Source organism: Magnolia sinica, chromosome 9, assembly GCF_029962835.1.
Source record: "Magnolia sinica isolate HGM2019 chromosome 9, MsV1, whole genome shotgun sequence".
Taxonomy (NCBI): Eukaryota; Viridiplantae; Streptophyta; class Magnoliopsida; order Magnoliales; family Magnoliaceae; genus Magnolia; species Magnolia sinica.
The window spans coordinates 12,842,233-12,906,436 of NC_080581.1; the positions used below are offsets into that span (position 1 = coordinate 12,842,233).

The 64,204-nt window shown below is 42.3% G+C and overlaps 3 protein-coding genes across 3 annotated transcripts; all 3 read right to left on the reverse strand.

Annotated features, from left to right (window-relative positions):
• Positions 1 to 2,984: 2,984 nt before the first annotated feature.
• LOC131256924 (shikimate O-hydroxycinnamoyltransferase-like) lies at positions 2,985 to 4,567 on the reverse strand. Its single transcript, XM_058258031.1, has one exon. The coding sequence runs from the start codon at positions 4,488 to 4,490 to the stop codon at positions 3,135 to 3,137; it is 1,356 nt and encodes a 451-aa protein (XP_058114014.1). The 5' UTR covers positions 4,491 to 4,567; the 3' UTR covers positions 2,985 to 3,134.
• Positions 4,568 to 33,037: 28,470 nt separating this feature from the next.
• Positions 33,038 to 34,674, reverse strand: LOC131256925 (shikimate O-hydroxycinnamoyltransferase-like). The gene has a single exon (XM_058258032.1). The coding sequence runs from the start codon at positions 34,601 to 34,603 to the stop codon at positions 33,266 to 33,268; it is 1,338 nt and encodes a 445-aa protein (XP_058114015.1). The 5' UTR covers positions 34,604 to 34,674; the 3' UTR covers positions 33,038 to 33,265.
• LOC131256926 (shikimate O-hydroxycinnamoyltransferase-like) lies at positions 33,038 to 54,142 on the reverse strand. The gene is made up of 2 exons (XM_058258033.1): positions 52,694 to 54,142; positions 33,038 to 33,254 (listed from the first exon to the last, which is right to left on the reverse strand). Exon 1 carries the CDS (start codon positions 54,037 to 54,039, stop codon positions 52,705 to 52,707), a length of 1,335 nt encoding a protein of 444 aa, XP_058114016.1. The 5' UTR covers positions 54,040 to 54,142; the 3' UTR covers positions 33,038 to 33,254; positions 52,694 to 52,704.
• Positions 54,143 to 64,204: the final 10,062 nt, after the last annotated feature.

The following is a 64,204-nucleotide window of genomic DNA, read 5'->3' on the forward strand; positions in this document are numbered from 1 at the left end:
GGGAGTAGTACAAATAAGATTGTTGGAGGAAGACATCATGATGAGTAAACCAATTTGGTGAGCAAACGTGGGATGCAAACCCATAAAGCTCTGGTATCATAAAATAATTAAGAGAAGGATAGAAAAGTTTCTCTACCCAACTTTTCTTGTATTAACGAGTGAGATATAGTAAGATGGTTATATGGTTGAGTTATCAAGTTCCATGAATCGTGTATGTATGGTTACACAAGGGATCCTTATCCCCTGTTTTCTAGCCGTTAGGATTCCCAAGATTCTTCTCCAATATTTATGCTATTAGCCTGCACTATTTCTCTCTCTACATGCAGACTACACCCTCTCTCTCTCTCTCCCTTCTATGTGTGTGGTACACCTGCCATGCCCACAGGGAAGATGAAAGTATGATTATATCTATGTAGCTATCAAGTGTTGGAGCTTTATTAAGCCTGCACACATGTTCAAATCAGCTAATGCATATGTTATTACATATGCCTGTGTAGAAGACAAGTGCAATATCCAAGCCATCCTTCAAAAGGGTATTTTTATATATAACATAGATTCATTATCCCCATAATTAGATTGGTCCAGTACTAGTCAGGTAGGCCACAATTAATTGAACAAATGAATCATTTTGAAATGTCCATGGGAGTTTTCTAATCCATGCACTTAGTTCTAAAATGATGGCACACCTATTGGTTGGACCACCTTTATCTGTCAGTAGTAGCAACTACATGATAAGGTCCACATGATGGATGGCTTGGATATTTCACTTACGTGCCTTGTTGTAGGTGATGGGGTATACATTAGTTAACTTGTACATGCTTGAAAGCTTAGCCAAGCTCATATGTTGGAAATACGGAAAAATAAAAATAAAAATAAAATTATTTCTTTTGTTTCACTAGGCTGAATGACCTAAAAATTATGTTGTCCTTAAAGCGTGATTCGCCCCCTTATCAATTGCTGATGATTTACAGGAAAATTGCTTCTAAGATAAGACAAGTCAATCTAAATCCTGTGTGCAGCAATCACAAAGGGTCCACTTAGGAACTTTTCAACGCAACTGATCTTCTAGTAGACTCTGTTAGTGGACCTATTTGTAATATTCTTAGAAGGAGATTGCTATATGTGATATTTGATAGTTTTGGAATGGATCTGTTAGAGATGATGACCACTCTGTGACACGAAGTGTAAAGTGTGCCAACCAGCGCCACTATATCCACACTGCCCACACCCCTGCCTGAGCTTGAACGCGCGTGCGTGTGTTCTAGCACTGGAACACGCACCCCGAGTATCTTAATTTTCAAAACTCCAAGTAAGAATACTACACATACCTCCACATATAAGCCACAAGCTTTCTTTTCTCATTTTAGATGTGGGACAAAAGTAAAAGACTGCAGTTTTTCATTTGAAAATCTTCAAAATAATTTTGGCGACAAAACGAAAATGCCGAAATTTTGATTTTTCAAAAACCAAATTTCAATATAAGTTCTTACAATGGGAACCAAGATACTACCATCATCAATCCGAGAAGTGAACCAAGTTTTCACTTGCCAAAGCGCTTCGACCTTGCACATAGATGATCATGCGAAGATAATATATAATAACCATCATAATATATTCAAATATACTTGAAAATGAATAGAAAATGAGAAACAAGATATAGTAGTCTTTCATATTGTGACTATATCTATGAGGAAGTATCGACAAATACTTCTACCATCAAGATAAGGAGAAAACAAAATACAAGAGGCAATTCACAAGTAACCAAAAAGATATTAAAAACTCCGTCTCGCCTCCTCTTTACATCACAAGCACACGCAAAGAAATTCTCAGAGAAAACTCTCTCCCTTAGAAAAATACTTTGTTCCTCCCTCATCTACATCGTATCTAGAGCAAGGAAAAATCCCTTAAGGATTATTTGAATTGGAGGTATTTATATACCATGGATATTTCAATTGGTAAGTATTGCTTAGCTATTGTAATTGCTTGCAATTATAATTTCTTTTTCTTTTTTAATGTAACCTCCTGTTGTAGGCATTGTGGTTCCCCAAAACTGTAATGCATGTGTTTTTTTGGCTTAGAAGTTGAAAATTACTGGTGGTGTGTTGAAGTGTCCAAATTAAATGAACAAGTGCGGCTAAGTCTATCACATAATTACAATTATTGAATACAGTTGGTCATCAATTAACATCTTCTTTATCATCATGGTAATCATCATCATCCTCTTCTTCTACTACTAGTATTACTAATCTTTTCAAATTTAGATTTTTTGCAAGTGTCCTTGTCATTGGTGAAATCTACCTAATTTAGGGTTTTTTAGCATTCATCTCTTTTTTTTTTTTTCTTTTCTTTTTTCTTTTTTTCTTTTTTGAAATTACCTAAATCTCCTTTACTCTGACTTAGTTGACTCCTTGAAACTAGACTGAATTGGCCAGGTTTAGAGTCGACCTGGAAATATAAGGCCGAGCTACAAGTAAAGCAGAGATTGCCTAGTTCAACATCACAGTGAGCCCGGAAGTTTCAACAGTGGGTGCTATTGTCACCATTATTTTCTATTATGTGACCCATAGAGCTCTAGATTAAGCTGATATTTGGGCCCTATCCCTAGAATGACACGACAAAGTGGATGGGCAACATAGATTATACACATACATCAATGTGGGCCCCACGAGTTGGGCCTTGCCTATGCCCAAAAAGGCTTCCGTCCATATCACTTTCTTAGCATTAACCAGTAACTTCTTATTCACTCAAAAAACCATACAACTAATAAATCAAGGACAAAGGCATTTTGGTCTGAAAAATATCCCAAACCTTGTCAAAAGGCCACCGTCAGAATATTTGGAAGGTGGAACCTCTTTCAAGAATTTAACTGTGCAATGATGCCAGTACGATCAAAATCCCAAAAATGGTATGAAGGTAAATTTTGTATTAATCATGTAGTATTTTTTGTAATTTGTTTTTTTAATTAAATATTTAGTTATATAATGTGAGAAACTAAACAAACTTTATTACTCTTATGCTCTTAGGATGATAAGCATGTTGTTTTCCAAATATTCTTTTATCTAGTGAATAAGCATAAACCAAAATAAGCTGCCTAAACCAAAATGACCCATGATCGGAACGGCACTAGCAATCCTCTATAAACTAGCATTAATCCTCTGTAAACCATGGTAAATGGAGTCCTTGAAAGCCTTCATGTGGGCCACCTGCAGGCGGATCGGGAGTAGCATGCTCCCATCCCCTTCTCGCGTTGGTATCAGGTAAGCCTTCCCTTCGAAGCCCAAAGCTGCAGGGCCCATGTGGATAGGTGGGCCCCACCCGAAATCAGCATCGTAGATCGGCATCCCTAACCAGCTGGTGAAGTTGATGTTGGGGCAACCGTAGAACGTCCCTTGGGTACAGCCCAGCGTGTGGGACCCACGGCGAAACGGAGTCAGATCCTTATGACAGGCAAAAAAGTCAAGCGCTGACCTCAGGTAATCGTCCTTCATCATCTCCACTGCTTCTTTCACGCGACTCGCCGAGTGACTCAGTGGGTTCAACACGAGATCACTGCACCGCCCGGCCGGTGTCGTTACGAACACAACGTTACCAAAGTAACCATCAGGAAGCCGAGGATGCAACCGTCCGCGGCCATTAACGGAAACGTACATCTTCGTTGGCTGATCATGGTGGAGCCCACGAGCCTTGCACGCAGCTCTCCACACGTGACCCGCCACCGACTGGAACTGGTTGCACCCGGTCGTTTGTTGCCTGATCTTATTCACTTGTTCACGTGTCAGCCTCAGCATCTCGACTGTTGTCTCCTTGCTCCGTTCCTCATGATCGTCTACATGGCCCAGCATGAGCGGTGGGCGGTCGTACTCCTCATGTTTGAAAGCCGGGGGAACAGGTGGGTCCCGGGCCCGCAAGATTGTCCGGTCGAAGAACGGATCGATGCCCACATGTGCGTCTCCACGTGCAATCCTCGCCCATGCTGAGATGAATTGGAATACGGCAGATCCATCGACGATCGTGTGGTTAATGCCTATCCCCATGCAGACGCCTCCACAACGGAATAAGGTGAGTTGTACCAACAGCAACGACCATTCGCCAATGTAGGTGTTGTAGTCGACGTTGGGAACAAGCTCTCTGAGGCTTGGGCCTGGCTTGAAGTCACCAAAATCATCTATCTGAGCATCCGACTCAGCTTCTACAAACAGAACCCCCATTGCATTGCACTCGAGCTCAAGCCGGCCACTGGGGCCTGGGTGCAACCGGCCTGCAAGAGGGTAGTACTTCACTAAGGCTCTGCTAAGTGAATCCTTCATGAACTCAGGGGAGAAGAAGTCGATTGCAGCATCGGTGCGCTCATAGAAGTAGACGAGCGGAGCATGTGTTGTGGGCTGGATCAGATCAAGGTCCGAGAGCCAGAGCCGGTGGTTCGGTGTCGGCTTGGCCGGTTTGATTGTGCACGAGCCCTTCAAACGAACCATAGCCGTACCGTCTTGCATGGCTACTTCTTGTGTTCTGAACGTCTAAGGGAGTGAAGGGAGCCACACCATTTATTAGGGAAGAAAAAAACTCAAAGAAAGAGAAAAAAAAACAAAAAAGGAAAGAAAGAGAAAAATTCTACACCTCATACTAGGAAAAAATCTTCTTTCCAGAATTATTGAATGGTACGCCATTTTCACATGCGGACGACAGCCATTTAAGAATTGATAGTGATTGGACCATTTTCACATGCGGACGACAGCCATTTAAGAATTGATAGTGATTGGACCATTTTCACATGCGGACGACAGCCATTTAAGAATTGATAGTGATTGGACCATTTTCACATGCGGACGACAGCCATTTAAGAATTGATAGTGATTGGATTTTCCATTGAAAGTAACTCCAGCATCAAAACTTGGGAGACGGATTGGCTACTCCCCCCGACACCAACCCTGTGGCTGGTGGTCGGTGGTCTGTGGGCCCCACCATGATGTATATGTTTTATCCATTATGTTCATCCATTTTTACAAATCATTTTAGGGATTTATACCAAAAATTATAGGGATATAAATCTTAGGTGGACCACACCATAGGAAAACAATAATGATTGGATATCCACCATTAAAATCCTCCTAAGGCCCACTGTACTGTTTATTTGACATCCAATCTGTTGATTATATCATAAAGACCCAGATGAAGGGAAAAAATAAATATCAGCTTGATCCAAAACTTTTATGGCCCCCAAAATATTTTTAATGGTCGTTGTTCATTCAACACTGTTTCATGTAATGTGGTCCCTTTGATATTGAGATATACCTCGTTTCTTCTTTCATAGCAAAAAATGATCTATAAAAATAGGTGGACGGCATGGATGAAATACATACATCATGGTGGGGCCCACAGAGCACTGACCACAAGCCAATGGCCGGTGGCAGGGAGTAGCCAATCCATTTCCCAAAGCTAGTAGTAGGTGCTCTGTGAACCCCAGCATGATGTATGCGTCTAATCCATGCCGTCCATCCATTTTTGCTCGTATGAAACCAAAAATGTGGTAGATCAAAATCTCAAGTAGGCCACATAGTGTGGATTGAACTCTCACCATTAAAAACTCTCCAGGGCTACAAAAGTTTTGGATCAAGCTGATATTTGTTTTTCTGCCTTCATCCAGGTATATACGCATGACATAATGTACAGGTTGAATGTCAAATAAACATTATAGTGGCCCCTATGAGGTTTTTAATGATAGACATTTAATCACTACTGTTTTCCCATGCTGTGGCCCACCTAAGATATTGATCCGCATCATTTACGAAGTAAATAATTAAAATGATCTGTAAAAATGGATGGACGGTGTGGATAAAACACAGATCATGGTGGAGCCCACATAACACCGACCACCAGCCGCAGGGTTGCTAGCTAAACCGCGTCCAACTGGATTGCGTGTTGAGTAAACTCTGTGGGCCCACTGTGCATGTATTTGTCTTAACTACACAGTTCATGTGGCAGGTTATTTTAGGACATGAACCCACACACACACACACACACACACACACACACACATATATATATATATATATATATTTTGGACAACTCTAGTAAATAGTGGAGATAATGCATCCAACATTGAAACCTTCCTGAGGCCTATACATCGATATTTATGTCCTTCAATTTGTTTATAAATTCATACGGACATGGATGAAGGGAAAACACAAATATCTAGTTCGTATAAAAATTTTATGGCACAAGAGAAGTTTTCAACATTAGGTGTTCAATTTATGTTGCTTCCCATGTGTGGTCTGCTTTGGCTCTGGATATTCATCAATTTTGAAACTAATTTCTAAAATGAGTCCATAGAACAGATGGATAGCATGGATAAGATGTAATTTCAAAAATGAGTCCATAGAACAGATGGATAGCATGGATAAGATGTAAATCATGACGGGCTTACAGATTTTACTATTGAAGTTCGCTGAAAGCCTATCTTGTAACTCAGTTGGCTTTGGTAGTAAATTCCTGCGCACTACGAAGCTAGGTCCGACCGTAATGTTTGGGAGAAAGAGCTCATTTTAGTTACGAGGCTAAAAAGGAGCCTGATCCAAGACTCAACTGAACCACATAAGAGGGATAACCGGACAAAGAAATTCCAACCAATGAAAATTTCCTACGCTAAAGAAATTCCAACCATTGAAAATTTCCTACACTACGCCTCCATCCAAACCCTTTATAAAGTAACTTTCACTTGGATGAATTTAAAACACCGAAAACTAATTAGCCTCCTCCGCAACTTTTGTTGCCATACAAATGTTTCATTGGTGGTCGTTTAATCTCCACTATTTCTTCTTGTGTCTCCCACATGAGTCTTGGGTTTGGCTCATTTTTTGTTAAATGTTCTAAAATGATATTGCAAAATGAATAAATAAGGTGGATCTCCCAAAAAAACATCTCAACGGGCCTCACCTAGCTTCCAGGCACAGGGAGATCACGAAATCCACCTCAAGCAATTGGCTTTCGGACGGTAGAAACTGATTGCAGGGCGTAGAGTTCACCAAAGAATTTTTTTTAAAAAAAAATTAAAAATTAAAAATCTATAACTCGGACCAGGAAAAAAAAAAATCGCATTCCAAATTTAATTGAATGGTATGCCATTTTCGCAGGCTGATGACACGGCCATTTAAGAAATGATAGTCATTGGATTTTCCATTGTAAGTAACTCTGCATCAAAACTTCGGAAGCGGATTGGAAACGGATTGGGCTACTCTCTGCCACTAGCCAATGGCTAGTGATCAGTGTTATGTGGACCCCAACATGATGTATGTGTCTCATCATTGCTGTCCATCCATTTTTCCTGGTATGGAAACAAAAATGAGGTAGATCAAAATCTCAAGTAGGCCACATAGGGTTGATTGAACTCTCACCATTAAAACTTCTTGGGGCTACAAAAGTTTTGGATCATGCTGATATTTGGTTTTTTGCCTTCATCTAGGTTTGTAGGACCTAATCTATAAGTCGGATATCAAATAAACATTAGAGTGGGGCCTAAGAGGTTTTTAATGATAGACGTTCAATCACTATTGTTTTGCCATGGTGTGGTACACTTGAGATTTCGATCTACCTCATTTATGGAATAAATCATTAAAATGAAATGTAAAAATGGATGGACGGTGTGGATAAAACACATAGATTATGGTGGAGCCCACATAACACTGACCACTAGCCACCCATCTAGTGGCAGCATCACTAGCCAAACTACGTCCAAGTGTTCACACCCCAAGTGCAGGGTTGTGATGTAGTAATAAACTCGGTAAGATTGAGGTCGAATCCCAAGGGAATGAAACCTATACGTTATCTGAAACTAGGTAAAAATAGAACTAGCCTAAGATGAAATCTAAATCAACTGTAATTTGAGGAATAATGATGAAATAATTATTTAAAACTTTAAAGAATTCAAAGGTAGGAAACTAGAGATTCAGAGAATCCACTCGTAGAGATCAGGGAGATCTTATGCCTGCTTTAAGAATCATTAGAATTAAACTGAACTTCCTCTGATATAATTTTAAAGAGATGAAAAGTATATGAATTAGAATGGATTCTATCACCAAACCATACCCAGGAGACAAAGCAAACAACAGAATTAAACTAATTACCAACCAATCAATATGCTATGAAAGTTAGGAAGAATACCGTCATCCTACCATGCCCAGGAGACGATGTTGAACAACAGGGCTTCCTGACATCATAAACATAAAAGAAAAGGGACATGCTCAAAGCTATCGCAGACCCATTGTAATTTCAGTCACAACAGCCCATTAAAAACTGACAGCATTCCCATAATCAAACTAGTATCAAATTCAATTCAATAAAAACATAAGCAAAAGGTCTCCCCATCACGCTACAAGCTTCACCTCTTAGCCCTAGCTAAGAGGTTTAGCCCAACATGATGGGGTTAAATCTCTCAAAAATAGTCATGGAAAAAAAAGGAATTAAACAAATAAAAATTCAACAACTCTCTCCCTGCTCCTTTACTTCACGTCCAGCCCCCAGCTTCCGATCGGATTCCTCCTATTTTTTTCCTTCTTCTCTCTTTCTTCTCTTTCCTTTATAGCAGGAGAGGGTGGTGGCTGGCTGTTTACGCACGGCAGCTTCCATAGCGGAGTCGGTTGACGTTTTGCGCAGCTCCCTTTACGCAGCCAAGAAGATGAGCAGAACACGGCCCACTTCAATCGTTTCTTTCCGAAAAAGCAACGTCCCTTGGGGTTTTTTTGGATGAGGTACACGATGGACGGTTTGGATTATCTGTCTGACCGAAGACAGTGGGCTACAACCGCCCGGATTTCCCGGACGGTCTCGGACGTGCGTAACAAGGTGTGCGCTGGTGCTTGGTGGGGCCCATAATCAGCGTCTGTTAAGAAATCTACTCTGTCCATTAACTTCGTGATGAAATTTCTGGTGGAGGTAGATGGTTTTGGAGTGCTTTTGATATGGCCCAACTGCTGGATCTTACGGCCGTTTAATCTGCTTTTGAACGGTTGGGAACCAATCCTCGCTTGTCTTTTGCAATTATGTCACCTAGGTCTTGGTGATTTGGGTCGTAGAATTCTGATGGACCATCCAGATTGGACCGTCGAATCAAGATGGTGGCCCACTGCACCCAACCGTAAGCTCTGTTTGAGCGCTGGAGGAAGGTGCCGTGAAGAAGACTCGGTCAAACCGAGTTTGACTGGTTTGAGCAGTCCAGTGGGACACGGGAGTGTACCGCACGGTGCACTCTCACCTTATATGTGGGGTCCACTGTAATGTATATGAGAAATCCACACCATCCATCTTGTTTCTCTTCTACTTTAAGTGGTTGAGACCAAAATTGAAGCATATCCAGATAGCAGGTGGGCCCCAGTTTAACAATTTGTGGGCTGATCTTGCTATTGGGCCTCTTTCACAAGGATAGAACGGATGAAATTCGATATGTACGGTTAATTTATAGTCCTCAGGCCATGTATGAAGTTTCGAGCTGAGAAGATGGTTAGAACCCTGTGATCTTGCATTCTGGCTGATTTTTGGGTTACTTGAGCTTCAGTTTCTCAGTTTTCTCAGATCTCTGGAATGTAAATCCATTAATCTTGGTCCCCTGGGTCCATCCCTTGCCCTGGTGCATTCTGAGCGTTAATTTCATGCTTTTAGTTTCCTTTTTCAGCCCAAGCTCCTAAAGTCACCTTGCAACACAAACACGATTAAAATAGTTTGTTAAATAGTATCATGTTCATAAATGCAGGCAATAACTGGGTCTAATATGCAATATTTGACCCTCAACACCAAGCGGATTGTGTACTGAGTAAACTCTGTAGGCCCATTGTGGATGTTTTTGTCTTATCCATGCAGTTCATCAATTTTGCCAGATTATTTTAGGGCATGAACCTACGCATATCCATATGTCAAGTGGACCAAACTCCAAGAAATAGTGGAGATAATGCATCCACCATTGAAACCTTCTCAAGGCCCACTGTCACGCCCCAAACTCGGGAACCGGGCTCACAAAATTCCCGATCGCCGAATCTGGCGCCGACAGCCTCCGTAGAACCCCATTCTCGGCTCCCAGCGCCCATTCGCCAGGTTCCGATCCTGGGATGCTACAAGGAGGATTTTTAACATCCGTTTGATTCGTAATAAGCATAACCAAAGGCATAACCCACAAACAACAACCAAAAACTCCATCACATTTCCACTATAATCAAAAACTTTCCAAGTACAATGAGCATAAGGGAAATACAATGAAGATAGACCAAAACTCCAAAAGAAGATCAGCCACGCGTCCAAGCCTCAGCGCTGCTGCGATCCAACGTCACCTGCACACAACGGTCGTGCATAAGCTTATAGAAAGCTTAGAGGGTGGTGAAAGTGTATGCTCAAGGTGATAATGTAGTCATGCAGTATCAGAGTAATGCGGAACATGCTGATGAATGCTAAGAATCCCATTAGCCGTACCAAGGCCATGCGGTGCAAAGAATGATGTCGGCCATATCAAGGCCATGCAATGCAAAATGCAAGTCAAGCATACAAATCCTCATTTAAGTCCACACGTCAATACGGTTCAAATCTGGAATATCACCGGGGTCTAGTACACTCCAAGCCGATTGCCGCCCCATCGCGCGCAATAAGGTGAGTGGAAAAGACCTCACTATCCGCCCGCCAATATCGGGCTCGGCTCGTCAATAGCGGACCCATTCCTCGAGCCGGTCGAACTCCTAGCATTGCCCCTACTCTCGGGCGAGTAAGGCCGCACCCCCTTCCAACCGACCACGACACGGTGGAAAGCGCAACCGTCTAATCGGCACCCCGCGCTCATGCACCCACTCGGCCTAGACGTTGGAGCAACCTCCTCGGTACCATAAGGGTTTAGGGACTTTCACCAGGATATCTATCGCACCCCATGTAGAAGAGTATTCTGGTATCCAATCCCGCCAACCACGATGCGTCGGAGGCTATGGCCCGATGTCGCTAGGGCGTACGTGACAATATCACACAATGCAAATGCATGAATCACACTATCCATCATGCACAGCAATCTGCGCGTATCGTGCGCTCATGTAGGGCAACACCCCCTACACGGGAGTCCCTAAACAATCTACCCAAGGACTTATGCTATGATCATCATCTCTCATATCAAGCATACATATGATGCATATGATCATGAATTTATGGAATTTAAACATGCTATATAGGATGGATGACATGCATAACGAAGGTGGGCCTAGACGACCTGCACATAACACGCATGGGCCCGCCGATGGGCCCTAGGGAAAGGCATAATGCGGACATTTAACCAACATCGTACTTGCAATGTGGACGTCAAACCAACATTGCTCCCAAGGCACGACTGTCATAAATCATGTCGGGATTGCACATTGCAATGGACCTTTGGTATATCCCATTGGGCCTTCAATACATCAAATGAGCCGTATCATATGGCCTATATTCATTAAGCGGGCCGCACCAATGGGCCTTATGTATATTGCAATGGGCTATAACCCGGGGGCTTCAGAACATATCAAATAGGCCTAAGCTTATGGGTCTTACACGTGTCAAATGGGCCTCGACAATTGGGCTCCATATGTACATCAAATGGGTCTACTCACCTGGCCTTATATGAATCAAATGGGCCTTACCAATTGGACCCCATGTGCACATCAAATGGGCCTCACCAATTGGACCCCATGTGCACATCAAATGGGCCTCAACTCATTGGCCCCATCACATCAAATGAACCTCGACCCATGGGCCCCTAATACATTAAATGGGCCTCGACCCATGGGCCTCTAATACATTAAATGGGCCTCGATCCATGGGCCTTATATATACATCAAAGTGGGCCTCAACCATGGGTCACAAGTACTGAGGTGGGCCTCAATCACGGGCCTCAACATTAGTAAACAAAAAAAATATATACATATAATATAGTATATGATATGAATATAGTATATAATATATATACATAATACATGTATATAATATTATATGAAATATAATATTATATATATATATATATATATACACACACACACACATCACAGTGGGCCCACACACTCATCACAGTGGGCCCACACACATCAAAGTGGCTCCACGTCCACCGTCCAGGCGGACGGTGGGAATGAAACACATACATCAATGTGGGCTCCATGTGGGGCCCACCATAGTGTTTATAATTCATCCAGACCATTGATAAGGTCACATGGACCAAGATGAACGGTGAAAACAAATTTCATCCCGATCCAAAACTTCTGTGGGCCCCAAAAGGATCTCAACGGTAGGAGTCCGGTCCCACTGTTTCTTATGGTATGGGCCATCTGAGTTTTGGATCGAGCTGATTTTTGAGATTGGACGACTGGATTCTTCAAACCTGATATTCTTCAGGAGATCCCCATCATCGGTGGGGCCCACTCGTACGTGTACCAAGCTGCGTACATTCAGGTCATTTTCTTACGGAACATCCGTACTATGCAAATGATAGGATCCACCATTAAGATCACTCATCTCAAAAATCATTCTGATCCGTCCACCTCTTGCAGATCTGCTCCGTCCATTGGCTCTCCTTGCCTCACGACAGTCAAAACAAGCCCAATATTGGGCCTGTTTCAGTGTATAGGAGCAATATGGGACATTTCAATGGTAACCTTACTGTTTGCCATGATATGGCCCACCTGAAAGTCTGATCAGCCCCATCTTTGGGTTCAACGCCTAAAAATGGCTTGGGAAGGGAATGGACGGTATGGATTGGAGACATGCATCAAGGTGGGGCCTACATGAATGGGCCTCCTCCATTAGCTTGAACCAAGCTTTCATTTGTGTTTTTTTGTTTCACCAATCGTCCAGCGTCCTTGGACGCTGGACTCTCTGGCCGAGCAAGGTGGGCCTACTCATGAGGGTCACCACTGATGGACGGCGTGGGTACAATACACGCAAAGTGGGCCCCACAGGTAAGTGGTTTGGGTAACTTGCTAACTTCATGGTGGGGTCCATTCAAGTGGGCCACACAATCTCATTAACATCACAAAAATAAAATAGAATAAAACAAAGGAGCGAGAGATAGAGAGTGAGACCGTGTGATGGAGGGACCCCGGCACTATGGGCCCTCCCTTGCACTAAATCATACATCAAGAGGGTCCCATTTTATGTGGCCCATTAAAATTAAATCCAACGGTGGAGATCCCTTCTCCACCAAATTAAACGGTCTAGATGACCCTAAACATACAAGAAAATAAACATCATGATGGGGTCCATGGAGAATGGCCCCATCATGGAATGATCATGATGATCCAAGTGGGCCATCGGCCACATCTTAGGGTCCAATGTGAGATCCAAACCATTGATCGGTTGGCCTCACTTGGCCCATCTTAAAAATATGAAAATCTACCCTATCAAGGCACCCACCACTTGATCTTCTTGCTCCCTTGGCTTCCTTAGTTCCTTGAGCTCCTCTTTGATGGTGGAAGATGAGAAATGGATGGTTGAGATGAGAGATGAAGGGGTGGGAAAGGTGGACCTTACAAATGCAAGTCTCTCACCATGGGAGGACCATACGTATGGAACTCTCTCTTGGATTGGATTTTTAAAAAAATGAATAAGAGAGATAGTTGTAAAGGGAGAGAGAGAGAGAGAGAAAGAGATGGGTGATGGAGTGATGGGGGATGGTTTGGGTTGAAATTTGTAAAAAGAGGTATGGTTGTTGTTGAAATTTGGAAAAGAGGAGTGGTGAGGTGGAAAGAATGGTGGACTTTAGTAAAAGGTGGTGATGGGTTGTTGTACTTGAGGTATGGGATGCTTTAATGGTTGATTGATGGGACTAATAGTAGAGATTCCCTCGAAATCCGCAACGCGCGGTGTTTCTTCGGAATAAACGCTGGTCGGCATCTTCTTACCTGGGTATCGGTTCAGTGCGCAAGTCACGGCGTCGGAACCGCGGCGACGACGCGGTCGCCATGATATAACTTTCGGACCAAGCCGGTATATGAGAACTGGCTTAGGATCGTGCGCAAATACCGAATACGGTGCGAAGGTTGCCGGAATTTGACCGAAAGGACCGCGGAAGCTAACGGAACAGCACGGATTAGGACACGGGTCTTACACCCACAAATAGATATTTATTTATCATCCAACTCGTTCATAAGTTCAGATAGATATAAATGAAGGGAAAACATATATTTCAGCTTGATCCAAAATTTCTATGGCCCTATGAGAAGTTTTCAATGATTGGTGTTCATTCACGCTATTCCCATGTGAGGTCTATTTTATCTTAGGATATCCTTCAATTTTGAAACCATTTCCTAAAATGAGCTGATAAGATAAGACATACATCATGGTGGGCTGACAAAGTTTACTAAGTTCGCTAAAAGCCTACTGAGTTACTCAGTAGGCTTTGGTAGGAACTTCCTACATGCTGGGAAGCTAGGTCTAGCCTACCATGATGTTTGTGAGAAATTCACCCTGAGAGCTAATTTTATTTATGAGACTAGAAACGAGCCTAATCCAAGACATAATTGGGCCACAAGAGAGGGAAAATCAAAGAAAAAAATTCTTACCATTGAAACTTTCCTATGTTGTTGATGTCTCAAATCTGTAAATAGCAGGGTTTGTTGATGTCATGGACAAACCATTCAATGCCATCGAAGGATGCTTGATGCCATCGACAAAACATTCGATTCCATTGGAAAAATTCAAAAAATCCATGTTTAGTCATTATAATATTTTGGTATTTTCTCGTTCAATGTCATCGACAGTTTGTCGATGCCATAGAAGTCCCGTCAAAGGTGTCATCAAGTGCACACGCAGAATTAAGTATATGTGAAATTTGTTTCCGATTACAATTGTAATTCTTGTGTGTGTGTGTGTGTGTGTGTAGACTTTTCAAGACATAAATGAGAAGTGATGGGAAGATAGTACCTGGACGAAGGAATTGAGAATAACTTTTCAAAAGATCGCAGTGTGAGAGCAGGTCAACACGAGAGTGAAAACACGAAAGCAAACTAACCTAATGGCATAAAATTGTCTAACCTAGATAACATAAAGCAAACTACCCTAGTCCTATGTAAGCAAGGAAAAACTACTCCATCATGCCGCAAGTTTCCTCTTCCGGCCAATATCTTGATAAATTTCTTAGTAGGTTTCTCAACAAGATCATTCAAAAATCCTTTTTGCAATGAGCTTGGATGCATGAAGCATGAAATTCCAAAGAAATTTATGTACCTCATCAAAAAAATTTCGTTGAATTGATTGAGGTATCCAAAGTATATATGATTCACCGATGATAGAAGAAGTTTCAACGTTAGTATCCCATGGTGAATCAGAGACTACAAGTAGATAAAGTTAAGAAAACTTCTCAAAAAGTGATGTAGTCTCAACATATTCTGAAGTTCCAGACTTCGGTTCCATTGTCAGTTCCTCCTCCTTTAATGGTAGATATTTAGGATCTGGGGAAGAAGAGGCTTCAAAATGAGGGTTCTCTCAGTCCGTGACAACTATCGAGATGTTGTCTTACAAGGCATTCACTATGTCTCTTATCATGGGATCGTTTGAATCTGCAAAGTGTGCCAAGCAATCATCCAAAGAGTTTGGAAATTCAACTGAGAGTGACTCATTCTTCACATTGAAGTTTGTGATGTGCTATTCGAGGGATCCATCATCTTTAAAAGTAAACATAGGTATGCTATCTTTGTAACGCCCTGAAATTCGGGGGTCGAGCATAATTTGGCTCCCGAGTTTCAAAATATCACTTATGCAACATATGTAATGATGAATGTATGTTGTCTGTATTAGTGCATAAAACATGAAGTAGATTAAGCCAAACTGCAAACATAATTCAGGGACAGGTGAAATATGCAAGCGGAAGACTGAAGATATATATATATATATCTATATATATTATATAAGTCCCTGAGATATGTATGCTCTGCCAAATCATAATTACAAGTGTTTGTTTCAAAATACAAGTATCAAAATGAAATAAACCACTGCAACAATAACCCTGAATCCTCGTAGCTCAGGACACGGCTCACATGAACCCGCCTGAGAACTGCATAAAGGAGAACGCCTCCTCGTCATCCTCATACTCCTGCTTTGCCTCGTGGGTCGCATCATCATCTGCATCTAAGACAGAGTCTGGTTGGTGTTTAAACACCATCCCAGAACGTGGGAGTGAGTGATCAACTCAGTGGAACTATACAGTAAAAGTTAACATGTTATCAATTCAATCAAGCAGTAATGATAAAGCAATACAATCAAACATATCCTAATTACTCTTGTTAATGCAATGATGTATGTAGAAATGATGCATGCCCTCGCCTGCACTCCCTCAGCGTCTTCATCTTACGGTACGCATGACAACCTCCCGCAGTGCTCCACAACGCCAAGGCACATGCAATGCGGTGTATGAACATGATTACCAAGTTGTTATTAGTCCCTTTCATACAGCAGGATTGGGAAGCTAAGGTACCTTCCTTATATCAATTCCCAAATGGTGATCCATTCTAAGGTCGTCAGTCCTAGACAATCTCATACGATATTATGGTTCTAGGTCACTGCAAAGGGCTCGTCGCCAATCAATGCATGCCTAATCATACCTTAGTTGCTACAATAAGGCTCGTCGTCTCAATGCAGTATCAAGGTATGCTCGAGGCCACTACAAAGGGCTTGTCACTAATCGGTGTAGGCCGACAACACGAATATAGTGTCCCATACCACCATAATCAGCTCACGAGTCTGGATTGCTCACTGGTCACTACGGGGAGGCTCGTCACCCCAGCGTAGGCCGACAGCTCGACCACGGTGTCCCATACCACCATGCCCGGCTCATGAGTCTTAGCGGATCGAGGTACCATGGTTAACGGGATTCCACTGGTAAGTTTGGTGCCCTAGATTCAAACAGTAGCGTCCATACATGGTGAACATCCACCAGGACAATCGGGTTACTTGACGAGCTCAACTAGCACGAGCGCACGTTGAGTTGAACGACATGAAGTGCGCAAACACTCCGTGTGGCCAAACCACTGCCGACAACCCTAATACGACTCGGGTTTGTCAAACACGTCATACGTGACAAAAGCGACCTCAGCCACGAACTCAAAGCTTGTTACTGATTGCCTGGACCATAACGTGGCCCCATACACATTCAACCATAATAGCAATCATATTATAAAATGCAAGATAATGAGAATCCATTCATAAGTAAGGTGGTAAAATTAATAACTTGTATGAAGAAAATCAAACACATAGTTAACATGGATAGTTAGACTAAGAAATTCATGGAGAAAATAATACATATAAGGAAGTAGTTGGGATTTTATATCTCAACTCCCTCATAATTCACACCTTACTAAATACGAACTTATTCAGGCATTTTCACAAGCACTTAGACTACACTTGACAACATACATCACATATGTCAGCCATATTACATAGTAGGGCAAATCCTTTTGACAAGGAGTTGTCGCATAAATAACAATCATATTCCTACAACAATTAATCATGACAATCACAACACCAAATTCTAAATGCATACAAACATTTCAACAAACACATGAATCACACTACTTACAACATAGATTATCTATATACGTAAAACGAAACGGATATCGCATTTGGCATGTGAAATGGCACCCACGTCGGTAATAAATCATTAACTGACATTGAAGGCTTTGAAAACCATAACCTATACGAATATAGTCCGCACCTTAAACCAGAAATTGCGCAACGGATTCGATTTAGACGATAAGTCTTTGTCAACGGCGAATAGGTAACCTAAGGCATGAATTAGATTAGCCACATCAACACTCAAACTATTCTAAGTTTCAAAACAGGTTAGGGTTTAATTGACTTACCCAAAAATGAGATTAGAACTGCCGAAATAACGATTCAGATGCAATGGATTAGGTACGCAGGGTAACTGGAAAGAATTCCAAGATGATTCACCAACTTCTCTCTCACTTTCTCTCTCTTTTCCTCTCTCTCTCTTAGCTAGGGTTTGGAAAATTCGTATGGAATTTGAAAGTGAGGGTTTAAGGTCTTTATTGTAACGACCTTAGAAATTTTTGTGCTAATCTTTCCTTAAGTAGTTGTTTTTGGGGTAATTAGCGCTTTACTTGATTGCTTGTGAAATTCGCATCAATCACTTTAAATTGTATCTGCATGGCTCTAAACGTGCAGATTAGTGAGCGCTACGTTACTCTGAAATCTGGGATCCATCGCTAAATCCAGTTGTTCGTGGAAATTTTTGGAAGTTGGACCTGGACCGCGCGCCGAAAGTCCGATGGCGATGATCTTAGTCAGTGTCACCGAGTTGGGCTTGGTCTTCACCTCAAAATCAAGTCGATTGATGTTCTGGGTCGATTTGGTTGAGTTCGGAGTGAAGAGTGTGAGAACGGTTGGAATTTAATAAGTTTTTATGAAATTGAGTCGTGTCGTGCGACGATTTTAAGCATTCTGACGTTTGATTTCGACCCAATTTCACCCTCGAATCAGGATTTGGCCCATGCATATCCTAGTGCTTGTGGACTGATCGAGTTTCCGTGACCGTTGAATTGAGTGTGGTCCGCCACGGCCGATCGAGAGCCGGTCGGTATGAAAACTCGTGACCTAGATCCATGGTCGGTGAGCTTAAGTCCGACCTTTGGTGGTTATAGGCCCACCGAAGTGCTTCGTTGGATCGAGAAAGGCGTACTTTGGTTATAACCTAAGTATACCTTGACCACGGGTTATTTCCATCATTTTAAGGCCTATATATAGTCCTTAAACCCTAGCTCTCATTTCCATACTAATTTTCTCTAACCCTAGCTTGGAAAGAGAGTGGAAAAGAGAGAGTTAGTGAGAGAGATTGATTGGTGAATCATCTTGATTCTTCCTTGTTCTTCTTCACCTTTGAACCTTCACTTTGAATCGTTCCTCTGACGATTCTGAGATCTTTGGGGTAAGTTAACCTAACCCTAACCTGTGTTAGAGCTTAGATTAGACTTGGTGTTGTTGTATCTCATTTCTATCCTTATTTTAGGGTATTCTTGCGCCGTTGACGAAGACAACTCGTCTAAATCAGTTCGGCGGTTCTTTCTTCGCTTAAGGTGCGGACTTTAAGTGTATAGGTTATGGTTTTCTAGGCTTTCAATCCCATTTAGTGATTTATTCTTGTTATGGATGAGATTTCACATGTCAAATGTTATGTTTGCATTGCTTTCCTGATATGCATGTGCTATATTGAGATTTGTGTATTCTAAGTGTATTTATAAAGTACCGTATACGTATAAAATACGCACTTGTGCTTGCCATGATTATTGGTCATGTATGTATGCTAGATGCATGTATGACAACTCCTTGATAAAAGGAATTGTCTAAGTGCATGTATTTCAACATGCGTCATGTATGTTGTTCCATGTATGCTAAGTGTTTGTAGAAATGCATGGATGATCTAAGTGTAACGATTACACTAAATGTGGGCGTTGAGAAGTGATTCTCAATACTCCTATGGATGCGCATGATTTCTTTCTGTAGTTACATTCCAAGTTATTTAAATTCAAGCATCTCCTATGCTTACATTTATGTTAAGTTAATCCTTACTGTTCCGTTGGCTTCCGCGGTCCTTCCGGTCAAATTCCGTCAACCTTCGTACCATATCCGGTATTTGCACACGATCCTAGGTCAGGTTCCGCGCACCGATAACGGCTTGATCCGAAAGTTGTATTATAGCGACCGCTCCGTCGCTGCGGTTCCAACGCCGCGTCTTGTGCATGAAACCGACGCTTAGATCATAAGTTGGGGACTATGCATTATAATGACCGTGGACCGTGTATTGCGGGGCCCACCTATTCCATGTGGCACTAATCTCTAGGAAATTATGAGAATGATGACATCACCCTACCCTAGTACCCTAGCTATAGCCACCCTACCCTAGCTATAGCCACCCTACCTACCCCTACCCCTCTTACAAGCATTTAATGCTAGCCACCCTCTCTTACAACTCATTATTACCTACCTAAGCTACTCTCCCTCTCTCTTATCTCTCCCTCTCTCTCCTTTATTCCTTCATAATTTTTTTCAAGCAAAAGAAAAACCCATACGTGAGACCCTCTCCCATTTCTCCCAAGCTACTTGTGTGGCCCACCTTTCCCACCCCTTCATCTCTCATCTCAACCATCTATTTTTCATCTTCCTCCATCAAAGAATAGCACAAGGAGCTAAGGAAGCCAAAGGAGCAAGAAGATCAAGTGGTGGGTGTCTTGATAGGGTAGATTTTCATATTTTTAAGATGGACCAAGTGAGGCCAACCGATCAATGGTTTGGATCTCACTTTGGACCCTAAGATGTGGCCGATGGCCCACTTGGATCATCATGATCATTCCATGATGGGGCCATTCTCCATGGACCCCATCATGATGTTTATTTCCTTATATGTTTAGGGTCATCTAGACCATTTATTTTAGTGGAGAAGGGATCTCTACCGTTGGATTTAATTTTCATGGGCCACGTAAAATGGGACCCACTTGATGTATGATTTAGTGCAAGGGAGGGCCCATAGTGCCGGGGTCCCTCCATCACACGGTCTCACTCTCCATCTCTCTCCCTTTTATCTTATCCATTTTATTTATTTTATTTTTGTAATAATGAGATTATGTGGCCCACTTGAATGGACCCACCATGAGGTAGGTATTTATTCCAAACCATTTTATAAGTGGGGCCCACCTTATATGTGTGGTTCCATGCCACCCATCACCTGGTGGCCCACCTAAGCAGGGCCCACCTCCAACCTATATGCCAAGTCCAGCGTCCAGGGACGCGGGACGCTGGACGTCTGATGGGAGAAACACCAATACAAGCTTTTTCCCTAAGCTTGGAATAAGCTTGGAATGGTCCACTCATGTAGGCCCCACCTTGATGCATGTTTTCAATCCATGCCTTCCATTCCCTTCCCAACCATCTTTTAGGCGTTGAGCCGAAATATGGGACCAATCAGACCTTCGGGCGGGCCATACCGTAGCAAATGGTGGTCTTCACCATTAAAACCTCCCCTATTGCTTTTATACGCCGAAACAGGCCCAATATTGGGCTTGTTTTGTTTGTTTAGAGCCATGGAGGGCCATTGGATGGGGTGGATTGCTTAGATGTGGACCCCACCGGTAAAATCCTCAAGAAAAAGGGGAAATCAAAAAAAAAAAAAAAAATATATATATATATAGCAGCAGCCGCTGCTGCTGTGTCAGAAGCGCAGCAGCCTCCCACGGCTGTGCCGTGGGCCCCACCTTGATGTTTATATGCCACCTAAACCGTTCATATGGTGGGCCCCTACCTGACGTGGGCCCACCTCAAAAATCAGCTCGATCCAAGACTCAGGTGGCCCACACCGTATGGAATAATGGGATTGAACCTCTACCTTTGAAACCCATTTGGGGTCCACAGAAGTTTTGGATCAGGGTGAAAACTTCTCCCACCCTCTATTTAGGCCCACTCGGCCTTGTCAACGGGTCGGATGGCATAGAAACGTCATGGTGGGCCCCACATGGAGCCCATTGTAATGTAAGTGTTTTATCTCCACCGTCCGCCTGGACGGTGGAGCCCACTGTATGTGTGTGCGCGTGCGTGTGTGGGTGCGTGTGTATGCGCGTGTGTGTGTGGGTACATGTGTGTGCTGGTGTGGGTATATATATTTATATATAATATTATATTACATATAATATATGTTATATATATATATATATATATATAATGTTATAGTATATATAATATATGTTCTGTGTATATTTATAATGTTATATTATATATAATATTATATGATATATATATATACATATGTGTGTGTGTGTGTATATATATATCATATAATGATGATGGGAGGCCCATCTCAATTATTTTGGCCGTTAATGAGGCCCACTTTGATTACATGTAAGGCTCATGGGTTGAGGCCCATTTGATGTGTTATGGGCTCATGGGTCGAGGCCCATTTTATGTGATATGGACTCATGGGTCGAGGCCCATTTGATGTGTTAGGGGCCCATGGGTTAAGGCCCGTCAAGATGTACTAGGCCCATGTGAGTAGGCCCATTTGATACATGTATGGGGCCCAATTGGCGAGGCCCATTTGATACATACAAGGCCCATGTGAGCAGGCCCATTTAATGCATTCTAAGGCCCACGGGTTATAGCCCATCGTAATGAACATAAGGCCCATTGATGCGGCCCATTGATGTGGCCCACTTAATGAATATAAGGCCCATGAGATATGGCCCATTTGATGTATTGAAGGCCCAATGAGATATACCTAAAGTTCATTGCAATGTGCAGTCCCAACATGATTCATGTAATGATATTTATGACAGTCATGCCTTGGGAGCAATGGTGGTTTGACGTCCACATTGCAAGTATAGTGTGGTTAAATGTCCACATTATGACTTTCCCTAGGGCCCATCGTTAGGCTCGTACGCCTGATATGTAGGCCGTCTAGGCCCAATCTTGTTATGATTACCATCCATCCCATATAACACATTTAATTCCATGATTCATAATCATATGCATCATACGTATGCTTGATATGAGAAATGCCTGATCATAGCATATGCCTTCGGGCAGATGGTTTAGGGGCTCCCGTACAAGGGGTGTTGCCCTACATGACCGCACGATACGTACAGGATTGCTGCATGACTGGATAGTGTGATTCATGCATTCGCATTGTGTGATATGGTTACTGTATGCCCTAGCGACATCAGTCGTAGCCTCCACGCATTTATCGTGGTCGGGCAGGAGTGGATACCTAAATATCGTCTACATGGGGTGCGATAGATATCCTCGGGTGAAAGTCCCTAAACCCTTATGGTACCAGGAGGTTGCTCCAACGCCTAGACCGAGTGGATGCATGAGCGCCGATTGCCGATTACCAGAAGGCTGCGCTTTCCACCGTGTCGTGGTCGGTTGGAAGGGGTGCGGCCTTACCCGCCCGAGAGTAGGGGCAATGCTAGGCCGAGTCTGACTAGCCCGAGGAATGGGTCCGCTATTGGCGAGCCGAGCCCGATATTGGCAAAGGCGGATAGTGAGGTCTCTTCCACTCACCTTATCGCGCGATGGGGCGGCAATCGCTTGGAGTGTACTAGACCCTGTGTATTCCAGATTTGAGCCGTATTGACATGTGGACTTAGATGAGGATTTGTATGCTTGACTTGCATTTTACATTGCATGGCCTTGGTATGGCCGACATCATTCTTTGCACCGCATGGCCTTGGTACGGCTAATGGGACTCTTAGCATTCATCAGCATGTTCCGCATTACTCTGATACTGCATAACTACATTATCACCTTGAGCATACACTTTCACCACCCTCTAAGCTTTCTATAAGCTTATGCACCACCGTTGCGTGCAGGTGACATTGGATCGCAGCAGCGCTGAGGCTTGGACACGTGGCTGATCTTCTTTTGGAGTTTTGGTCTATCTTCATTGTATTTCCCTTATGCTCATTGTACCTGTAAAGTTTTTGATTATAGTGGAAATGTGATGAATGTTTTTGGTTGTGTTTGTGGGTTATGCCCTTGGTTATGCTTATTACGAATCAAACTGATGTTGAAAATCCTCCTTGTAGCATCCCAGGATCGAAACCTGGCGAATGGGCGCTGGGAGTCGAGAATGGGGTTCTACGGAGGCTGTCGGCGCCAGGTTCGGTGATCGGGAATTTTGTGAGCCCGGTTTCTGAGTTTGGGGCGTGACACATCTTCCCTGATCCGAGAGTGAATTTGGGTCAGAATCCAACGGTCAGAATGCTTAAAATCGACGCGCAAGCGACACGACTCAGATTACTTAAATTCATATTTAATTTCTAAATAAATTCACCTTTCTCACACTCTTCACTCCGGACTCATGCAAATCGTCTCAGGACATCATCTGGACTTGATTTTCGAGGTGATTGTGTCATAATTGTCTAAGTTTATCGCTATCGGACTTTCGACGTGCGGTCCAGGTCCGATACAAAGTTTCCAAGTACTCCCGAGAGCAACTGGATTTAGCGTTGAATCCTAGATTTCAGGTTAACATAGCACTAACGATTCTATAGGTTTTGGGTCTTACAGATCGTATTTAACGTGGTTGGTGCTAATTTTCACAAGTAATCGAGTTTAGCGCTAGTTAATTCACGTTTAATTTCTAAAGGATTGTGTCCTAAGAGAAATCTAGTTGAGGTGGTGCTCGGGTCTTCGTACGAAATTTTTCTGGATGTTATAATCTTGCTCTAGACCTGCACAGATAGATTGAGGGTCAGTAGACGAAGCATCGATGTGCGGACTCTGTTCATTGATACTACTCAGAAGATGTATTAAATCGTCAAAACTCGACAGTTCAGATGGTGGTCTCAACTGGGTGGTTTCAAATTCCAGAGTCGTATCAAGTAACTCGTTCATCTCCCGAATTATATCATCATTCAATTCAGGGGAGTGGTCCAAACATGTCTCCCAAGAGATAGAAGGGTCGGTTGTAAGAAGCTCATCCACTTTTAAATCAGACATGTCAGGTGAGTGGAGTAGCTCATTATAACCGCTCCCTTCGTGTACTTCTTGATCATTGACCTGGACCAAACTTGAGATTAATTCCAGGGGAACTGGGGCTGCACATTCATGATCGTCATCCCAATACTCATCATATTCTAGTTCAGTGCAGTGCACATTTGGGATGAGATCACTTTCCTCACATTCTATTCCCAGATTGGGTTGAGGTTCACATAAACCAACCTCATCCTCATCATTGAAATCTAATGTATCTTGTGAGTGAAGCGTGTCATCATCATTATATTTGAAAGACACCCATGTCTCTTCGCCATTCTTTTGAACAGTCATCGAAATCGACTCATCGGGAAATTGAACCGTATGCTCATTAATAGAATTCAATTCCTCATTCCAAATTCTAGAGTTCTCCACAATCGCATCATGTGAACTCCCCCATTGAATATCTTTTATAAGTTCTTGTAGTCTTTGGAGTGTATTTTGCTGATTGAGCTCTAAAGTTTGGAAGGAATTTTGAATTGAATTCTCTTGAATTGTTTCTGTTTGGATCTTAAAGGTAGGGGATTCAAGAGAATAATCATTACAACATGTTGTTGGTTCATCTTCCCAGTTTTGATATTTCCACTAGTTATAGTCATATTGATCATACATAGGAGAATATGATCAATATGACTATAACTAGTGGACCGATGGAACATACATAGTCATATTATCATATTGATAATAATCCTCATTCCCATAATTATGATCGTATACGGACCTATTAACCGATGGAACACAACGTTTTAGTCGGTTCTCGATGGAGAAAAGTTTTGAGGTATACGTTGAATTCCAAAACCCTTAGGCATTCCCCAAAACTGCTTATCTATCTCAGCATAGACATGTACCCAAGCTTCCATGGTGAACTCTAATTCTAAGTCTGATCTAAGAAGAAAATAAAAAAAAATATTCCTACATCAGTATAAATACTAAGAGGAGAAGTTAGAAAGGTGTTACCAAATAAGAAGTACCAACGTGCAGAGACCCTACTTTTCAGACTTACCCTCCAATGCTATCAACAATCGGACGTGAAAAGGTTGTGATAGGTGACTCATAAAACTGCGACAAATGCGCAGGGGACAAGCACAACGTTTTCCTCAGCCCTCGTGATATGTGCAAGTCACTTCCTTTCCAAACAGTCAACTGATAATCATACAATGGTACGTAACAGATTCGAATCACTATCCTTTTTTACCAGAAGGGTGGGGTGTCCACTTGCTTTGGCCTTCGGTTGCTCGTAACCTCGGCCAAAGAAGAGCATCTGTAGATACCCCACCCAGGCTAACATCCTGAGAAGGTTAAGATGATCCGAGAACCATGATCATATTCTAAACCAAACCCAAATCCCAGCTCAAACCTAAACCTAAACCCTGATCCAAAATCCCAAACCTCTAAACCGTAATCCAAACCGTTCAAAACCACATATAACCCTGTCTTTACCCTATACCCTGACTAAAACCCTTTACCCAAACCTAAGCTCACCTATTTGATCCGCAAAAATCCTAAAAGAAGACCATCGGACGAACCAACGCAACGAACAAAACCCACACGCTCGAACCCGGCCTGAACCCATCACTGGCGGTAGTCTGACTACTGTCGGTGGTACTCGGTGTCTCGCCACATGCGGCTCGTGTGTGGCCATATGGGGACAGCTGTCCCAGCGTCCGAAAGTCAACTCTTCCAGAAAATTACCCCCATATCCGAGCTTATTTATCATTTTACCAACCCCTTTAGCCAATGAGAGCGCGCCACGTGGCGTCTCCCCCCTTCAACCAATCACCACCTGCCACGTCAGCATTTACCCTCCTTAAATCCAAAAATTACCAAAAGAACATTGGAGAAGGCTATAAATAGCCCTCTCTTCTTCTCATTTCAAGCATCCCCTTCTCATTTCAAAAGCTAAGTGAGAGAGAGAGAGAGGAAGAGAGGGAGGAAGAGAGTGAGTGTGAGGAGGAGCTTTGAAGCCTCCAAGTCCAGACTTTTCAGCTATCCCCTTGACCTCATCCTGACCTTCTTAACCCCATAAGTCTAGCCCAGATTGATCATGGTGCGGTCCATATCTTAACCCACTGAAGTTCAAGTCAAAGATCCTTTTACTTTATGTAAGCAATCATCATGACGTCTATTCTCTTTTCAATCCCCTTGCTCCTCTAAATCTCTAGCAAACGTAGCTCTATAACTTGGTCATATACCAGATCCTGTCACTTCAGAAATTCCTAGTAATCTAGTCCACTCTCCTTTACCTTTTTACATAAGCATCATTACATCCGCCTTCTAGACATGTTGTTGGACGTATGTTCTGTGGCTTTCCGAAATCTCGGATCCTGCCGCATCAGAAATCCACGTGTGCCTAGTCCTACCTCGACTGCATCATTCATCCCTTGAGATTCAACATCCGAGCCAACCTACATATGCTCCCAGACTCAAATCGTAAAGGAATGGTTGAACCTATATCAAGTCCCATTCTACATGATGATAGGAATCAAGAGAATGAGAGATAATCTGTCCAAATGACATATCAATGTCAAGGGTTAAAAATCCCTCCAACACTCCAAACCATCACTATTTGGATGGTTAAACAAATGAGGCGGTTTGATCTAGACTGATCAACACCTTGAGGTGTAACATCCTGAATTTTCACTGTTTTTGATTTCCAAAAAAATCCATCAATTTTTATTTGTTTTAATTTTATTTAATTAACCTAAATATTACTTAATAACCATTAGCACTCAATGTCAGTGTATACAGCGGTGGTACTAGTAAAGAGCCGCACAAGTCCGATTAATCATGTAACGTTCCGTCCAACCAGAACAGTGTACTGAGGCGTCTACGTAGGATTTTCCACAGGACCGTTCATTTAAGCCACTCGTAGTGAGGTATCACAAATAAATTAGACCAAAATTAGCCCAATTGAATAGGTCAGACGGGTCCTGATAGATCCTGGTGCGGGCCTCTAAGCCAGGTGGCCGTTAACACCTAGCGACAGACCGTGCGGGCTATACCGTGACACGGGAAGGTCAGAAAATTATAAAAATTTAGGAGAGCATAGATCTCACTGGGCTTGGGGACCATCGCGGACCACGAACCCATTGGGCACCCAGAAGTGAAATCTGGCACTTGCCAGATGCGCCCCACCAATGCCAAAAATTAGAATCTGGCACGTGTAAATAAAACTGAAATGTGAGATATTTCAGCCTTCAGATTTCTTTATAATTTACGATGAGGGTCTAATGTATTTTTTTACACCCGCCCATAAAAATTTGGGACCTGATCGTGAAACGGTGACCGTTGCGGTAAAACCCCGCATCCGTTTGCCCCCAAATTTTGCATGGCCCTTCATCGGGCCATGGAGCACCTATCCTATTAGTTTCATGGCTAGAGGGCCGCCAGAACTGCCCCGATTCTCCAAACACGCTCTAGACCACTCGTTGGTGGACCACTAGTTCCAAAATTATAGAATAATGTCCGTCTCACTGGGCTTGACGTCCATCGCGAGAGTCGGACCTGGGTACGGTCCAGAACCAGTCAACTTGAGCTGAAGGACGAGTGCATGAGAAGTGTAAATACCCTAAAGGAAGGAGTTGGAACTTAAGTGAATTGAGTCATCCACTCTTATGCAAAGTTGAGGATTTCGGACCGTCGGTTTGCGACCAAACTTTACCCATGGAGTAAGGATATTTCTCTGCTCATATCCGTATAGCCGTGGCCCTGATCGACTATCGGTGACCGTAGAACAGACTTCTTATCATATCTGTTGATCAGCGCATCCAAATGGCGGGCCGATCATATCCATACGTAGATCATCATTAGGGCTAGCTATCCTACGGTGTATATTGACTTGTACACCCCATAGTAGGCCCTAGAGCTTAGAAAACTCTCTCATAGGTCTAGTATAGTAAAAACCTAACACTTGGGGCCATTTCCATCAAACCTGACACTATATAAAGGCCTTATTTGGGGCACCCCCTCTTCCATACGAATTTGCCCTAAGGAACAAAGGGAGAGAGGAGAGAAAAAGGAGAAGGAAGAGAGGAAGAAGAGAAAAGAGGAGAAAGAGAGAAGGAGAGAAGGAAGAAGGGAGAGAAAGGTGGGCCAAAAGGGAGGTGAGATCTAGAAACTCCTCTTCCCTTTCCTCAAGAAACCTCACATCCACAAATGCAAGCGATTTTCATCCGATTAAGGAGGTAAGCACCCATCCTTTTTGTAATCCTTTGTGTTGAGCTAGGATTTGTATGAAATCCTAACATGCAAGTGTATTGTCTTAGGATTTCGGCCGATCAACATCGAGTTTGGCGCTTCTAGGTCGTTTTCCAAGATCTCAACGATCCATAGGTGTGGACTGTTATCCTTAGGTGGTCTAACACCAATTATAGTTGGAGTTTAATGATTTTGTTTGCTTGGTATGTTGTATGGAAGAATCTAGAGGAACCTAGGAATGGTATGTTGTTGGATTGTATGGAATGACATGTTTAGTTCTCCTTGATGTTAAATCTTGCCTCTCATGATCTAGTGTATGGATGATTACATGCTCGTGTTTGTTTGATTTCCTTTTCTCTCATATGTGTTGCTTCTTAGTGTGTTGATTCATTGTTCTTGTGTAATTGATCCCTTGAGGTGTAGGAAGTGCTTAACTTCCTCACCAACCCACACCACACACATACACCTTATTTATGATATTTATAGTTTGCTTGCTAGAGAAATTTGAATTGTATGTTGAGCAACATGAGAACATGGTGATGAATATGCTTGATGTTACATTGGTAGTTGGCATGCTATGAGTCATTATTCCTACCCTTGGGTTGGTCAGGAACATGAGGAGAGCGAAGGTGGTTCCGTTGGTAGGATCACCTTGAGACTAAACCCATGGGTTTGGGCAAGTATGTATGGGCGGCAGTAGTTAGGCTACATGGGTCGCTTATACCCGATGTCGTTCCGCCACATACTTGTCTGGGCTCGTGCGGTTTAGTCCACTGGCTGACCCACCTGGTTTGTTAACATTGTTTGCTCACATATGTATGGAAACTGAGACACCCTACCACCGTTGTAGCCCATCGATACCGGATGGAATATTGATCCACAGTCTCGTGAGCCGGGCATGGTGGAATGGGACACTGTGTCTGAGCTGTTGGCCTACGCTGGGGTGACGTGCCTCCCCGTAGTGACCGCGAGTGACCCCACATTCAGCACCCCCCATGTGCTTGAAGTCGGGGATGGGAGAAACCCGACGGGGTCAAGGATCGCGGGGTCTCGGCCTCACACATTGGGGGGTCTTGGCCTCGCAACTAGTTCGGGGCATTTGATACGTGGGGTGTATCAGATTCCCAAATCTGCTGGATGAATGGACTTAACTAAGAACCCGGTTAACATCATCATTGCATGGTATTAGCTAGGTTGGCGACTCGGCAGTCGAGGTCGCACTGAGGGAGTATTGGCATTGGTGATCGTTAGATGTTGTCGCATGAGGGAGCGTTGTGGTGAGGGCATACATCATATCATCTTGGATGCATGCACATTAACAAGACTAGATAGATGTTTATGATTGATTGCTTTTCATTAAATTCTTATTATAATTTATGCTTGTTACAACTTATGGCTAATAGCACCTACTGAGTTGATCACTCACTCCCACTCTGGGACGGTGTTTTAAAACACCAACCAGACCCATTCATAGATACAGGTGATACAGATTTCGTGGAGCCTGACGATGCAAGCCTCGAGGAGGAGGACGAGTTCTCTTACTTCCAGCCGATGTACGGGTCCTCATCGGACCTGTAGATGGCGCGTTGGATCGCTACGCAGAGGGCTCAGCTCTACTCTTTTTAGACATATTATTCTTTTGTGATTATGTTGGGTGACACCATGTGCGACCCTTTATCTTTTTTTTCTTAGTCATATATATGTGTGTATATATATATGCTAGTTCTCTTTCATTTCAGTCGATAGGTGCATTTGTGCTTCATGTTCCAGGAACTCCAGGCTGCGCATTTAAACCCAATTAAATGCATATTAATGAAAATCGATTATAAGTGACCCCGGGAACTCGGGAGTCGAGCGTATGCACGACCCCCGATTTTCAGGGTGTTACATGAGGTGTACAAAGTGGGCCATCAAGAGACATTGAGTAGCCAAGTTCGATATAGATCAGCCCTTAAGCTATCCGGACCTTGATCTAGTTGTCTTCATTGAGAGATCAGCTACGGAAGAAGATCCAAGAAGTCAGCGAGTCCGGAGCCCTTTCTTTCCAAGGCAAGTCCTGGTTTGCTAAGGAAAATATTATGTATCCGGAAAGTCAACATGAAGGATCCGAAGCCCAATGAGGAGCTCTCACCTCCTTGGGAAAGCTATAAAAGGAGCACAAGAAGAAGAGCTCAATACCCAACGCCAAACACATATTTGCCTTACTTTAATGTCTATCTTACTTTTCTAGTCGAGTTCGTTACCGCCCAATGGCTCCCGCTGCAATACATTTATCTTATTAGTAGGTTAAATAACTGCAATCTTAAGTTGACAAATCATCATGTTCATCTTAGTTCCAATTCGGTTGTTCCTACCCCGGTCATATCATGCTGACCACCTGCCTTAATCATCTGTTCTAATAGGTGCATCAGGTTCTTATTTTGTCATCCACCTTTTCCTTCAGTGCAGTACAACACACTTAGGGCCAGCTGCGATGAGGGATGGAGACTAGACTATCATCCAACACCGCCATCTTCCATTCCATCCCTTCTCCCTCTTTGTTGCCAACATCCCTTTCCGTTGCGATCCGACAAACATCAGGTGACTCTTCTCCAACTTTGGAGATATTGCTGACATTTTTATCCCAACGCCGAAGAATTCCAAGAAGAACAAAGGGTTTGGATTCATCAAATTCTAGTAGAGAGAGAATGCTCTTGTTGCTATGGCCAGGATATAAGGTTCTCAACTGGGAGGTCGTCCCCTTCTTATTCAAGAAGCCCACACTCTCCAGCAGAACCTCACCAGAATCCAATCAACTGTGTCCTAGTCCCTTTATCGAACCCAACGCCTTCACCCAAAGCTACTAATTCCTGCACCATCCAGCCAACCTTCTCCCAGTGAGCCACCGCATATGATAAACTTCTCCATCTAGATACCTTCTAAGATTTCAGCTACTCGGAGGAGAGAACTTGCCAATGCATTTATAGGAGTGGCTGCGACTCCTTCCTGCTCAGCAATCCAACTGATTGACATTCTTAGATATTCCCCATTTGGAGCATCGAAGGTGGAAATTGCTAGGGTTTCGGCTCACTCCTTTCTTCTCACCTTTCCATCCAAGGACAAAGCTCTGGCCTTCCAATGAGACTCCATTCTCCACCATTTGATGGGTCTCAGCTCCGTCTCTCCCTGGGGACCATCGGCAGTTTTCACAAACCAGGGCATCTGGATTCGCATCCAGGGGATTCCCCTTCATGCCTGGTGCAGACAATCCATTGAACAAATTACAAGCGCTTTTGGAGCGATTTTAGAGATTGATCAACTCGCCTTATCTTCCTCATTTTTCATGTTCGCCCGAGCCAAGATTATCCCTAATCCCGGACCAGGCTTTGCTGCGATCCTGGACCTTAAAGTAGATGGGCTTTCATTCCCAATTATCACCACCATCGAGATGCCCTACCTAGATCGAAGATGCTCTCCTCACCTCACCCACAACCACAAATCAGTAGACATCCTATTCAAACCATGTTGAAGACCCAAATCTCAAGCTTGTCTCTTCCTCCCCACATCATACCACAATGGAGAATGAGAATCCTCAGCACCTGATGTCCTCCCGTTCCACCCCGAACCCACCTGCTGAGGGAGAGGTGCCTCTCACCAACTCATCCGAGTAGAGAATGCAACGCTCATCGGGTGCTCGATGAATTGCCCCTCCCGCTCAAGTTAGGCAGCTCCACTCTCCCATCCCACACAACACCCCTACCTGCCAAACTTCCCCAGCACTCTCCATTCAGCATCCCAACACCTCTCCCAACCACTCCAACCCAAGTAGCCACTCCCTTATGGTCCTCCCACCTACCCAACCCAATCTGAGCAACTCTCAAACATCCTGAACTATTTTTGAATCCCCCACCTTTGAACAAATGGCCCCCTTCCCCTCCACCCACATCACACCAAGCTCATTTGTGCCCAACCCACACCAAAGCCACATGCAGTCCTATTCACCATCAGCCCCTATTGCAAACCAACCAACTAGCAACCTCAACTTCACCAACTCCCCATCAACTCTGGTCTCTCAACCACTACATCAAGTAATAGCCTCCAAGTTTCAACATCACAGGGAGCCGAGACAGTTTCAATAGTGGGTGCTATTGTCACCATTATTTTCTATTATGTGGCCCATAGTACTCTAGATTAAGCTGATATTTGGGCCCTAGCCCTAAAATGACACGACAAAGTGGATGGGCAATATGGATTATACACATACATCAATGTGGGCCCAACGAGTTGGGCCTTGCCTACGCCTAAAAAGGCTTCCGAATTTGACTGTGCAATGATGCCAACCCAAAAATGGTATGAAATTAAATTTTGTATTAATTATGTAGTATTTTTTGTAATTTTTTTTAATTAAATATTTAGTTATATAATGTGAGAAATTAAACAAACTTTATTACTCTTATGCTCTTAGGATGATAAGCATGTTGTTTTCCAAATATTCTTTTATCTAGTGAATAAGCATAAACCAAAATAAGCTGCCTAAACCAAAATGACCCATGATCGGAACGGCACTAGCAATCCTCTATAAACTAGCATTAATCCTCTGTAAACCATGGTAAATGGAGTCCTTGAAAGCCTTCATGTGGGCCACCTGCAGGCGGATCGGGAGTAGCATGCTCCCATCCCCTTCTCGCGTTGGTATCAGGTAAGCCTTCCCTTCGAAGCCCAAAGCTGCAGGGCCCATGTGGATAGGTGGGCCCCACCCGAAATCAGCATCGTAGATCGGCATCCCTAACCAGCTGGTGACGTTGATGTTGGGGCAACCGTAGAACGTCCCTTGGGTCCAGCCCAGCGTGTAGGACCCACGGCGAAACGGAGTCAGATCCTTATGACAGGCAAAAAAGTCAAGCGCTGACCTCAGGTAATCGTCCGTCATCATCTCCACTGCTTCTTTCACGCGACTCGCCGAGTGACTCAGTGGGTTCAACACGAGATCGCCGCACCGACCGGCCGGTGTCGTTATGAACAGAACGTTACCAAAGTAACCATCAGGAAGCCGAGGATGCAACCGTCCACGGCCATTAACGGGAACGAACATCTTCGTTGGCTGATCATGGTGGAGCCCACGAGCCTTGCACGCAGCTCTCCACACGTGACCCGCCACCGACTGGAACAGGCTGCACCCGGTCGCTTGTTGCCTGATCTTATTCACTTGTTCACGGGTCAGCCTCAGCATCTCGACTGTTGTCTCCTTGCTCCGTACCTCATGATCGTCTACATGGCCCAGCATGAGCGGTGGGCGGTCGTACTCCTCATGTTTGAAAGCCGGGGGAACAGGTGGGTCCCGGGCCCGCAAGATTGTCCGGTCGAAGAACGGATCGATGCCCACATGTGCGTCTCCACGTGCAATCCTCGCCCATTCTGAGATGAATTGGAATACGGCAGATCCATCGACGATCGTGTGGTTAATGCCTATCCCCATGCAGACGCCTCCACAACGGAATAAGGTGAGTTGCACCAACAGCAACGGCCACTCGCCCATGTAGGTGTTGTAGTCGATGTTGGGAACAAGTTCTCTGAGGCCTGGGCCTGGCTTGAAGTCACCAAAATCATCTATCTGAGCATCCGACTCAGCTTCTACAAACAGAACCCCCGTTGCATTGCACTCGAGCTCAAGTCGGTCACTGGGGCCTGGGTGCAATCGGCCTGCAAGAGGGTAGTACTTCACTAAGGCTCTGCTCAGTGAATCCTTCATGAACTCAGGGGAGAAGAAGTCGATTGCAGCATCGGTGCGCTCATAGAAGTAGACGAGCGGAGCATGCGTTGTGGTCATTATCAGATCAAGGTCCGGGAGCCAGAGCCGGTGGTTCGGTGTCGGTTTGGCCGGTTTGATCGTGCACGAGCCCTTCAAACGAACCATAGCCGTATCGTCTTGGATGGCTACTTCTTGTGGCCTGAACGTTTAAGGGAGTGAAGGGAGCCACACCATTTATTAGGAGGAAAAATACTCAAAAGAAAGAGGAAAAAAAATAATAATTTAATTCTACAGCTCATACTGCTAAAATATCTACATTCCAGGATTTAGTTCTCAGATGCAGACGACAGCCATTTAATAATTGATAGTGATTAGATAGTATTCGACTGAAAGTAACTCTAGCATCAAAACTTGGGAAGCGGACTGATTGGCTAGTCCCCGCGACTAGCCAATGGCGAGAATTCAGTAACTCCGTCGTAAGAAATTGGGAAGCGGATTGGGTAGCCCTTCGACTGGCCAATGGCTAGTATTAAGTGCGATGTGGACCCAACATGATGTATGTGTCTCATCCATGTCGTCCATACATTTTTCCTTGTATGAAACTAAAAATGAGGTAGATCAAAATCTCAGAGTAAGCACACAGCGTTGATTGAACTCTCATCATTAAAACTTCACGGGGTTACAAAAGTTTTGGATCAAGCTGATATTTATTTATTTTTGCCTTGTTCAATCACTATTGTTTTCCGATGGTGTGGTCCACCTAAGATATTGATCTGGCTCATTTATGAAATAAATAATTAAAATGATTTGTAAAAATGAATGGATGGTGTGGGTAAAACACATCATGGTGGAGCCCACATAACACCAAGCCGTATCGTCTTGTGGTCTGAACGTTCAAGGGAGCCTGCCTACCCAGCCTCACTTCAATTATATCGGGAGGTCAAGCTTTGGTCCTTCGCGGTGAATCACAACGGTGCAATAATTTATTGATATCTGTAAAATGAGCGAAAGGGCAATCGATTGGGATGCATTGATCATTGTCAGTCTTGTCCTGAGATTTTTTTTCTTTTTTTTGTTAGATTTTGCATTTTAAATTTGAGACCGACGTGGGACATGATTGACATGGTGCCCAGTCTCTCTCTTTTCCTTTATTTTTCTTTTATTCTTTTGGACCAAAAACCTCTAGCTTTTATTTTCTTTAGGCCCACAAACACCTACCCTTTCCTGTGTGGACCAAAAACCTCTAGCTTTTATTTTCTTTTGGCCCACAAACACCTACCCTTTCCTGTGTGGACCAAAAACCTCTAGCTTTTATTTTCTTTTGGACCCCACACACCTACCCTTTCCTGTGTGGACCAAAAAACTAGCTTTTAAATTAATTTTCAACTCCTGCTTACCGAATTCATATACGTGCCAGAGCCACCTATGCTAACGGACGGTTAACAGAATTAGCCAATAAAAAAGCCTGTTTTACCTATAATTGTCCAGATCTATTAATGTTTGTTCCCTTCTCCAACTTTTACCTTTGCCAAATGACGGTACTGTCATCCCATTTTGCTCAGTTGGTCCATCATGATGCCTGTGTTTTGTCCCACTGTCCGTCCATTTTGCTAGCTCGTTTTAGGGCACCATCCAAAAAAATAAGGATATTAAGGAGATAAAGTGGGCCACATGATGGAAAATAGTGGGATCAAATGCCTACCATTGAAACATTCATGGGGCCACATAGATTTATAAGAAATCCATACCATCCATATATTTTGTCATCTCATTTTAAGTAAAGGCCCAAAAATGAGGTAGATCAAAAGGTCAATTGGACCACACAATAAGAAATATTGAAAAAAAAAAAAACCTTTTATTGAATATCTTAAAGCCATCGTGCACTCCACTTTGAGCTTTGGATCTGCATCAGTTTTTGGCCCATGCCCTAATATGAGATGGAAAATCCAAATGGACAGGGTAGATTTGTCACAAACATCATGATGGGCCCCACCTACAGTAGAGCAACCATCAACCCATTTAAATGTCCTAATCAAAGTGAACTGTGTTAATTATGTGTGTTCTGGGATGTGGATTGCCAACTGACACTGCTAATAGCAAAGTTGGTACTAGGCCGTACTATGTAAGTGCCACCATGATATGTATGTTTTATCCGCACGATCAGATCGACTACCTCAAGGTTTTTATGGTAGGGTCTACGTGAGCTTTTGATCTACCTCATTCTTTGGTCATGTCCTAAAATTCTCTATACAAATAGATGGATGGTGTGGATACAACACATACATCATGGTGGTCCACAGAACTTGGTGACGTCACTTCAGCAGTGAGTCAAGCTATTATCGGGTTTAATAGCTAATCGGCGTCCCAAACAATCTACCTGTACAGGTTTATGTACAGGTTTAGGTACTTTGATTTTTGTGCAAACCTCACGTAGGTCAAGCCTATCATAATGTTTGTGACAAATCCTATTCGTTTACCTGTTTTGCAAGTTCATTTTAAGCTATGTAACTAAAGAAGATGTAGATTGGAAGCTCAATTTGACCATACAATAGGAAACAATGTAAAAGGATGCTCACTCTTGAAGTATCTTGAGACCATTATGGGGCACTTCGAACCTTAAATCCGCCTCAATTAATTGCTCATGTCTTAAAATGAGCTGCCAAAATAGATGGACATAATAAATTTCTCAGAAACATTAATGTAGAACCCACATCCGGTCGAAGTGATAGTTACACACCAATCAGGATAAACATTTAAACCTACATGTCAAGGGTGATTTGAAAGTAAGTGGAGCCATCATGATGCTTGTTACAAATCCACCCCTTCCATCAAATTTGTCGTCTCATTTTAGGGCATGGGTCAGAAAATGAGGTTATTACAGAGCTCAAGCTTGCGTGGGCTACACGGACATAAATATTGGGGAATGAAAGCTTACTATTGAAATATCCGTGGGATTACAATTTTTTTTTTTTTTTGACAAATCAACTCCTTCGATTAGATTTTTCATTTCATTTTAAGACATGGGCCCGAAAATAAGTCTAATAGAGAGCTCGAGTGGCTACACCAACATAAAGATTGGGGATTTAAAGCTTACCATTGAAATATTCACAGCATCATAGATATTTTTTAACAAATCCACCTTGTCTATCAATTAACTTAGCTCATCTAGGGTATGGCAAGAAAATGACACAAATCCATATTCAACATAAAACAATGGGCTATACAAAGAAATCAGTAGGAAAGATTGTCCACGTTGAAATATCTTTGGCCAATGATGGGGCCCACTTTGAACTGTGGTCATTTTTGTGTCCATGCCCTCAAATGAGCAGTGAAAACAGATGGACAGTGTGGATTTCTTACAAACATCAAGGTGGACCCCATGCACAGTCAGGTTGAGGGTTGGTTCGATAGTAATCCAACTTTAGATTACCCGTTGCCGCAAAACAAGGGTAGTCTTGTACATTTGAAAATACAAAAATCAATTCCTACCTATAATTAATGGTAGATAGTTTAATGACTAACTGTTTAAATTATAAGCATGTGTTTGGAGAAATAGTTTAAAATCAGGATGTTTTTGGCTCATAGCCAAAAAGTGGGCAGTCATATGAAAACATTCTTTTTTTTAAAAAAAAAAGGGTAATAACTCTTTATTTCCTCTGGTATAAAGGAGGAGTGGGCCACACCATTGATTGAGAAGAAAAGACAAAAACTTAAAAATAATAATAATAATAATAATAATAATAATAATAAATCTACACCTTAGAATTGGAAAAAAATCCTGCCATTTAAAAAATGATAGTGATTGGATACCATTGAAAGTAACTCTAGCATCAAAACTTAGGAAGTGGATTGCGTACTAACTCATTATCGTACACAGTAAACCCTGTGGGCCTACTGTGGATGTGTGTCTTATCCATGCAGTTCATCCATTTTTTAAGATTATTTTAGGGCATGAACCTCCGCATATCCATAGCTCAAGTGGAACCCCAGGAATTAGTGGGGATAATGCATCCACCATTGAAACCTTCCCAAGGCCCACAAATAGATATTTGTTTGTCATCCAACTTATTAATAAGTTCATATAGATATAAATGAAGGGAAACGCAAATTTCAGCCTATGGCCCTATGAGAAGTTTTCAATGATAGGTATTTAATTTACATTATTTCGTGTGTGGTCTATTTTTGCTTTGGATATCCTTCAATTTTGAACCCAATTCTTAAATTGAAATGGATATGAATGATGAGGATGAGACAAACATCATAGGAAGCTAGGTTCGGCCAGCCATGATGTTTGCGAGAAATTCACCCTGAGAGCTCATTTTAATTAAGAGACTAGAAATGAGCCTAATTCAAGACACAATTGAGCCACAAGAGGGAATACTGGGGAAAGAAACTCCAACCATTGAAATTAAACTTTCCTATGTTGTTTATGTTTCAAATATGTAAAAAAGAAAGGTCTGTCGATACCATTGAGCAGACTTTAGTGACATCGAATGATGCTCGATGCCATCGAAAAAATATGAAAAATCCATGTTTAGTTGCTAGAATGTTTTGGTATTCTCATTTGATGCCATCGACAGTTCGTCGATACCATAGAAGTCTCATGGAAGGTGTCATCAAGCACGTACGCTGAATTGCGTAAGTGCAGAATTTGATTCTAGTTTCGATTGTGATTCTTGTGTGTGTGTGTGTGTGTGTGTGTGTGAGATCGGGATTTGGGGTATCTCATAGCTTTCAAATTCATTATAGAGTTTCAAGGGCATAGCTTAGGGTGATTCGAGGTTTGTTCGGATCGGTAAAACTATCTTTTCTCCACTTAATGGCTCTATCCGTTTAGTGGCCGTCAGTGTTGGTGGTTGTAGGACGTATTTGAAATTGATAAGCAAGTTTTAATTAATACATTAGAAATAGATATCAAGATTTCTGGTCCATAGCTGAAAAGACAGGCAGCCAGATGGAAAAATCCCAATATCCTTTTATAGCTAAGCTCCTGCACTCAATAGATACGCCCTTATAAGCTCCCATACATAATAGGTACACAGGTCGTCTGTTTCCAGTGCACAGTCATTTCTTGTTTCTAGAATTTAATTGGGCCACATCATCTCATAACAATTTTATAAGATAAAAAATTATTTACAAAATCTGCCTGATTAACAAGGAATATTACATTCCACTGTCTTTTTCAACACCCCATCTTAGCTGCAACCCAGGATCCAGTGATGTCCATGGGATCCTCACTGTCGGCTCACCTTGATCTATGCATTGTATATCTACCCAATACATCCATTTTCTCATATTATTTTAGAGCATTGTCCAAAAAATGAAGCAGATACAACTCTAAGGTGGAACACACCACAGGAAATTGTAGTCATTGAATGCCAACCATTGAAATTTTCATAATGTCCACTGTAACATTTATTTGCCATCCAACCTGACGTTGATAAGGTCACACAGAAGGGACGAAGGAAAAAGACAAATATCAGCTTGATCCAATACCTTTGTGGCCCACAAAGTTTTTAATGATCAGTGACTACCGTTTGTTGTGGTGTGGTCAACCGGAAATTTGGATATGCTTTATTTTTTGAACTATTCACTAAAATGAGCTGTTAAAATGGATAGATGATGGCATAGATATTAAATGTGTACAATTGAATGGGTCCCACTCACATTAGGGTATCCAGAGTTGCAACAAAGTGGGGTTCTTCCATTATTATTTTTTATTTTTACTCTTTGTAGGACACAAGCACCAATGTTGGTACTGAGTGCTACTAAAAATAGTAATAATAATAAGCTGGGTGGACTTTACCATGATGGTTGTGTGGATACTGTTTATCCATTTTGCCAGCTTGGATTAGGGCATGAGCCCAAAAATAGGCAGATTCAAATCTTAGGTGAACCATACCACAGAAAATGTGGTGATTGAACACACACCATTATAAATTTTATAGAGGCCACTATAATATTTATTTGCCATCCAACCAGTTGATAGAGCCACAGAGACATGGATGAAGAGAAAATATAAATATCAGCTTGATCTAAAACTTCTGTTGGCCCCAAGTTTTTAATGGTGGGCTTCCGATCACCCATGTTTCCTGGTGCGGTTCACTTGAGATTTGGATTTGCCTCAATTTTGTGCTCATGCACTACATTGATGTGTAAAAATGGATGGATAGCGTGGATAAAACACATATATCATCGTGGAGCCAATAGAGCATTTCTAATAGCATACAGTACTTCAGTTAGTGGTGTATGCTACCTGAGTGGTGTCTATTAAAGCCACTTGTATGAGCAAATAGTCGGTGGCTCGGTGGGCTGTATTGTGATGTTTTTTAAAAAATTAACCTAGACCATCAATGTGCCACCATTGTAGCCCACCTTGACTTGTCTATCATGTATCCATGCCGTGGACAAGGTGGATGGACGGCGTGGATACATGATAGACTCATCAAGGCTCGTGCGCAACCTCGCCTGTCCTGAGCTTGGGACAGGCTGGGGCTATGATGGGTTTTATCCACACCGTCCATCCATTTTTACATACAATCGTAGATCATGGGACCAAAAAGACGCATATCAAAGTTTCAAATAGACTACACAATGGGGATTAAATTCCTACCCTTGAAAACTTCTTAGGGCTACAGAAGTTTTGGATTGTGTTTTCCTTCATCTATATGACCTTATGGATGGTTGGATGGTAAATAAACATCACAGCGAGCTTTAGGAAGGTTTCAACGGTGGGCATCTTTAACACAGCTGCTTCTTGTAATGTGGTCCACTTGAACCTTTTATCTGTCTCTTTTCTAGGCTAACAGCATAAAATGATCTGGCAAAGTGGATTGACGGTGTGGATAAAACCTACACATCACGTTAGCCACTTATTGGCGATAGTATCATCCACTGGTAGGGCACCTGTCAACGGGCTGGGCCTGGGTTGGTCTCGGTCCAAAGTTTGAAGGACCGAGCCTAGCCCATTGACACCACTGGCCACATTAGCATGCAATCCGGGTTCTGACGAATAGGGAGGGATGTTACGAAGGTTGTCCTGCATCATCGGCCTCTCAGGTAGGAATGCTGATTAGGTAAGACCCCTAACTCACCCATGACAGTCTGGCCCTTACTGCAGGTCTACCTTGACGTGTCTATCATGTATCCACGCCCTCCATTTTTTATTTATTTTATTTTATTTATTTATTTAAGATCATTTAGTGCATGATCCAAAAAATAAAACAGATCCAATTATCAGGTGAACTATATCATATGAAACCGTAGTGATTGACCCTTAATAAGGCATAAAAGTTTTGGATCAAGCTAATACTTAATCTCTATTCAAGCTTATGCATTCTTATCAATGAATTGGATGGCAAATAAATACTGTTGAAACGTTACGGTGCACCCTAAGAAATTTTTATTGATAGAGTATTCAATTAGCATTATTTTTTAGAGTATAGTCAACTTAAGATTTGTATCTTTTTTATTTTTGAGCTCTTGACTTATAATAATTTTTAAAAATTAATGAACCACTTGGATACAAAATAGATACATCTAGGTGGTCACATGATAAGGGCCACATTGTCTTTTCTTGGGCGAGGCTCCATCGGTGAGTGAGTAGATGGGACATATAGGCCTGTCAACAGATCAGGCTTAAGGGAAGGTTTGGATTTCTGGATTTTGAATTGTTTCGGCTTAGTCTTTGACCGCCCGGCTATTCAAAATTACGATTTTTCAGGCCAAACTTTATATTTATTAACGAGAGTATTTACGTGACTTGACCCATCATTACCTAACTATTTTGGGCAAATGCCGTCAATCAAATCCTGCCACATCTCATCTCAAGATGCTTCCACATTACAGCCAGTACCATCACATGGAAAACAAAAGTGAGGCAGCCGCGTGCTTATGGACGTGTCCTACCCTGCCCATCTTTAGCTCAGAATGGGCAGTTCAGTCTATATGTACATCCAAGCTGTCTATCCTTTTTCTCTTACCATTTTGAGGGATGAACATAAAAATGAAGCAGATCTGACGCTCAAATGGACTACACCACATATGACTCCAGCATTTAATGCAGTTGACATTTAATGCTTTGTGCATTTAATGCAACCAAGCTTATTATTTGGCGTGGTCCACTTGAGCGTGATCTGCCTATTTTTGTATTCATGCCTTAAAATGATCTAAGAAAAGGAATTGACACCTTGGATGTACAAATACACGAGAGAGGCCCCCGCCCATAGAGCTGCTCATTCGAGGCTAGAGGCGAGTGGGAGTGGGGATGGGACGCAATCCACCCCGTGCTTATGTAATTAAGACAGGCAAGAGCCATCTGATTATTGGGCCATCATACATTTCAAAGTCATTCCATCAATGCTAGATTCCCATCCACTTTAACCAAAGATGCTTAAGTTATTTTGTAGATTTGGGGCCATGGTTGGTATATCTAAGTCCACGTAAGGGTGCCCTAATATAAATGTACCATTTCTAAAAAATCATTGATCTTTTTTTTTTTTTTTGAAATTAAGTATGTAAATCCTTGGTAAATACCATGTAAATAAGCCATTATTAGTTTTTCATCTTGTTTATTTATGCTTCAAAAACCGAACCAAAAGGACTTGTTTAAAATTTTGGGCCGCACCATGATATATATGATATATCCGCTCTGTCCATCGGTTTTAGCAGAATATTTTGAGGCATGAGCTGGAAAATGAGATAGATCCAACACTCAAGTGGTCCACACCAAGGGAAATAGTGGCCTCAAGAAGTTTTTAATGGTAGATGTTCGATTTTATTTTCCTTGTGGTGTGGTTCACTTGAGATTTGGATCTTCTTCAATTTTATTTTATTTTTTATTTTTTGCTCGTGTCATAAATTCAGCTGGCATAACGAATGGATGGTGTGGATAAGCCACATACATTATGGTAAGCCCCACATATATTTCCGCAGCATCTTCATTTTATGATATAATAATTAGTGTCAAATAAGCATGGTAGCATAGCAGTAATTAGAGAAGAAAATAATTATTACCCAATGTAATTACCATTGTGGGGGAAATGTGCCGACCCACCATGGACAGACCAGGTTAAGTGTTCCCTCAAAAATAAGGTCCAACCTAGTGGTCTAGCCCTTGCCTTCATGACTAGCGGGAGTGACCCTCTGCACAACCAAGGTTGAGCTCGCCCAGGTAAATAGGGCCAAGTCCGAACTTGTCAAGTGACCGAGCCCAATCTCAGAAGGTGACCGAGCCCGACCTCTGGAAGTGAACCACACTACCTCAACGTAGCAGAGGCCCCGCTCACCAAGCGAAGCCCCGACCAACCGCTTTAGCCGAGCTCGACCAGAGTGACGCTTGGCTGAACCATGATTCCCGTCGAAGATCCCACAATCTAGTTCCAACACGGGTCTCCTCATAGCGCCGAAGATTGTGGAACCCATCTCCAGCACGGATCTCTTTGCAGTTGATCTAGGAGATTCCGCCCGCGCAAATCTCCTGCCAAAGCAGGGAACTGACTCCTTCAACACCGCCTCTCCCCACCTATAAAAGAGAAGGCTCCCCAAGGAAAGAGGCACGGACAATCTTCAGGTCCAACCTCTCGCAAACCTAACCAAACCCTCATCCCTGATTCCATCACCAAGAGGTCCCAAATACAGGAGCCAGGGTCGAACCCAGGTCTTCCCCATTATTCACCTGCGCAAGTTCATGAGCCAAGGAGGAGAGCGACTAGATCTTTTGCATCAACAATTACAGAAGAAAATAATTGTTACCCATTTACAACATATTTACAGGCAATTTGAAAATTCAAACAGGCTTAGAAATTATTTCATATGCCGAACTCCAATTCATTTTGCATAAGGAGCTTGTTGGAAAAATTCAGTTTTGTAGATTTGGGGCCAAGGCTGGTCTTTCTAATCCATTTATCTGATGTCCCCATCATATATGGACCATTTGAAAAAATAAAATAAAAATCATCTGTCTTTCTTTCCAAACTCTTCCCAATGCCGAATTTCCAATTCATTTCACACAGTAGAATTCAATTTGTAGATTTAAGGACATGGTTGGTCCTCTAGCCATTGATCCCATGACCAGTTATAGTGGACTACGTGGACTATTTCCCAAAAATGTTGGTATTTTTCACAAAATTCTCTCTAGTGTTGTACTTCCCGCTCATTTCACACAGGAACTTGTGGGGGAAATTAAGTTTGTAGATTTGGGACCAAGGTTGATCTATCTAAATCATTGTTCAGATACGGCCCTATTATAAATAGGCTGTTAGCAAAAAACCATCCCTTAGATAAATGAATGAAAAGATATATACATGAACAAGCCACATTTAATGGAGGAATGAATAAAGATTAAATGGCTAAGACCTTATTTGTGAGAATTTTTTAGAGTGGTCCATCCATGGTGACCTTATTTGTAAGACATTATCTGTTTTACTGGCTCATGAGCTCAAAAATGAAGTAAATTAGAAGTTCTAAGTGAAAAATGGATAGAAATAATAGAGATTGAATGACCAATGTTGAAACTTACCAGGGATATATTGTAGTAGTTTTGGATCAAGATGATATTTATGTTTCCCCTTCATCTTAACCGTGTGACCTTATGAATAAGTTGGATGGCAAATAAACATTATAGATCCAAGAAGCTTCCAACAGTGGGCAACATCCTTCCTCTTATTTCCTACGATGTGGTGCAGCTGAACTTATGACCTATTTTAATTTTTTGTTCATGCCTTGAATGAGCTAGAAAAATGGAAGGAAATGATGAAACACATATAACCTCGTGGCTCCCATAGAGCTTGGCCACCTCATGCCACCAATGAATCCAGGTCCTCTGCTTAAGCAGCAAATTCCTTCTTGATGCAATCTAATTGGTCTACATTATTATACGCTGCATTTAATGCAGCATTACTGACAATGTTAGTGATGATGTTGATGTGGAGTGGGTAGCGGACAGTTTAATGGCCAAGATGGATCAGAAAAAGGCCCGGTTTATGGGAGAAGTGATTCGGACCTTAAATCGGGCGTATCTCGCAATCTGGAATGAACTATCGGACGCACCATATATGATTTTGGGTAGGACGAGCTACTTTAGCCACCCAACCTGCTACACCGGCTTGTCCACGCCAAATTTGTGAAATACCATCTACAGTCGTTTCCCTATTTTAATTCTATTTTTACTGTAAATAGTAAGTTTTAGTTTAATTATAACTCTTCATCCATTGGGCACAAAACAACATGGTGAAGCCAAATAGGACACTATTTTTGGCCGAAAACCTCGCGCACTAGTGGAAATCACGATCTTCTATCAATGGTAATTTTACTATTTACAGTAAGTTGCGAATTCTAGGAATTTTAGTTGTAGTTTGATTCTAAAACTTCTCCATGGCTTAGTATCCCTATTTAAAGGGTTATGAACTCGTTTATTTCATTCATCAATCAAATTACGAATTTTATAAAATTTATTTCTATTTTACTTCTTTTTTCCTCGTGGATTCGAGAAATCTCTGTGAGGAATCCAAAGAAGCTTCGTGGATTCGGGTAATTATCCCTGAGGAAGACGATGATCGATCTCATCACATTCATCCCAGCGTTAGATGCAGACCAATCACAATGGAGGAAAGCAGAATTTTTTGGACAATGATTGTCCTACCTAAAGCTGGGCAGAAACTAACTCGATCCGGTGGATCCGACCTCATCTGAACCGATCCGAAGACTTGGATCGGTGCGGTTCGAGTAGGATTAGTCAGATCTGACCGTTCATCCGGTCGAGTTCGGATCAATGTCAATCCGGACCGATCCGATTGGATCCGATCCGATCCAGTCATATAATATGAAGTTAAAATAAAGCCATTAAATGTTTGCATCTAACTGTTGAGAAATAAAAGGCTGAGGTTAAAACATTTTCCAAGAGAAGTAATGTGAGGGCAGTGTGGGTGGCGCATTGATGAGGCCTGGGTTGGGCAGGTGTACCACCACCGGGCCTTAAAACCTGGAAGTGGATGGGCTGGTGTAGAAGTGGATTTGAGTAAACTTTGTGAGCACAAATGTCATTCATGGAATTTATCCACTCCGTCCATCTCTTTTAATAGATAATTTTAGGGCTTTGTCCCAAAATGGAGTGTATCCAATTCTCAAGTGGAGCACACCACCGAAAACAGTGTGAATTGACCATCTACCATTGAAAAATTATTGGGGGCTAAAGAAGTTTTAGATCAAGCTGATATTTGTTTTTTCCCATCATCCATGTCTTTTTGATCTTATGAATAGGTTGGATGACAAATAAACATCACTGAGGCGGTGGCGCCTTTTAAAGTTTTCAACGGTGAAAATCAGTACTTTTACTTTTTCTGATGGTATGGTCCACTTGAGCTTTGGATATGCATAAATTTTGGGTTCAACCCCTAAAATGATTGGAAAAACGAATGAACGGTGTGGATCAACCATATGCATTCATGGTGGGACCACACGCATTCACGTTATATCACACGCCAACTATATAGTCGTGTGTGGCCTGTGGATAAACTTTAATTTAATTTCTTATATCATACGCAAGCGGATGTGGATTAGAAACTGATGGGTTGGGTAGCTAGCGAGACTCCCTACTAAAGTGACATCAGCAGGTTCTGTGGGACCCACCATGATATATATGTTGTATCTACACCGTCCATCAATTTGTAGAAATCATTTTAGGCCATGAGACAAAGAATGAGTTAGATCTAGATTTTAAGTGGACCCCACCATAGAAAACAGTGGGAAGAGTGACTCCTACCGTTAAAACCTTCCTAAGGTCCACTATGATGTTTATGCGAGATCAAACGTGTTCACAAGTTAAGACAGACCTGAAGCAGAAATTTGATCCTTACTCTTGCTCGGGTGGTAGACTCTTAGGAGTTTCAACACCCAGTCAAGGGTTTGAGTATCCATAGGTGGTGAAATCCCACTGGTGTGAGTGTGTGGGGGTGTGTATAATAAAATAATAATAATAATAATAATAATTTAAGACAGACATGAAAGAAGAGAAAACACAAATTTTAGTTTGATTGAAAACTTTTGTGGGCTTAGAAAATTTTAATGGTGGGCATCACTCTCTCCACTGTTTTCTATGGTGGGGTGCATTTGAGCTTTGGATCTGGCTCATTCTTTGGCTCTTGCCCTAAATTGATATCTCCAAATGAATGGACTGTGTGGATACAACACATACATCATGGCGGGTCCCACGGAACTTGTTCACGTCACTTCATCTAGCTACTCAACCTGTCATTAGCTAATCCGCATCCCACGCAAGCTATGTAGTTGTTGTAGATACGTGCCGTGCGAAGACAAGCGCGTACGTGCCTCAAGGTCCAAGTTATACGAACGGCTCAAATGAGATATAAGTTACATGGGCCCCGCCATAACGTTTATTTTCCATCTAATCTGTTAATATTGTTAAAAATACATGGATGAAGTGGAAAAACAAATTTCATATTGATCCAAAACTTCTGTGATCTTAAAAAGGGTTTCAATGGTAAATGTTCAATCCCTCACTGTTTTTTGCAGTGTGGTCCAACTGATCTTTAGATCTATCTTATTTTTCGGCTCAAGCCTTAAGACAAGCTCTCCAAATGGATGGACGGTTTGGATATAACATATACCTCATAGTTTGACCCAAATAACTTGCTAATGTCAATACACCACTAGCCAATCCGCTTCCGATTTGGTATCACCCACTTCTCTCTTCCAATCCGAAAGGTACCCAACCCGATCCGATTCGGTTTCTCTAACCTAGTCAGACTCAGTTCGGGTTAGGCTAGCAATGCATAAAATCGGATCGAGTTAGCTGACTTGAACTCAGTCTCGGATCGGATTGAGTTCAGATCAATTATTTAAAAATTTAGATCGAGTCAAGTTGGACTCAATTCCATCCGACTCGACTCGATGCCCACCTCTAGTCCTACCTAGCGGTGTACATCGGGCCGAACCGTGTCCACCCCAGGCTCGGCCGGCTCGGCCCGGCAGGACGAGAAAGAGTGCCTCAAGTACCAGGTGCCCCTGCCCGACAGCATGAAGCTGGAGTCGTCCCACTCCCGTGGCAGCATGACGGATTTTAGCAAGTTCAAATAGTTAGGGTAAGGATATATATATATATATATATATATATATATATATATATATATATATATATATATATATATATATATATATATAAACGGCCGGCCAGGTCGAGTTGGGTTTTAGACCGAGTCGGGCTGAACGGGGACCTATTCGGGCTAAAAAAATGGCCCATTTCAGACCGAACTCAGTTCCGGGTTGGGCCAAGTCAAGCTTTTTCGGGCTGAGTCGAGCGAGCTAACCGGGCTAGCCCGGTTCGTGTAGACCTCTAGTCCTACCCTGCCTATCTCTAGCTGCGAACTGACGATTATGTGAGCAGCCCACCACCATGATGTATTTATTTATCCATCTTGTCTATCCCTACACTACATAAGACTCTTGCATTTAATTAATTATTTGTGCATTTAATGCAACCCAAATTTATTATTTAGTGTGGTCCACTTAGTGTTGGATCTGCCTCACTTTTGTGCACATATCTTAAAAAGACATGAGGAAAGGGATGGACAGCTTGGGTTAACAGATACATCGCGATGGGCTCACACTCACATGACTGAGGCAAGCAGTGGATCCGGATTCCACCAAAGATATCACTTGTAGTTCACGGGTTCCCATCACAGAAACGGATTGGCTACTGACCCTGCCACTAGCCAATGGCCTATGGTTGGCGCTCTATGGCCCCACAGGCCATTGGCTAGTTGATGTATGTGTTTCATCGATGCTGTCCAAGCATTCTTCCATATTATTTTATGGGGACGCGGATTTCCTGCGAAAGCCTTTAGCAGGAGCTACCTGCGCTGGGAACTTAAGTAGGGCCAACTATGATGTTCGTGAGAAATCCACTCCGTACATCCATTTTTTGAGATATTTTAGGACAGAAGACCAAAAATGATCCGGATCTAATACTCAACTGGGCTGAAAACGTGAGGATTAAACATCCACAGTTGAAATATTCGTGGGGCCATAGAAGATTTGAATCAGGATAATATTTGTGTTTTGAGTTCATCCCAAAAAGAATGACGGTATGGATGGCATGCAAACATCACTGTAAAACCCAGGAAAGTTTCAATGGTAGAAATTTCTCTATCAACCTTTTCCTTTAGTGTGGCCCGCTTGAGTCTTGGATACTGTTCAATTTTTGTCTCAATTATTAATATGATCTCAAAAAACAGATGGACAGAGTAGATTTCTCGCGAACATCACAGTGGGCCCCACTTAAGTTCCCAGCGCAGGCAGTTCCTGCCAAAGGCTTTGGCAGAAATCGGCGTCAATTTTATGTACGAGCCCAAAAATAAGGTTGATCCAGATCTCAAGTGGACCTCCCATCACCTGCCGCTTTGATAGCAACTGGTCAGGGACTGGAATCCTCGACCACACTTGTTTGGTTGGTGGGACCCAGCTTGGGTACTAACCCCACAGTTCCCGGAAGTCAAGCTGATCTATGAGGGGCCATCGTGATATATGGGTTTCATCCACACCTTCCATCCATTTTTTCATACAATTTTGAGTTATAAGTCCAAAGTTAGGCAGATCCAAGGTTAAAGTGGACCACATAGTAGGGATGGAACGTCTACTATTGAAAACTTATTGTGGCAATAGGAGTCCAGGATTTAATTGATATTTATGTTTTCCTTTCATACATGTCCATATGATCTTATAAATAGGTTGGATGGAAAATAAACATCACAGTGGACCTTAGAAAGGTTACAACCATGGCCATAATTAGCACCACTGCTTACTTTGGTGTGGTCCACTTGAGCTTTGGACGTGCTTGATTTTTGGATTATGAACCTAAAATGATATGACAAAATAGATGGATGGTGTGGATAAAATCCATACATCACGGTGGGTCCTACACAAAACTGATGCCTAGCTAATAAATTGAAGGATCAAATTACTGATTGGAACTTTTTTATATAAATAATCTTGACTGTCCATGTTTAAGGCCATTGATCAGATGGCTAGTCTTTGTCGGATCAGTGTGATGTTTTCTAGGTGGCCCATAAAACGTGTACTAGATCTGATGAAAAGTCTAGATCAATGGATTGGATTGTCTAAATATCCTAATGTTATTAGGAGCACTATATCTTACAGTGGTCCCGGACAGGAAAAATAAGCCTAAATCAAGGATGGATTAGATTATCCAATCGGTGTGACTATTAGTCTTTGAGTGAACTTATACAGCCAGGAGCACTATAACCAACTTATAGTACTTTGACACCACCGGACCATTTCTTTATATATTTTGAAATATCGAGAAGTGGGTTGTGTGGTGTGCCACACACCACCAAACCAACCTAAGTGGTGTGCTGATGTCAACCAAGTTCTGTGAATGTGTGAGGCATGTGTTATATCCACACTGCCTGTCTATTTTGTGAAATCATTTCAGGACATGAGCTAAAAAAAAATAGAGAAGCTGATTGGTGGGTGTACCACACACCAGTAGGGGTGCACTTTGAACTAGTAGAACCGTAGAACTGGACCGGAACCGACCAAACGGTCCGGTTTAGTCTAGTTCTAGAGTGCACCGGTTCTGGTTCCGGTTCCAAAAATTAAAGAACTGGTTACATCAGTTCGGTTCTCGGTTTGGGGTATGTAGAACCGAACCGGACCGTGAACCGATCCGTAGGACCAAACTATGGATCCGATCCGTAGAACCAAACCGTGGAACCGAACCTGGAACTGAACTAAAGAGCCCTTTGATTGTTTCCATATTTGACTCATGATTTATGGTTTATAATGCACCACTTAATTATTTTCCTAAATGTATTTTTGCACACCTTATACAATATCTAAACCATTCATCAAATGAACCACAACATAGATGGACATGGGCTAGATAATAAAATTAAACATGCAATTTGGCTGGATTATAAAAAGTCCAGAACTGTGGAACCGATCCGGAACTGAACCGATTTTAACGGTTCGGTTCTAGGGTGTCAACGGTTCGGTTTCCGTTCCAAATATCCTAGAACCGTTAGGAATGGTTCGATTCTGGTTTCACCTTAGAACCGGACCAAACCGACCCGTGTGCACCCCTACACACCAGTGATATGGCTAATGTGAGTACGTGTTGTGTTGTGCGAAGACAGCACGGACGCTCCGAAAACAGCACGAACACTCCAAGAGCTCCGACTGGTACTAACGGTTAAAGGAGATCAAAGTTATATGGCACCAAAATGATGTATTTATTATATCTACACTATTCATTCATTTTTTAGAGCTCATTTTAAAGCATTCATTTTACAAGATCATTTCAGAACATGAGCCAAAAAGTGAATCATATGCAAAGCTCAACTAAACCACACCAGGGATAATGATTTTCACCATTAAAACATTCATAGGGTCTGCCATGACGTTTATTTTCCATCCAATCTTTTCGTAGGGTCATAGAGACCTGGATGAAGAGGAAATACAAATATCATATTGATCCAAAGTTTCCATGACCCCAAAAGGGTTTCAATGGTAGATGTTCAATCCTCCCCTACTTTTTGCAGTGTGGTCCACTTGATCTTTATATCTGTCTTATTTTTCGGCTCAAGCCTTACCACAAGCTCGCCAAATGGATGAACAGTTTGGATATAACAGATACCTCTTAATGAGACCCATAGAATTTGCTGACATCAATGCACCAGCCAATCAATCAACTTCCAAAAATAAGACAGAATCAACTTCAAGTGGACTATGCCATGGAAATCAGTCAGGATTGAGGTAGATTTTACATAAATATTATGGTGGGACCTACTCAAGCCTACGGCCCATTTATTCGCACGCAGCAGCTGTGAGAGAAGGTAGTAAAATGATATTTATATTGCTTAGGGTCCTTGCTCTTACTCTCGGTGGTGGTAGACTCCCAGGAGTTTCAACACTTGGTTGAGGGTTAAGTACCCATAGGATTTATGTGGATTTTGAAATCCACTGCACATAGGGGCTGGTTATATATGTATACAATTAAATGACATCAGTTGTGAATTTGGTCCGTAGAATACAATTTCATTATCCACCAAACAGGATTTTTCTTAATCCAATGTTTTCTTATGAAATTTTTTTTTCCCAAATATAAAATTAGATGACTAAAATATCATGGTATTTCAAAAAATGCAATCATTGTGCAATAACAATGTTAATCCCCTCTGATACAATTCAATACCATTTTATTCAACAGACCAAACACACCCAGCAATCTCTTATAAACCATCATAGAAGGAGTCCTTGAAAGTCTTCATATGAGCCACCTGCAGGCGGATCGCGAGTACCACGCTCCCGTCCCCTTCTCGCGTTGGCATCAGGAAACCCTTCCCTTCGAAGCCCAAAGCCGCGGGGCCCATGTGGATAGGTGGGCCCCACCCGAAATCAGCATCGTACATTGGCATCCCTATCCAGCTAGTGATGTTGATGTTGGGGCAGCCGTAGAACCTCCCTTGGCGACAGCCCAGCGTGTGGGACCCACGACGAAACAGAGTCAGATCCCTATGAGTGGCAAAAAAGTCAAGCGCTGACCTCAGGTAATCGTCCTTCATCATCTCCACTGCTTCTTTCACGCGACTCGCCGAGTGACTCAGTGGGTTCAACACGAGATCGCTGCACCGCCCGGCCGGTGTCGTTACGAACACAACGTTACCAAAGTAACCATCAGGCAGCCGAGGATTCAACCGTCCGCGGCCATTAATGGGAACGAACATCTTCGTTGGCTGATCATGGTGGAGCCCACGAGCCTTGCACGCAGCTCTCCACACGTGACCCGCCACCGACTGGTACCGGCTGCACCCGGTCGCTTGTTGCCTGATCTTATTCACTTGTTCACGTGTCAGCCTCAGCATCTCGACCGTTGTCTCCTTGCTCCGTGCCTCATGATCGTCTACATGGCCCATCATGAGCGGTGGGAGGTCGTACTCCTCATGTTTGAAAGCCGGGGGAGCAGGAGGGTCCCGGGCCCGCAAGATTGTCCGGTCGAAGAACGGATCAATGCCCACATGTGCGTCGCCACGTGCAATCCTCGCCCATTCTGAGATGAATTGCAATGCGGCAATCCCATCGGCGACCGTGTGGCTAATGCCCATCCCCATGCAGATGCCTCCACAACGGAAGAAGGTGAGTTGAACCAACAGCAACGGCCATTCGCCAATGTTGGTGTTGTAGTCGATGTTGGGAACAAGTTCTCTGAGGCCTGGGCCTGGCTTGAAGTCACCAAAATCATCTATCTGAGCATCCGACTCAGCTTCTACAAACAGAACCCCCGTTGCATTGCACTCGAGCTCAAGTCGGTCACTGGGGCCTGGGTGCAACCGGCCTGCAAGAGGGTAGTACTTCACTAAGGCTCTGCTCAGTGAATCCATCATGAACTCAGGGGAGAAGAAGTCGATTGCAGCATCGGTCGGCTGATAGAAGTAGACGGTCGGAGCATGCGTTGTAGGCGATATCAGATCAAGGTCCGAGAGCCATATTCGGTGGTTCGGTGTGGGCTTGGCCGGTTTGATTGTGCACGAGCCCTTCAAACGAACCATAGCCGTATCGTCTTGCATGGCTACTTCTTGTGGTCTGAACGTTTAAGGGAGTGAAGGGAGCCACACCATTTATTAGGGAAGAAAAAAACTCAAAGAAAGAGGGGAAAAAAAAAGGGAAAGAAAGAAAGAAAAATTCTACACCTCATGCTAGAAAAAAATCTTCATTCCAGAATTATTGAATGGTACGCCATTTTCACATGCGAACGACAGCCATTTAAGAATTGATAGTGATTGGATTTTCCATTGAAAGTAACTCTAGCATCAAAACTTGGGAAGCGGATTGGAAACGGACTGGCTACTCCCTGCCACTAGCCAATGGCCAGTAGTAGGTGCTCTTTGGACCCAGCATGATGTATGTGTCTAATCCATGCCGTCCATCCATTTTAACTCGTATGAAACCAAAAATGAGGTAGATTAAAATCTCAAGTAGGCCACATAGTGTGGATTGAACTCTCACCATTAAAAACTTACCGGGGCTACAAAAGTTTTGGATCAAGCTGATATTTGTTTTTCTGCCTTCATCCAGGTATATACGCATGACATAATGTACAGGTTAAATGTCAAATAAACATTATAGTGGCCCCTAAGAGGTTTTGAATGATAGACGTTCAATCACTACTGTTTTCCCATGGTGTGGTCCACCTAAGATATTGATCCGCCTCATTTATGAAGTAAATAATTAAAATGATCTGTAAAAATGGATGGACGGTGTGGATAAAACACAGATCATGGTGGAGCCCACATAACACCGACCACCAGCCGCAGGGTCGCTAGCTAAACCGCGTCCAACTGGATTGCGTGTTGAGTAAGCTCCGTGGGCCCACTGTGCATCTATTTGTCTTATCTACACAGTTCATCTGCCAGGTTATTTTAGGACATGAACCTACACACACACACATATATATAAGGACCAAACTTTAGTAAATAGTGGAGATAATGCATCCAACATTGAAACCTTCCTGAGGCCTATACATCCATATTTATGTCCTTCAATTTGTTTATAAATTCAAACAGACATGGATGAAGGGAAAATAGAAATATCAACTTCATAGAAAAATTTTATGGCACATGAGAAGTTTTCAACGGTAGGTGTTCAATTTATGTTGCTTCCCATGTGTGGTCTGCTTTGGCTCTGGATATTCATCAATTTTGAAACTAATTTCTAAAATGAGTCCATAGAACAGATAGAATCATGATGGGCACACAGATTTACTAATTAAGTTGGCTGAAAGCCTATCTTGTAACTCAGTTGGCTTTGGTAGTAAATTCCTGCGTACTCCGACCGTGATGTTTGGGAGAAAGAGCTCATTTTAGTCATGAGCCCAGAAATTAAGGAGCGTGATCCAAGACTCAACTGAACCACATGAGAGGGATAACTGGACAAAGAAATTCCAAACATTGAAAATTTCCTACGCTAAAGAAATTCCAACCATTGAAAATTTCCTCCACTACGCCTCCATCCAAACCCTTTATAAGGTAACTTTCAATTGGATGAATTTAAAACACAAAAAACTTAGCCTCCTACGCCAACTTTTGTTGCCGTACAAATGTTTCAATGGTGGTCGTTTAATCTCCACTATTTCTTCTTGTGTCTCCCACATGAGTCTTGGGTTTGGCTCATTTTTTATTAAATGTTCTAAAATGATATCGCAAAATGAATAAATAAGGTAGATCTCCCAAAACACATCACAACGGGCCTCACCTAGCTTCCAGGCACAGGGAGTTCACGAAATCCACCTCATTGCAGGGCGTGGAGTTCACAAAAGAAAAATGAAAAAAAACAAAATAAAATAAATAAATCTATAACTCGTACTAGGAAAAAAATAAAATCACATTCCAGAATTAATTGAATGGTATGCCATTTTCGTAGGCTGATGACACGGCCATTTAAGAAATGATAGTGATTGGATTTTCCATTGAAAGTAACTCCGCATCAAAACTTGGGAAGCTAGCGGATTGGAAAAGGATTGGGCTACTCCCTGTCAACAGCCAATGGCTAGTGGTCAGTGCTATGTGCACCCCAACATGATGTATGTGTCTCATCATTGCTGTCCATCCATTTTTCCTAGTATGAAACAAAAAATGAGGTAGATCAAAATCTCAAGTAGGCCACATAGTATTGATTGAACTCTCACCATTAAAACTTCTTGGGGCTACAAAAGTTTTGGATCAAGCTGATATTTGGTTTTTTGCCTTCATCTAGGTTTGTATGACCTAATCTATAAGTCAGATATCAAATAAACATTACAGTGGGTCCTAAGAGGATTTTAATGATAGGCGTTCAATTACTATTGTTTTCCCATGGTGTGGTACACTTCAGATTTCGATCTACCTCTTATGGAATAAATCATTAAAATGACATGTATGGATGGACGGTGTGGATAAAACACATATATCATGGTAGAACCCACATAACACCAACCACTAGCCACCCATCTAGTGGCAGCATCACTAGCCAAACTGCGTCCAAGCGGATTGTGTACTGAGTAATCTCTGTGGGCCCACTGTGGATGTATTTGTCTTATCCATGCAGTTCATCAGTTTTGCCAGATTATTTTAGGGCATGAACCTACGCATATCCATATGTCAAGTGAACCAAACTCCAAGAAATAGTGGAGATAATGCATCCACCATTGAAACCTTCTTGAGGCCCACAAATAGATATTTATTTATCATCCAACTCGTTCATAAGTTCATATAAATATAAATGAAGGGAAAATATATATTTCAGCTTGATCCAAAATTTCTATGGCCCTATGAGAAGTTTTCAATGATAGGTCTTCAATTCATGCTGTTCCCATGTGAGGTCTATTTTATCTTAGGATATCGTTCAATTTTGAAACCATTTCCTAAAATGAGCTGATAAACAGATGAATGACGACGATAAGACATACATCATGGTGGGCTGACAGAGTTTACTAAGTTCACTAAATGCCTACTGAGTTACTCAGTAGGCTTTGGTAGGAACTTCCTACTTGCTGGGAAGCTAGGTCTAGCCCACCGTGATGTTTGCGAGAAATTCACCCTGAGAGCTTTTAGTTATGAGACTAAAAACAAGCCTAATCCAAGACACAATTGGGCCACAAGAGAGGGAAAATCAAAGAAAGAAATTCTAACCATTGAAACTTTCCTATATTGTTGATGTCTCAAATCTGTAAATGGCAGGGTCTGTCGATGTCATGGATAGACCATTCGATGCCACCGAAGGATGCTTGATGCCATCGATAGACCATTCGATGCCATTGGAAAAATTCAACAAATTCGTGTTTAGTCATTGTAATATTTTGGTGTTTTCTCATTCGATGCCATCGACAGTTTGTCGATGCCATAGAAGTCCCATCGAAGGTGTTATATATCAAGCGTGCACGTAGAATTGATTAAATGTGAAATTTGTTTCCGATTACAGTTATAATTCTTGTATATATATATATATATATATATATATATATATATATATATATATATATATATATATATATATATGGCACCCCACGTGAAAAGCACAGGGAAAAGAAAAGATGAGAGAGAAAGTGAGTTTTTGAAAAGACAAATCTAAAATCAAGTTAATCAAAATATCATTCATCTTAAGGGCTGGTTTGGCAACTCTTTTCTCATCTAATAAGAGCTACCCTGTCTATTTGGAATGAGAAATTGTAATCAACATGCTAGATTTCACAATCAATGCCAGTCACCTGTTTGCATATGTCACTTGAATGTCATGTGCGAGGATGCATATGGATGAACAATGTGAATAAAACACATGCATCAATGTGGGGCCCATGGATGTAGTGGATTTCAAAATTCACTAGAAATCTCTATCTATTGCTAGGCTGGGATGATATGATACTTGAACTAATTCAATCCTTTCCATTATTAACAAATGCCGCATGAAAGTTGCATAAGACCAAATGTAATTCTATACTACCCAATCCTACGTTCCAAACAAGCCTAGAGAATTAACGATAGTTTGGCAACCCGGATTTCAAACAAAATGTGTGTTTTGAATCTAACATGTTATTTCTTGCATTTGGTAGCCAAGTATTTTGAGGTAAATGGAGTAAGGGGTATTTAAAATATACAATTTTGGTGTGTTTTATTATATTTTCTTTTTTGTGATTAGTGTGTGATCCTTGTGAAATGCCTTTTTTAGTTCTCCTTTAAAAGCAAGAGAATTGCACTTTTAACATAACTGTCACTAGGTTGGTGTATATATGTTATATTGATAATACCTCAAAACTATCCAATGATCACCTACGACACTAAAATGATATGAGTAGAATGATCTGAACTGTTCATACGTTGGATATCTAAATTCATAGTTAAAAAGTGTCGGTAAGTCGATCGTTTATGATCCTTACATTTGTGGCCCACCCAAGGCTCAAAAGTTCCTCATTTTTTGTTAGAGTATATATTTCAATGGGTTTATTACAATCATTATGTCAAATATCACATATGTATACTAATTTATGATTTAAAATCTGATTTAGTTAATCAAATTCAGGTCGTGAATATACGAAAGAATTTTATTGCATTCCAAACACAAGCTCCAAAGCAAAAGGTTTGGAGTCCAGTGCATTCTTGCCAAACACATTAAGGCTTCAAAATCACCTCGATCCTAGTGTAAATGTGATTTGGATTCCATTGCATTCTAAATAAAATCTCCCAAATGAGCCATTACTTGAAACAAGCTATGAGATGTTTGATACAACTAAAAATTGGGGGGTAGTACAAATAAGATTGTTGGAGGAAGACATCATGATTAGTAAACCAATTTGGTGAGCAAACGTAGGATGCAAGCCCATAAAGCTCTGGTATCATAATATAATTAAGAGAAGGATAGAAAACTTAAGTTTCTCCACACAACTTTTCTTATATTAACGAGTGAGATATAGTTAGATGGTTATATGGTTGAGTAATCAAGTTCCATGAATCGTGCATGTATGGTTACACAAGGGATCCTTATCCCCTGTTATCTAGCCGTTAGGGTTCTCAAGATTCTTCTCCAATATTTATGCTATTAGCCTGCACTATTTCTCTCTCTACATGCAGACTACACCCTCTCTCTCTCTCTCTCTCTCTCTCTCTCTCTCTCTCTCTCTCTCTCTCTCCCTTCTGTGTGTGTGGTACACCTGCCATGCCCACAGGGAAGATGAAAGTATGATTATATCTATGTAGCTATCAAGTGTTGGAGCTTTATTAAGCTTGCACACGTTCAAATAAGCTAATGCATATGTTATTACATATGGCAGTGTAGAAGACAAGTGCAATATCCAAGTCATCCTTCAAAAGGATATTTTTATATATAACATAGATTCATTACCCCCATAATCAGATTGGTCCAGTACCAGTCAGGTGGGCCACAGTTAATTGAACAAATGAATCATTTTGAAATGTCAATGGGAATTTTCTAACCCATGCACTTAGTTCTGAAATGATGGCACACCTACTGGTTGGACCACCTTTATCTGTAAGTAGTAGCAACTACATGATAAGGTCCACATGATGGATGGCTTGGATATTTCACTTACATGCCTTGTCGTAGGTTATGGGGTATACATTAGTTAACTTGTACATGCTTGAAAGGTTAGCCAAGCTCATATGTTGGAAATACTGAAAAATAAAAATAAAAATAAAATTATTTCTTTTGTTTCACTAGGCTAAATCACGTAAAAATTATCTTGTCCTTAAAGCGTGATTCGCCCCCTTATCAATTGCTGATGATTTACAGGAAAATTGCTTCCAGGATAAGACAAGCCTATCTAAATCCTGCGTGCAGCAATCACGAAGGGTCCACTTAGGAACTTTTTAACGCAACTAATCTTCTGGCAAACTTTGTTAGTGGACCTATTTGTAATATTCTTAGAAGGAGATTGCTATATGTGATATTTGATAGTTTTAGAATGGATTTGTTGGAGATGATGTCCACTCTGTGACAGGAAGTGTAAAGTGCGCCAATTAGCGCCACTACATCCACAGTGCCCACACCCGTGCCTGAGCTTGAGCGCGCGTGCGTGTGTTCCAACATTCGAACACGCAACTTGAGCATCTCAATCTCCAAAACTCTAAGTAAGAATACTACACACACCTCTATATATAAATTGATGTAGAGCAGGTCGTGGATAGTTACATGGCCAATATGGATCAGAAAAGGCCCGGTCGACGACAGAAGTGATCCAGACCATTGAACCTTAAATCGGGCGTATCTTGCAATCCGGAAGGAGTTATCTGACGTAAAATATATGATTTTGGGGTAGAACGAGCTACTGAAGCCAACCAACCCTACTACACCGGGTTGCGCAGCCCAGAATTGCGAAAAACCCCTGGATCGATGGTCGTTTCCCCGTTTTAATTTCGCTTTTACTATAAATAGTAAGTTTTAGTTTGATTATAACTCTTCATCTGTCGGGCTTTAGGAGTTGCGCCCAACGTGAAAAGAGCTTAGAATAATTAGGAGAACGGTTTGGTGAAGCCAAATAGGACACTTACTATTTTTGGCCGAAAACCTTGCGCACTAGTAGACACCACGACCGTCTATAAATAGTAAGTTTACTATTTATAGTAAGTCGCGGATTCTAAGAGTTTGAATTGTAGTTTGATTCTGATTTCTTTCCCATTGCTTGGTACCCCTATTTAAAGGGTTGTGAACTCATTTTTATTCATCAATTAATCAATTTCGAATTTATTAGAATTTATTTCTATTTTCTGCTTTCTTTCCTCATGGATTCGAGAAGTCTTTGTGAGGAGTCCAGAGAAGCTCCGTGGATTCGGAGTAGTTATCCTCATCACGTTCATCCTTGCGTCAATTGGCATCAAAGTGAGGATTCCCCTCGGGCCGATGGCAAACAACGAAGGTATGAATCAAAATCCTGTGGACGGTGATCCAGGGATTCGTTATCTTTCGGAAAGAATGGAAGCTTTCCACTGGGAGAGTCAGTTGACCATGTAAGGGCTGCAGGCAACTCTCGACCGATGCGCTACTTCTGCCCCGAGCCCTAGGCGGTGCTCCACTACCCGTGGTGGCTCCACCACCCATGGTTGCTGTACGACACAACCCTGATTTTCGTAGAGCACTACCAGTGGCAAACCGTAGGGCTACACCAGATGGTTCAAGTTCTAGCGACGAAGACCTTAATGAGGGTTTTGCCCAACAACCAATCCATGGAGGTGATCATCTAGATCGTACTAAAAGAGACTATCGAGGTAAGGCTGAACTTCCTAGTTTTAACGGTTTATTACGTATAGAAGATTTTCTCGATTGGCTAGCCGAAGTAGAGAGATATTTTGATTACATAGACGTGCCAGATCATAAAAGGGTAAAATTGGTAGCGTTTAAATTAAAATCTGGTGCTTCTGCATGGTGGGAACAATTACAACTCTCACAAGCTCGCCAGAATAAGGCGTCCATCTCATCGTGGCCACGGATGAGACATCTTCTTCGATCTCGATTTCTCCCCAGTGATTATGAGCAGATATTATTCCAGCAATATCAAAATTATAGGCAAGGAAATCGAACAGTCACAGATTGTACTGAAGAATTCCAACGGCTGGCTATACGAAACGATCTGTCAGAATCTGAGTCACAGAAGGTGGCGCGATTTATAGGTCGGTTGCGACCGACAATTCAAGACCGAGTTCAGATGTACCCAGTCGAGACTGTGGATGAAGCAGTTCAATTGGCGGGTAGGGCAGAAACACAACTTGCAAGAGCTCCTACTCGTCCATATCCTTCAACTCGACCCCCCATGACGGGTCCCACGCAGGATCCAGTGCTGCCACGAGGAAAAGACCCAGTACCTCAACTTCCTACAACCGCAAACCGTGATACGGGGAGCGGCTCATCCAGGCCTCAACGTGTAGCACCTACAACAGCGAGTCCGAGTAGGATTCCAAATCCTTATGCTCGGCCAAGGTCGAACAATTGTTACCGCTGTGGCCAACTAGGCCACTTATTAAACACTTGTCCTCAACGTCCCGTAGCACACTTGACTATAAACGAAGGGGGCACTGAAGATGAGGCCATAGAGGAAGACCATCGCTTTGATGAACATGAATAAATCACTGAAGAAATAGCAGGTGGCGATGAAATGACGGGCGAGGATCGTGGTAAATTTCTAGTTGTGAGGCGATTGCTGTATGCCCCACGAAAGGAATTACATCCACAACGACACAATATATTTCGTACTCGGTGCACCGTCAATGGAAAGGTCTGTGATGTGATCATAGACAGTGGTAGTAGCGAGAACATCGTTTCAAGAGTGATGGTAGACAAGTTGCGGCTACCAACGATGAAACATCCTTCCCCGTACTCAATTGGCTGGATAAAAAAGGTGAATGAGACCAAGGTAACTGAACAATGCACTATCTCGTTTTCAATTGGCAAAAATTATAAAGATCAAATACTTTGTGACGTGGTCGATATGGAAGCTTGTCATATGTTACTCGGTCGGCCCTGGCAGTCGGATCGTGATGCGACCCATCGGGGATGAGATAATGTTTACGTATTTGTCAAGGATAGTCGAAAAATAATCCTTACCCCTATGGTACTAGAGAACCACCCTGAAACCTCTAAAGTGGAGGGGAGTTCCCTCTTGACCATTCGGGATTTTATGGAAGAATCCAAGGAAACCGGCGAGGTATACGCTGTAGTGGTGAAGGGAGAGGAAGAGGAACCCTCAAACATCCCTCAAAGTTTAAGACTGTTGTTAAACGAATTCAAAGAAGTCTGGCCTGAGGATTTACCTGATGGATTGCCCCCCATGAGGGACATCCAACATCACATAGACCTCGTCCCTGGGGCTAGCCTGCCCAATCACCCTCATTATCGGATGAGTCCGAAGGAGTGTGAGATACTTCAGGGGCAAGTGGAGGAATTAATCCGTAAGGGTCTCTTGAGAGAGAGCATGAGCCCATGTGCCGTACCAGCATTATTAACACCAAAAAAAGATGGAAGCTGGCGCATGTGTGTCGACAGCCGAGCAATCAACAAAATTACCATCAAATATCGGTTCCCAATACCACGGTTGGACGACATGCTCGATATGTTAGAAGGGGCCAAGGTGTTCTCTAAACTAGATCTAAGGAGCGGGTACCATCAGATTCGTATTTGACCTGGTGATGAGTGGAAAACAGCATTCAAGACCAAGGAAGGGTTGTATGAGTGACTGGTCATGCCCTTCGGCCTATCGAACGCACCAAGTACTTTTATGCGTTTGATGAATCAAGTTCTAAAACCGTTCACTAGCTGATTTGTGGTAGTATATTTTAATGACATATTGATATATAGCCAGGATGAGGCGGAGCATAAGAAACATCTCAGGCAGGTGCTACAGGTCCTACAGCTTAACAAGTTGTACCTCAACTTGAAGAAGTGTAGTTTTTTAACTGACAGCCTATTGTTTCTAGGATTTGTTGTAACGTCCACAGGCATTCGTGTGGACGATGAAAAGGTGCGAGCTATTAGGGAATGGCCGATCCCGACAAACATTCATGAGGTAAGGAGTTTTTACGGGTTGGCGACTTTCTATCGTTGATTTGTGCGAGATTTTAGCACCATAGTCGCTCCTATAACAGATTGCATGAAAAAAGGACCGTTCCAGTGGACCGATAAAGCTGATAAGAGCTTTCATGAGATCGAGCATCGTTTGTCTACAACACCGGTCTTGGTGCTTCCTAATTTCGATAAATTGTTTGAGGTTGAGTGTGACGCTTCATATGTCGAAATTGGAGGAGTATTATCACAGGAAGGCAGGCCGGTAGCCTTCTACAATGAGAAGCTCAGCGAAGCCCGAAAGAAGTGGTCGACTTATGAGCTTGAGTTGTACGCAGTTGTTCAGGTGTTGCGACATTGGCGGCATTATCTGATTCAAAGGGAGTTTGTTTTGTACACTGACCATCAAGCATTAAAGTTTATTAATAGTCAGACTAACGTGAATCGTGTGCATGCTAGATGGGTTACGTTTTTACAAGAATTCACGTTCGTTTTGAAGCACAAGTCAGGGCAGCAGAACAAGGTGGCTGATGCACTAAGCTGTCGTGCATCACTACTAGTAACAATGAGCAATGAGGTAGTCGGCTTCGACTGTCTCAAAGAGCTATATGCCGAGGATAAGGACTTCAAAGATTCTTGGATGAAGTGTCAAGAAAGTCACCCCAGTGACCTTCATATACAGGACGATTTTCTCTT

Bases quoted from the DNA above. Each gene is read 5' to 3' on its own strand.
- LOC131256924 (XM_058258031.1), bottom strand. From the start codon at position 4,490: ATGCAAGACGGTACGGCTATGGTTCGTTTGAAGGGCTCGTGCACAATC.
- LOC131256925 (XM_058258032.1), bottom strand. From the start codon at position 34,603: ATGGTTCGTTTGAAGGGCTCGTGCACGATCAAACCGGCCAAACCGACA.
- LOC131256926 (XM_058258033.1), bottom strand. From the start codon at position 54,039: ATGCAAGACGATACGGCTATGGTTCGTTTGAAGGGCTCGTGCACAATC.